This window comes from Pseudorca crassidens, chromosome 6 (genome assembly GCF_039906515.1).
Source record: "Pseudorca crassidens isolate mPseCra1 chromosome 6, mPseCra1.hap1, whole genome shotgun sequence".
Lineage (NCBI taxonomy): Eukaryota > Metazoa > Chordata > Mammalia > Artiodactyla > Delphinidae > Pseudorca > Pseudorca crassidens.
The window spans coordinates 106,242,934-106,315,022 of record NC_090301.1 but is presented as its reverse complement, the minus strand read 5'-3'; positions in this window follow the sequence as shown (position 1 = coordinate 106,315,022).

Below are 72,089 nucleotides of genomic sequence, written 5' to 3'. Positions count from 1 at the left end.
AATGGACTCAACACCGCATATTAAACGCCTAAGAATGTACCTGACTAGTAAGTATCTTAAAACCTATGGATTGCTATGTCTCCGAAGGAGAATCAAGCATGTGTACAGGGGCATAAACGCAGCAGTGATAGGATTGGAGAGGTTCGGTGAGCAAATGAAGACCCTTTGAAGTCATATTGCATGGTACCCATTCCACGGTTTTCAACTACCCAGGTTTAAGGTATTCTTCCTTCAGCTAAAACATGCATGTGGAACCTAGAGTATGATCAACCATGTGATCGGGAGACGTGTTCAAATATGTCTCAGTTTTCGTACGCTGGTACTCGGGTGCAACATTCCAGACGCTTTACTAACACTCTCCCGACTTGGAGAGTCAGTCCCTTTAACCTCCTGTTTGGCCCAGTTTGCAATTTCTGCGGAAGATGAACAGGAATAGCGAGAACCAATGAGAGACTAGCTGGAGGTGTCTGGACGGGCAAATTTCACTCTCATTTCCCACCAGGAAGAGGAATTAACCAAAGGCTCAGCGTGCTGTGCCGCAACCAGATTTGGGTCTGAAGCCATCCTGCGGTGTTGCGGCCAGCTCACAAGAAAGCGAGTTGAAGAAAGGAGCTCAGGGGCACTGTAATTCACAAACCTGCAGAGTTATAAATGACAGCTATCGTCCAAAAATATACTGAAGTAAGGCTGCCAAGAGGACTTGAAAGCGGGGCAGAATTGCAGGAAACCCATTTCAGGAGGTAGACTGGAATTGCATTGAAAGCATAGGAAAAGAGGCAGAAGGTCCACAATGATGCACTTGGCCAAAAAGGGCGTATGCGTTTTTTCGTGAATATATTCAGGAAAAAACGCATACGCCCTTTTTGGCCAACCAAGCAAGCTTGCAAAGGAAATCTGCACTACAATGAAGTCTCACTTCCCCCCGGTGAAAAGGGCCATCTGAAAAAAGTGTAAAATCCAGGAAGGCAGGACAGGCCATGGAGAACTGGAAGCATTGTTATGCTGATGGGCGGGATGTAAATTGTCAACACACACTTGGGACAAGTGTATGGTGTTTCCTGAAACATCTAAAAAACAAAGCAACAGAGAATAGGGCACTTCCACTTATGGTCCTATAGCTTAGTGAAATTAAAATCAAAAAGACACAGCCACCCCAAAGTTTGGGATGCCTCTGTTTACAAGAACCTCGTTTACCGTACAAGGTCAATATCACAGAAAGTGAAAAATGGATAAAGAACTTGTGGTACTTACGTACAATGCAGTATCACTCAGCAATGTAATCTATGTCATTAGGCCCATAGCAGCATAATGAGTGGATTCAGGTATGATGATTCTAACTGAAATAAGTCACACAGAAAAAGAAACATCATAAGATATCAGTAATACACGGAATGTAAACTTGGCTACACAGGAACTGAATTACAGAACAGAAGAGGGTCTCAAATTTAGAAAACCATCTTATGCTTGCTTAAGGGTAAAGGTGAGTTGGGGTGCTGCATAAAACCAGAGATTGAAATGAGCACAGATAAAGTTCCTTAAGCCAAATATGGAATAGACAAGAGCTACTCCTTGCTCAACGAAATGGACTCAACACCACATATTAAACGCCTAAGAATGTACCTGACTAGTAAGTATCTTAAAACCTATGGATTGCTATGTCTCCGAAAGAGAATCAAGCATGTGTACAGGGGCATAAACGCAGCAGTGATAGGATTGGAGAGGTTCGGTGAGCAAATGAAGCCCCTTTGAAGTCATATTGCATGGTACCCATTCCACGGGTTTCAACTACCCAGGTTTAAGGTATTCTTCCTTCAGCTAAAACATGCATGTGGAACCTAGAGTATGATCAACCATGTGATCGGGAGACGTGTTCAAATATGTCTCAGTTTTCGTACCCTGGTACTCGGGTGCAACATTCCAGACGCTTTACTAACACTCTCCCGACTTGGAGAGTCAGTCCCTTTAACCTCCTGTTTGGCCCAGTTTGCAATTTCTGCGGAAGATGAACAGGAATAGCGAGAACCAATGAGAGACTAGCTGGAGGTGTCTGGACGGGCAAATTTAACTCTCATTTCCCACCAGGAAGAGGAAATAACCAAAGGCTCAGCGTGCCGTGCCGGAACCAGATTAGGGCCTGAAGCCATCCTGCGGTGTTGCGGCCAGCTCACAAGAAAGCGAGTTGAAGAAAGGAGCTCAGGGGCACTGTAATTCACAAACCTGCAGAGTTATAAGTGACAGCTATCGTCCAAAAATATACTGAAGTAAGGCTGCCAAGAGGACTTGAAAGCGGGGCAGAATTGCAGGAAACCGATTTCAGGAGGTAGACTGGAATTGCATTGAAAGCATAGGAAAAGAGGCAGAACGTCCACAATGATGCACTTGGCCAAAAAGGGCGTATGCGTTTTTTCCTGAATATATTCAGGAAAAAACGCATACGCCCTTTTTGGCCAACCAAGCAAGCTTGCAAAGGAAATCTGCACTACAATGAAGTCTCACTTCCCCCCGGTCAAAAGGGCCATCTGAAAAAAGTGTAAAATCCAGAAAGGCAGGACAGGCCATGGAGAACTGGGAGCCTTGTTATGCTGATGGGCGGGATGTACATTGCCAACAGACACTCGGGAGAAGTGTATGGTGTTTCCTGAAACACCTAGAAAACAAAGCAACAGAGCCAAGGGCACTTCCACTTATGGTCCTATAGCTTAGGGAAATTAAAATCAAAAAGACACAGCCACCCCAAAATTTGGGACGGCTCTTTTTACAGAAATCTCTTCTACGGCACAAGTTTAATATCCCAGAGAGCAAATAATGGATAAAGAAGTTGCGGTACTTATGTACAACAGAACACCACTCAGCAATGAAATCTATGTCACCAGGCCCATGCCAGCATAATGAGTGGATTGAGGCACGATGATTCTAAGTGAAATAAGTCACACAGAAGAAGAAACATCATAAGGTATCACTAATACACAGAATGTGAACTTGGCTACACATGAACTGAATTACAAAACAGAACAGGGTCTCAAGTTTAGAAAACCAACTTATGCCTGCTTAAGGGGGAAGGTGAGTTGGGGTGCTGCATGAAAGCAGAGTTTGAAATTAGCACAGATACCGTTCCATAAGCCAAATATGTAATAGACAAGACCTACCCCTTGCTCAACGAAATGGATTCAACAATGAGGTATCACCTCACACCTGGTAGAATAGGCATCATAGAAAATCTACAAACAAAAAATGCTGGAAAGGGTGTGGCGAAAAGGAACCCTCTTCCACTATTGTTGGGAATATAAATTGATACAGTCATTATGGAGAACAATATGGAATTTCTTAAGAAACTAACAATAGAATTACCATATGATACAGCAATCCCAGTACTGGACATATACCCAGACAAAACCATAAATCAAAAAGAGTCATTCACCGCAATGTTCATTGCATCACTATTTACAATATCGAGGTAATGGAAGCAACCTAAATGCCCACAGACAGACGAATGCATAAAGCTGTGGTACATATATAAAATGGAATATTACTAAGCCATGAAAAGGAATGAAATTGGGTCATTTGTAGAGACGTCGATGGATCTAGAGACTGTCATACAGAGTGAAGTAAGTCAGAAAGAGAAAAACAAATCTTGTATATTCATGCATATATGTGGAACCTAGAAAAACTGTACAGATTAACCATTTTGCAAGGCATAAATAGAGCAACAGATGTAGACAACAAACGTATGGACAACAAGGGGGGAAAGCTGTTGGGGGGGGTGGTGGTGGGAGGAGTTGAGAGACTGGGATTGGCATGTATACATTTATATGTATAAAATAGATAACCAATAAGAACCTGCTGTATAAAAATATAAAATAAAATTCAAAATTAAAAAGAAATAAAATTTAAAAAATAAAACAGAAAAAACAATTATTCCCTGCACATACATGTATTTATATGAATAAATTATTTCCATGCTTATATCTGTAAATACAAAAAAGAGGAATAAAATCTACCTTGAACCAAAAACGAAAAAGAGAAAAAAACACAGAACCCACCAGTTACACAGAGGAAAACCGTATCAGGGCACTTGCTCCAGTTGTAAACAATTCTGAAGTTGGTCAGTGGTGGGGAATCGTCTCCCATTCAGCCAGCAGCCCCCACGCAACAAGCGTCCTCATTGCAAAGCTGGGGCACCGTGCCGAGGCATCTGTGAGTAAACGTGAGCTGAGCCCCAGGCCAGTTGCTGCTGAACTATTCCCACCCGTCCCAGGTAAAACACCTGAATATATACAAGGACTTGAAAGCCTAGAGGAAGGGCCATAGAGCCACACGAGTGACAGCATGCCGGCCGACTTGGTGCCTGCAGGCCAGCCAGGATGGTCCTGGCCCTGGGTGCTCTTCTGGAAGATTTCCATTTCCCTGCCTGAGATACCCGTCCTGTCCCTGCCCCCACTGCTTTTTTCCTTCCTCACCTCTGCCCAGGGAGAAATTCCAGCAGCAGGTATGGGTGACACATCCTCTTCTTTAGCAGGTGGCAGCCTGGCAACTGCTGCAGAAAGTCCAGCAGAGCCCCACTCACACTGGGCCCCCCACAAAGCCGTGGCCTCTCACTCCCTCCCACCAGCCCAGCCCCGAGACTGCTGACAGGGCAGAGAAAATGGCGTCAGGCACGGCTGCAGGGGCTCTTGCTGCCTGGAGTGGTATTTATATTGATCTCAACCCAGGCACACCTGGGGAGGGCTGGCCGGCACGGTAAGGCTGCCCAGGTCAGCCAATCATCACCCCTCAGGGGCTCACAGTTGCAGAAAATGGAACTTGCTGAACCGGCCAGGTCCAAGGAACAGGTGTGGGCTCCTGAGAGTCAGGATAGACAAGGGGCTGCAGCTTTGGCTTGTTTTCTAATCATTTTATCTGGCCCATGAGTGGGAGACAACTTCAAGAAAACCCTCTCCTAATGAGAGGAACCCAGGAGTCAGGGAGAGGAGGGGTGGGTGGTGGTTGGAGACAGAGGCCTGGTGCCCCGGGTGCAGTGGAAGTCTCTGGAAGACCAGGTGGAGGGAGGCCTCACGGAGTGATGCCCAGGGTTACAGACCTGTCGCAGCTGCTGTTTGTTAGTTCAAGTCCTGCTCTGAGGTGCTCTGTGTCAGCTCTGAGCGACAGGTGAGCTGGGGGTGCTCTGCAATGAGGGCTATGTGCACAGTTCCTGTGTGCCCAGCCCTGCCACGGTACCTGCAAGGGTAGCTCTGTATCCTGGGAGGGGCCTGACCACGAGAGCTCCGTGGGCTGGGGTGGGGGTGGGGTACCTGCCCAGGTGAGCTCCATATTCTGGGATTGGTCTGACCACGAGAGTCCCATGGGCTGCTGGGGACCTGGTAAAGGATGTCAGGACAGTCAGTGAAGCCACCGAGGATATACCTCCAGTTGCTCCTAATTCCTACACCCTGCTGGTCATTCTACCAACCACCAGGACATGGTATTCTGTATTAGTCTTCAATGATGCCTTCTTTTGTATTCCATTAGTCCCAGAGTCACAAGAAATTTTGGCTTGTGAGTGGCAGGACTCAACATACAACTAAAACAATACTTCCGGGCCGTTCGGCCCCAAGGGTGCAAAAATTCCCACACCATCTTTGGGGAAAGCTTAGCTAAAGACCTAAAAGTTCTACCTCTGGAAAAGGAAACCCTCCTTCAATATGCAGGCGAAATTCTGATTGCTAGCCCTACTAAGGAGGCCTCTGAACTACCAAGCCAATAAAGGATAGAAGTTGTCCAAGAAAAAGCTCAAATATCACAGACTGCAGTGACCTGCCTGGGCTTCATTCTCACAGAAGGTCGGAGAAGCCCATCCCAGGAAAGGGAAGAAACCATTTTCAGCCTTACCCCTTTCTAAAACTAGAAGACAGCTTAGGGGTTCCTGGGGAGGCCAGGGTTTGCTGCTTCTGGATCCCTAACTACAGTCTACTAGCTGGGCCTCTATATGAAACACTGAAAGGAAAAGATGATGATCCTTTTGAATAGAATCCAGAAGTGGCCTTTCAAGAATGGAAAGAGCAGTCAATTCAGACCCTTGCCCTGGAACTCCCTAATTTAGCTAAACCCTTTGACCTTTACATTCCCGGTGAAAGGTGAATCGCCATTGGAGAATTAGTGCAAAAACTGGGACCACTTGAAATGGAACAATGCAAGAATGCCATCCAGGTAGGATAAACTACGGTCACTAAGGGGCTTGGCCCACTGCCACATCTGGCCAAGATACTGGCGGTATCTAAAAACCTGGAAATCAGCAGCCCAAAAGGCCACCTCCCTCCTAAGGGAAAAGGACCCCACGTGGTGATCCTAACCACCAACCATGCCCTGAAGTTGCAGGGTTCGCTCCGCGGGCACACCGACCTCGAGTGAGGAGGCCCTCCAACTCCAACATCCAGAGAGATAACCGGGGGCAACAGGGCACCATGACGACTCGTGTGAACATCACTTGACCTGGAGTTTCTCTCATAAAACAACAAGAGTGTGTCCCAAAAGAGTAGACTACTGCTTGCAGGACTTACTGCACCCAGAGGGGAGCTAATAATCTTGGCGGGGGAACAGTATACCACACTGTCACCATAGAAAAGCCTACAGACACCGTGATGATGGTGGCCAATAAGACCGGCTGGACTCCTGTTTACTTCAAAAGGCTGTTGACTCAGTGGCCATCATGGTCCTTGATCACCACTGACCCTGGACTGTCTGGGAGTTGAGCGGGCAGGGCTCTGACACCTGGTGCTGTTTGTACGTTAATTCAGGGGCCTAATTGAAGAAAGCGCAGACTACTGGTCAGAGCATCTAGGCTGGCAGAAACGGTCAGCCTAAGGTGGCCAAACAAATGTGGGGCGGGGTGAAACCGGCCCCCACAGCGTCTCTGCACATCTCTTTCCTGGACCCTTAAAGGTCATTAGAATCTATAACACTTCCAATGCTGGTGCTCAGGTGGACGAGCAGGGAGGCAGGGGTCCTGGGGACAATCAACGTCACCGGGAGGCTGCTGGGGAGAAGCTCTGACCCTCGCCCCAGGGTATGAGGGCTCCCAACTCAGCACTCAGCAGTTACAGAAGAAGGGTCTGCACCCTCAGCACTCCAAGAATGAGGAACGGGACAAAAAGCAGAGGAGGGGTTTGTCCCCAGCAAAGCCCATTAAAAATCCCTGGGAGATAAAAATAGAATCTGGGCAATAAAGTCAAGTCTAACCTTTTTTATCCTTTGTGCTTTGTCTAATTTCACGTGCTCCTAGGGTCCCGCATGCAGAGGTTCCACACCCGGCACTTCAGACCAGATTTCCTAGTGCAGAATGGCTGGGTCGACACCTCAGCTCCTGGGGCCCAGTGCAGACTCCACGATATAGAGCCTGAGCTACAGCCAACCCGGCCCTCGAGAGCTCCGCCCCCTCCCTCCCTCCCACTGACTCTGACAGGATCTCTACACAGCAGCCCAGCCCACAGCCCACGGGGTAGTGCATGCTCTCACTTCTCCATTCTCTGATCAAAATATAAAGTTTCCTTTGCTTGTGAACCAAACTCAGTCTCGATCTGTTGGCCCCAATGACACTGGGCAGGGGGACACTTGTTGGGGTCCACTCTGGAGGATCAGTAACAGAAATTGAGACTATTGTAACCTCAATGAACAGATGTGTGAGCCAAACTGTAGTTAACATAGAACAGTGTATAAGGCTCGGGTAAAATAAGATGTTTTTAACACTTCCATTTGATATTTCCATCACTTTTTATAAGCAAGTTCAGTGAAAAGGTTTGTCTTATTTGTCAGGTCAATATTAGAGAAACGAAGTGATTTCTTTCCAAGGATGTACATCTAATAATCTTGGTTAAACCTTCAATCCTGTTTTAAATGCTTTTCCATTGAAAATGATACCTCTCTTTCAGCTCCCCCATTTCTGAGAAGTATAAAATCTTATAATTTATTATTACCAAAGGGGAAAGGTGGGAGGAGGGATAAATTAACAGTTTGGAATTAACACATACACACTGCTATGTATAAAATAGATCATCAACAAGGAACTACTGTATAGCACAGGGAACTACACTCAACATTTTGCAATAACCTATAAGGGGAAATAATCTGAAAAAGAATAGATATTTTTATTGACATCATCTATCAATGACAGTTAAAGTGTAGCCTAAGGGAAGCTGGTGGTGAGTGCTTCTGACCCTGAAGACTTCAATTATCTAAAGTTTGGACTCTGCCTACTTCCCAAGGCCCTTAATGAACATATGTGTAGCCGTAGCTTAAAAACTTCCCCAGTTTGGGTTTCGGGGAGACACTGATTTTGAAAAAGCCCTGGTGTTCTCCTTACATGAATGGGACTCTTCCTACTGCTAAAACATGTCTGTCACACCCAGAGGATGGTATACCGTCTGATCGGGAAGAGTTTGGAAAAGGCATCTCATCTCCTCATCTCCTGGTGCTCGGGTTCACCCCTCCAGCGTCTTTACTAACAGTCTCCCCACTTGGAGATGTCAGCACTGTCAACATCCTGTTGCGTACAGTTTGGAATTTGTCCAGAGGATGAAGCGGAAGGATGAGGAACAATGAGAGACAAGTCCTAGGTGTTCAGACAGGCACATGTCACTCTAATTTCCAATCAGGAAGACGAATTGACCAAAGGCTAGGGTTGCCCATGGAAACAGTATAGGGCTTGAGGAAATCCCGCTGCTTTGTGGCCAGTTCCCATAAACACAAGTTGAACAATGGAACTCAGGGGCAGTAAAATTCACAAAACTGCAGAGTTGAAAATATCCATCACTGAAAAATGTCTTGAGGAAAGTCAAAGAAAAGGACTTGTAAGCAAGGGAGAATGGCAGGAAAGGGATTTGAGGAGGTAGAAAGGACTCGCCATTAAGCACAAGAAAAGGAGCTGAACATTGCCAACATTGCAGTTGGCCAAAAAGGGTGTATGCGTTTTTTTCTGTATATATTCAAGAAAAGGGCATACACTTTTTTAGCCAACCAAACAGGTGGGCACTGGAAGTCAATACTACAAAAGATATCACTTCGCATCAGTCAGAAGAGCCATCCTCATAAAGCGTAAACAACAGAAATGCAGGACAGGGCAACGAGAAGAGGGAGCCCTGTGAGACTTATAGTGGAAATGTATATTGCCAACGGCCATTCTGGAGAAGTGTATTGTGTTTACTAAAGCATCTAAAAAATGAGCTACAGAGCATAGGGCACTTGCACTCATGGGCGTATATCTTGGGAAAAACAAAAATCGAGAGGACACAGGCACCCCAATGTTTACCCCCTCTCTGTTTAAAAGATCCTCGACTAGGATATAACTTAAATGTCTCTGGAGGGAAAAAATGGATAGAGATGTGGTACTTAGGTAGAGTGGAATATTATTCAGCCTGGAAATCAATGAAATATGGCCAGTTGTAACAACTCCCGAGGAGTTACGTATGATCATTCTAAGTGACAGAATTCAAAAAGAAAAAGACACATATCATAAGCTATCACTTAAAGGTGGAATCCAAAATGGCTACACATGAAATAAATTACAAAACAAAAACATAGTCAAATATGTAGAAAACACGCATAAGGCTGCTAAACGGGAAAGGTGGGGAGGGGTGAGGCATCATCCAGGAGGTTGAAATTAGCAAAGATACCATTCCAAATACCAAACTGATAATCAACAAGGCCTACACGGTAGCTAAAAGAACTGCACTCAGCACACTCAAGTCACCGGAAAAGAATATATACGACTGGTAAGAATCTGAAAAAGAATTTATTGATGTCTCTCTGTACGTGAATCAAGTGGATGTACAGCAGCAAGAAACAGAGCTTTGAAAATCAGCTGTAACCAATATAGTAATAAATTGAAAAAAATAAACGACAGAGAGACAGAGAAAACCTCTTACAACTTTTCCTCAGGGACGGTGATGCAACATGGATTGAACACATCTAGACCCACAGCAGGATGAGACATAAGGCTGGAAACTGTTTGCGCTAAGAGAAATGTGAGGTTGGGTGAGGAAATGCACACCCTTTAAAGTAATACTACCTGGTACCCATTCAATGGGTCCCAAATCTGCAGGTTCAAGGGATCTTCCTACAGCTAAAACATGCATGGAAAACCCAGAGGACTGTACACCATGTGATCGGGAGATGTGTCTAAAATGCACCTCATTTATCCTCTCCTGGTGCTCCTGTTCACCATTCCAGCCACGCTACTTAGAATCTCCCCACTTGGAGAATCAGCACATTTAAACTTCTGTTTCACACATTTTGCAAATTGTGAGGAGGATGAACGGGAAGAGGGGGAACCAATGAGAGAATAGTTGTAGGGGTTTGGACGGGCACATATCACTCTAATTTCCCATTAAGAATAAGAATTAAAGAAAGGCTCAGCCTGCCTCGCCGGAGCCAAAATAGGGCCTGAAGCAATCCTGCGGGTTTGAGGCCAGCTCACAAAAGAGCAACTTAAAAAATGGAGCTCAGGGTCACTGCAATTCACAAACCTGCAGAGTTATAAATGAAAACTAACGTCCAAAAATATGTTGAGGTAAGGCAAAGAAGAGGATCTGAATGCAAGACAGAATTGCAAGAAACAGATTTCAAGAGATAGATTGGACTCGTCTTTAACGCACATGAAAAGCGGCAGAATTTCGACAATGATGCAGTTGGCCCAAAAGGGCGTATGCGTTTTTTCCTGATTATATCCAGGAAAAAAACGCATACGCACTTTATGGGCAACGAAGCAAGCAAGCAATGCAAATGTGCACAACAAAGAAGTCTCATTTCCCACCAGTCAAAAGGGCCATCCTAAAAAATTGTAAAAACCAGAAATGCAGGACAGGCCATGGAGAACAGGGAGCCTTTATACGCTGATGGGCAGTGTGTGAACTGCCGAGAGCCACTCTGGAGAAGTGTATGGTGGTTCCTAAATCATCTAAAAAACAGAGCTACAGAGCATAGGACACTTCCAATCATGGGAGTATATCTAGGGAAGTCTAAAAATCAACAAGACACAAGCACACCACAGTTTAGGGCTACTCTGTTTACAAGAACCTCAACTTCAGTACACCTTAAATATCCCAGGAAAGAGAACAATGGATAAAGAAGATGTGGTACTTATGTACAATGGAATATCTCTTCACCATGAAATCAATGTAATAAGGCTAGTAGAAGGATAAAGAGTGGATTTAGGTCCGATAATACTACTTGAAATAAGTCAAACAGAAAAAGAAACATATCATAAGATATCACTTATAGAGGGAGGGTAAATATGGCTGCACAAGAAATGAATTACAGAACAGAACAGTGTCTCACATTTAGAAAACACACTTATGTCAGCTTAAGGGGAAAGGAGAGGTGGGGTGATGCATAAAACCAGAGTTTGAAATTAGCACAGATACCGTTCAATAAACCAAATAGGTATTAGACAAGATCTACACCTTGCTCAATGAACTGGCCTCAACACACCCTATACACCGCAGAGAAATATATCTGAGTAATAAGAATCTTAAAACCCATGTATTGATATATCTCCATAAGGGAATCAAGTGTGTGCAGAGCGGCACAAACACAGCAGTGAAAATGAGCTAAACCCCATTATAGAAATAAATTTTAAAAACAAAACGCTGAAACAATGAAAGAGAGAAAAATTCTTACAAAATTCGCTCAGGGGCTGTGATGCAACCTGGATTGACCACATATAAACCCACAGCTGGATAAGACATAAGGCTGGACACTTGGGGCTGAGAGGATTGGTGAGCTTTGGTGAGCAACTGCCGAAAGTTTAATGCAATACTTCATGCTACTCATTCCAAGGGTCCCAACACTCCAGGTTGAAGGGAATCTTCCTACAGCTAAACCATGCTTGGGAAACCCAGCGACTGGTATACCATATGATCGGGAAAGGTTTCTAAAACGCACCTCATTTTTCCTCTCCTGGGGCTCCGGATCGACATTCCAGCCACTTTACTAACAACATCCCCACATGGAGAGTCAATGCCTTTAAGTTCTGGTATTGCACAGTCTGCAGTTAGTGCGGAGGATGAATGGGAATAGGGGGAACCAGTGAGAAACTAGCTGTAGCGGTTTCAATGGGCACATGTCACTCTAATGTCACATCAGTAAGAAGAATTAACCAAAGGCACAGCAAGGTGCCCCAGAAGAAAAATAGGGCTTCAAGGTATCCTGTGGTTATGGGGCAAGACCACAAAAATAAGAGCTGAAAAATGGAGCTAAGGGCGACTGCAATTCAAAAACCTACAGAGTTATAAAGGCCAACTATTTTCAAAAAATATATTGAGGTAAGGCTATGAAGAGGCATTGAAAGCAAGGCAGAATTGCAGGAAACCGATTTCAGGAGGTAGACTGGAATTGCATTGAAAGCATAGGAAAAGAGGCAGAACGTCCACAATGATGCACTTGGCCAAAAAGGGCGTATGCGTTTTTTCCTGAATATATTCAGGAAAAAACGCATACGCACTTTTTGGCCAACCAAGCAAACTTGCAAAGGAAATCTGCACTACAATGAAGTCTCACTTCCCCCCGGTCAAAAGGGCCATCTGAAAAAAGAATAAAATCCAGAAAGGCAGGACAGGCCATGGAGAACTGGGAGCCTTGTTATGCTGATGGGCGGGATGTAAATTGCCAACAGACACTCGGGAGAAGTGTATGGTGTTTCCTGAAACATCTAAAAAACAAAGCAACAGAGCCTAGGGCACTTCCACTTATGGTCCTATAGCTTAGGGAAATTAAAATCAAAAAGACACAGCCACCCCAAAGTATGGAACGGCTCTGTTTACAAGAACCTCGTTTACAGTACAAGTTCAACATCGCAAATGTGAAAAATGGATAAAGAAGTTGTGGTATTTACTTACAAAGCAATATCACTCAGCAATGAAATCTATGTCAACAGGCCCTTAGCAGCACAAAGAATGGATTCAGGTACGATGATTCTAACTGAAATAAGTCACACAGAAAAAGAAACATCATAAGATATCAGTAATACACGGAATGTAAACTTGGCTACACAGGAACTGAATTACAGAACAGAACAGGGTGTCAAATTTAGAAAACCAACTTATGCTTGCTTAAGGGGAAAGGTGAGTTGGGGTGCTGCATAAAACCAGAGATTGAAATGAGCACAGATAAAGTTCCTTAAGCCAAATATGGAATAGACAAGAGCTACTCCTTGCTCAACGAAATGGACTCAACACCGCATATTAAACGCCTAAGAATGTACCTGACTAGTAAGTATCTTAAAACCTATGGATTGCTATGTCTCCGAAAGAGAATCAAGCATGTGTACAGGGGCATAAACGCAGCAGTGATAGGATTGGAGAGGTTCGGTGAGCAAATGAAGATCCTTTGAAATCATATTGCATGGTACCCATTCCACGGGTTTCAACTACCCAGGTTTAAGGTATTCTTCCTTCAGCTAAAACATGCATGTGGAACCTAGAGTATGATCAACCATGTGATCGGGAGACGTGTTCAAATATGTCTCAGTTTTCGTACCCTGGTACTCGGGTGCAACATTCCAGACGCTTTACTAACACTCTCCCGACTTGGAGACTCAGTCCCTTTAACCTCCTGTTTGGCCCAGTTTGTAATTTCTGCGGAAGATGAACAGGAATAGCGAGAACCAATGAGAGACTAGCTGGAGGTGTCTGGACGGGCAAATTTAACTCTCATTTCCCACCAGGAAGAGGAATTAACCAAAGGCTCAGCGTGCCGTGCCGGAACCAGATTAGGGCCTGAAGCCATCCTGCGGTGTTGCGGCCAGCTCACAAGAAAGCGAGTTGAAGAAAAGAGCTCAGGGGCACTGTAATTCACAAACCTGCAGAGTTATAAATGACAGCTATCGTCCAAAAATATACTGAAGTAAGGCTGCCAAGAGGACTTGAAAGCAGGGCAGAATTGCAGGAAACCGATTTCAGGAGGTAGACTGGAATTGCATTGAAAGCATAGGAAAAGAGGCAGAACGTCCTCAATGATGCACTTGGCCAAAAAGGGCGTATGTGTTTTTTCCTGAATATATTCAGGAAAAAACGCATACGCCCTTTTTGGCCAACCAAGCAAACCTGCAAAGGAAATCTGCACTACAATGAAGTCTCACTTCCTCCCGGTCAAAAGGGCCATCTGAAAAAAGTGTAAAATCCAGAAAGGCAGGACAGGCCATGGAGAACTGGGAGCCTTGTTATGCTGATGGGCGGGATGTAAATTGCCAACAGACACTGGGGAGAAGTGTATGGTGTTTCCTGAAACATCTAAAAAACAAAGCAACAGAGCCTAGGGCACTTCCACTTATGGTCCTATAGCTTAGGGAAATTAAAATCAAAAAGACACAGCCACCCCAAAGTTTGGGACGCCTCTTTTTACAAGAACCTCGTTTACCGTACAAGTTCAGTATCACAGAAAGTGAAAAATGGGTAAAGAACTTGTGGTACTTACGTACAATGCAGTATCACTCAGCAATGAAATCTATGTCATCAGGCCCGTAGCAGCATAATGAGTGGATTCAGGTACGATGCTTCTAACTGAAATAAGTCACACAGAAAAAGAAACATCATAAGATATCACTAATACACGGAATGTAAACTTGGCTACACAGGAACTGAATTCCAAAACAGAACAGGGTCTCAAATTTAGAAAACCAACTTATGCTTGCTTAAGGGGAAAGGTGAGTTGGGGTGCTGCATAAAACCAGAGATTGAAATGAGCACAGATAAAGTTCCTTAAGCCAAATATGGAATAGACAAGAGCTACTCCTTGCTCAACGAAATGGACTCAACACCCCATATTAAACGCCTAAGAATGTACCTGACTAGTAAGTATCTTTAAACCTATGGATTGCGATGTCTCCAAAAGAGAATCAAGCGTGTGTACAGGGGCATAAACGCAGCAGTGATAGGATTGGAGAGGTTCGGTGAGCAAATGAAGACCCTTTGAAGTCATATTGCATGGTACCCATTCCACGGGTTTCAACTACCCAGGTTTAAGGTATTCTTCCTTCAGCTAAAACATGCATGTGGAACCAAGAGTATGATCAACCGTGTGAACGGGAGACGTGTTCAAATATGTCTCAGTTCTCCTCCCCTGATTCTCGGGTGCAACATTCCAGACGCTTTACTAACACTCTCCCCACTTGGAGAGTCAGGGCCTATAACCTCCTGTTTGGCCCAGTTTGCAATTTCTGCGGAAGATGAACAGGAATAGCGAGAACCAATGAGAGACTAGCTGGAGGTGTCTGGACGGGCAAATTTAACTCTCATTTCCCACCAGGAAGAGGAAATAACCAAAGGCTCAGCGTGCCGTGCCGGAACCAGATTAGGGCCTGAAGTCATCCTGCAGTGTTGCGGACAGCTCACAAGAACGCGAGTTGAAGAAAGGAGCTCAGGGGCACTGTAATTCACAAACCTGCAGAGTTATAAATGACAGCTATCGTCCAAAAATATACTGAAGTAAGGCTGCCAAGAGGACTTGAAAGCGGGGCAGAGTTGCAGGAAACCGATTTCAGGAGGTAGACTGGAATTGCATTGAAAGCATAGGAAAAGAGGCAGAACGTCCACAATGATGCACTTGGCCAAAAAGGGCGTATGCGTTTTTTCCTGAATATATTCAGGAAAAAACGCATACGCACTTTTTGGCCAACCAAGCAAGCTTGCAAAGGAAATCTGCACTACAATGAAGTCTCACTTCCCCCCGGTCAAACGGGCCATCTGAAAAAAGTGTAAAGTCCAGAAAGGCAGGACAGGCCATGGAGAACTGGGAGCCTTGTTATGCTGATGGGCGGGATGTAAATTGCCAACAGACACTCGGGAGAAGTGTATGGTGTTTCCTGAAACATCTAAAAAACAAAGCAACAGAGCCTAGGGCACTTCCACTTATGGTCCTATAGCTTAGGGAAATTAAAATCAAAAAGACACAGCCACCCCAAAGTTTGGGACGCCTCTGTTTACAAGAACCTCATTTACCGTATAAGTTCAGTATCACAGAAAGTGAAAAATGGATAATGAACTTGTGGTACTTATGTACAATGCAGTATCACTCAGCAATGAAATCTATGTCATCAGGCCCGTAGCAGCATAATGAGTGGATTCAGGTACGATGCTTCTAACTGAAATAATTCACACAGAAAAAGAACCATCATAAGATATCACTAATACACGGAATGTAAACTTGGCTACACAGGAACTGAATTCCAAAACAGAACAGGGTCTCAAATTTAGAAAACCAACTTATGCTTGCTTAAGGGGAAAGGTGAGTTGGGGTGCTGCATAAAACCAGAGATTGAAATGAGCACAGATAAAGTTCCTTAAGCCAAATATGGAATAGACAAGAGCTACTCCTTGCTCAACGAAATGGACTCAACACCCCATATTAAACGCCTAAGAATGTACCTGACTAGTAAGTATCTTTAAACCTATGGATTGCGATGTCTCCAAAAGAGAATCAAGCGTGTGTATAGGGGCATAAACGCAGCAGTGATAGGATTGGAGAGGTTCGGTGAGCAAATGAAGACCCTTTGAAGTCATATTGCATGGTACCCATTCCACGGGTTTCAACTACCCAGGTTTAAGGTATTCTTCCTTCAGCTAAAACATGCATGTGGAACCCAGAGTATGATCAACCGTGTGAACGGGAGACGTGTTCAAATATGTCTCAGTTCTCCTCCCCTGATTCTCGGGTGCAACATTCCAGACGCTTTACTAACACTCTCCCCACTTGGAGAGTCAGGGCCTTTAACCTCCTGTTTGGCCCAGTTTGCAATTTCTGCGGAAGATGAACAGGAATAGCGAGAACCAATGAGAGACTAGCTGGAGGTGTCTGGACGGGCAAATTTAACTCTCATTTCCCACCAGGAAGAGGAAATAACCAAAGGCTCAGCGTGCCGTGCCGGAACCAGATTAGGGCCTGAAGTCATCCTGCAGTGTTGCGGACAGCTCACAAGAAAGCGAGTTGAAGAAAGGAGCTCAGGGGCACTGTAATTCACAAACCTGCAGAGTTATAAATGACAGCTATCGTCCAAAAATATACTGAAGTAAGGCTGCCAAGAGGACTTGAAAGCGGGGCAGAGTTGCAGGAAACCGATTTCAGGAGGTAGACTGGAATTGCATTGAAAGCATAGGAAAAGAGGCAGAACGTCCACAATGATGCACTTGGCCAAAAAGGGCGTATGCGTTTTTTCCTGAATATATTCAGGAAAAAACGCATACGCACTTTTTGGCCAACCAAGCAAGCTTGCAAAGGAAATCTGCACTACAATGAAGTCTCACTTCCCCCCGGTCAAACGGGCCATCTGAAAAAAGTGTAAAGTCCAGAAAGGCAGGACAGGCCATGGAGAACTGGAAGCCTTGTTATGCTGATGGGCGGGATGTAAATTGCCAACAGACACTCGGGAGAAGTGTATGGTGTTTCCTGAAACATCTAAAAAACAAAGCAACAGAGCCTAGGGCACTTCCACTTATGGTCCTATAGCTTAGGGAAATTAAAATCAAAAAGACACAGCCACCCCAAAGTTTGGAACGGCTCTGTTTACAAGAACCTCGTTTACAGTACAAGTTCAACATCGCAGAAAGTGAAAAATGGATAAAGAAGTTGTGGTATTTACTTACAAAACAATATCACTCAGCAATGAAATCTATGTCATCAGGCCCTTAGCAGCACAATGAGTGGATTCAGGTATGATGATTCTAACTGAAATAAGTCACACAGAAAATGAAACATCATAAGATATCAGTAATACACGGAATGTAAACTTGGCTACACAGGAACTGAATTACAGAACAGAACAGGGTCTCAAATTTAGAAAACCAACTTATGCTTGCTTAAGGGGAAAGGTGAGTTGGGGTGCTGCATAAAACCAGAGATTGAAATGAGCACAGATAAAGTTCCTTAAGCCAAATATGGAATAGACAAGAGCTACTCCTTGCTCAACGAAATGGACTCAACACCGCATATTAAACGCCTAAGAATGTACCTGACTAGTAAGTATCTTAAAACCTATGGATTGCTATGTCTCCGAAGGAGAATCAAGCATGTGTACAGGGGCATAAACGCAGCAGTGATAGGATTGGAGAGGTTCGGTGAGCAAATGAAGACCCTTTGAAGTCATATTGCATGGTACCCATTCCACGGTTTTCAACTACCCAGGTTTAAGGTATTCTTCCTTCAGCTAAAACATGCATGTGGAACCTAGAGTATGATCAACCATGTGATCGGGAGACGTGTTCAAATATGTCTCAGTTTTCGTACCCTGGTACTCGGGTGCAACATTCCAGACGCTTTACTAACACTCTCCCGACTTGGAGAGTCAGTCCCTTTAACCTCCTGTTTGGCCCAGTTTGCAATTTCTGCGGAAGATGAACAGGAATAGCGAGAACCAATGAGAGACTAGCTGGAGGTGTCTGGACGGGCAAATTTCACTCTCATTTCCCACCAGGAAGAGGAATTAACCAAAGGCTCAGCGTGCTGTGCCGCAACCAGATTAGGGTCTGAAGCCATCCTGCGGTGTTGCGGCCAGCTCACAAGAAAGCGAGTTGAAGAAAGGAGCTCAGGGGCACTGTAATTCACAAACCTGCAGAGTTATAAATGACAGCTATCGTCCAAAAATATACTGAAGTAAGGCTGCCAAGAGGACTTGAAAGCGGGGCAGAATTGCAGGAAACCCATTTCAGGAGGTAGACTGGAATTGCATTGAAAGCATAGGAAAAGAGGCAGAAGGTCCACAATGATGCACTTGGCCAAAAAGGGCGTATGCGTTTTTTCGTGAATATATTCAGGAAAAAACGCATACGCCCTTTTTGGCCAACCAAGCAAGCTTGCAAAGGAAATCTGCACTACAATGAAGTCTCACTTCCCCCCGGTGAAAAGGGCCATCTGAAAAAAGTGTAAAATCCAGGAAGGCAGGACAGGCCATGGAGAACTGGAAGCATTGTTATGCTGATGGGCGGGATGTAAATTGTCAACACACACTTGGGACAAGTGTATGGTGTTTCCTGAAACATCTAAAAAACAAAGCAACAGAGCCTAGGGCACTTCCACTTATGGTCCTATAGCTTAGTGAAATTAAAATCAAAAAGACACAGCCACCCCAAAGTTTGGGATGCCTCTGTGTACAAGAACCTCGTTTACCGTACAAGGTCAATATCACAGAAATTGAAAAATGGATAAAGAACTTGTGGTACTTACGTACAATGCAGTATCACTCAGCAATGTAATCTATGTCATTAGGCCCATAGCAGCATAATGAGTGGATTCAGGTATGATGATTCTAACTGAAATAAGTCACACAGAAAAAGAAACATCATAAGATATCAGTAATACACGGAATGTAAACTTGGCTACACAGGAACTGAATTACAGAACAGAAGAGGGTCTCAAATTTAGAAAACCATCTTATGCTTGCTTAAGGGTAAAGGTGAGTTGGGGTGCTGCATAAAACCAGAGATTGAAATGAGCACAGATAAAGTTCCTTAAGCCAAATATGGAATAGACAAGAGCTACTCCTTGCTCAACGAAATGGACTCAACACCACATATTAAACGCCTAAGAATGTACCTGACTAGTAAGTATCTTAAAACCTATGGATTGCTATGTCTCCGAAAGAGAATCAAGCATGTGTACAGGGGCATAAACGCAGCAGTGATAGGATTGGAGAGGTTCGGTGAGCAAATGAAGACCCTTTGAAGTCATATTGCATGGTACCCATTCCACGGGTTTCAACTACCCAGGTTTAAGGTATTCTTCCTTCAGCTAAAACATGCATGTGGAACCTAGAGTATGATCAACCATGTGATCGGGAGACGTGTTCAAATATGTCTCAGTTTTCGTACCCTGGTACTCGGGTGCAACATTCCAGACGCTTTACTAACACTCTCCCGACTTGGAGAGTCAGTCCCTTTAACCTCCTGTTTGGCCCAGTTTGCAATTTCTGCGGAAGATGAACAGGAATAGCGAGAACCAATGAGAGACTAGCTGGAGGTGTCTGGACGGGCAAATTTAACTCTCATTTCCCACCAGGAAGAGGAAATAACCAAAGGCTCAGCGTGCCGTGCCGGAACCAGATTAGGGCCTGAAGCCATCCTGCGGTGTTGCGGCCAGCTCACAAGAAAGCGAGTTGAAGAAAGGAGCTCAGGGGCACTGTAATTCACAAACCTGCAGAGTTATAAATGACAGCTATCGTCCAAAAATATACTGAAGTAAGGCTGCCAAGAGGACTTGAAAGCGGGGCAGAATTGCAGGAAACCGATTTCAGGAGGTAGACTGGAATTGCATTGAAAGCATAGGAAAAGAGGCAGAACGTCCTCAATGATGCACTTGGCCAAAAAGGGCGTATGCGTTTTTTCCTGAATATATTCAGGAAAAAACGCATACGCGCTTTTTGGCCAACCAAGCAAACTTGCAAAGGAAATCTGCACTACAATGAAGTCTCACTTTCCCCCGGTCAAAAGGGCCATCTGAAAAAAGTGTAAAATCCAGAAAGGCAGGACAGGCCATGGAGAACTGGGAGCCTTGTTATGCTGATGGGCGGGATGTAAATTGCCAACAGACACTCGGGAGAAGTGTATGGTGTTTCCTGAAACATCTAAAAAACAAAGGAACAGAGCCTAGGGCACTTCCACTTATGGTCCTATAGCTTAGGGAAATTAAAATAAAAAAGACACAGCCACCCACAAGTTTGGGACACCTCTGTTTACAAGAACCTCGTTTACCGTACACGTTCAGTATCACAGAAAGTGAAAAATGGATAAAGAACTTGTGGTACTTACGTACAATGCAGTATCACTCAGCAATGAAATCTATGTCATCAGGCCCGTAGCAGCATAATGAGTGGATTCAGGTTCGATGATTCTAACTGAAATAAGTCACACAGAAAAAGAAACATCATAAGATATCACTAATACACGGAATGTAAACTTGGCTACACAGGAACTGAACTCCAAAACAGAACAGGGTCTCAAATTTAGAAAACCAACTTATGTTTGCTTAAGAGAAAAGGTGAGTTGGGGTGCTGCATAAAACCAGAGATTGAAATGAGCACAGATAAAGTTCCTTAAGCCAAATATGGAATAGACAAGAGCTACTCCTTGCTCAATGAAATGGACTCAACACCCCATATTAAACGCCTAAGAATGTACCTGACTAGTAAGTATCTTAAAACCTATGGATTGCTATGTCTCCAAAAGAGAATCAAGCATGTGTACAGGGGCATAAACGCAGCAGTGATAGGATTGGAGAGGTTCGGTGAGCAAATGAAGACCCTTTGAAGTCATATTGCATGGTACCCATTCCACGGGTTTCAACTACCCAGGTTTAAGGTATTCTTCCTTCAGCTAAAACATGCATGTGGAACCCAGAGTATGATCAACCGTGTGAACGGGAGACGTGTTCAAATATGTCTCAGTTTTCGTACCCTGGTACTCGGGTGCAACATTCCAGACGCTTTACTAACACTCTCCCGACTTGGAGAGTCAGTCCCTTTAACCTCCTGTTTCGCCCAGTTTGCAATTTCTGTGGAAGATGAACAGGAATAGGGAGAACCAATGAGAGACTAGCTGGAGGTGTCTGGACGGGCAAATTTAACTCTCATTTCCCACCAGGAAGAGGAAATAACCAAAGGCTCAGTGTGCCGTGCCGGAACCAGATTAGGGCCTGAAGCCATCCTGCGGTGTTGCTGCCAGCTCACAAGAAAGCGAGTTGAAGAAAGGAGCTCAGGGGCACTGTAATTCACAAAACTTCAGAGTTATAAATGACAGTTATCGTCCAAAAATATACTGAAGTAAGGCTGCCAAGAGGACTTGAAAGCGGGGCAGAATTGCAGGAAACCGATTTCAGGAGGTAGACTGGAATTGCATTGAAAGCATAGGAAAAGAGGCAGAACGTCCACAATGATGCACTTGGCCAAAAAGGGCGTATGCGTTTTTTCCTGAATATATTCAGGAAAAAACGCATACGTCCTTTTTGGCCAACCAAGCAAATTTGCAAAGGAAATCTGCACTACAATGAAGTCTCACTTCCCCCCGGTCAAAAGGGTCATCTGAAAAAAGAATAAAATCCAGAAAGGCAGGACAGGCCATGGAGAACTGGGAGCCTTGTTATGCTGATGGGCGGGATGTAAATTGCCAACAGACACTCGGGAGAAGTGTATGGTGTTTCCTGAAACATCTAAAAAACAAAGCAACAGAGCCTAGGGCACTTCCACTTATGGTCCTATAGCTTAGGGAAATTAAAATCAAAAAGACACAGCCACCCCAAAGTTTGGAATGGCTCTGTTTACAAGAACCTCGTTTACAGTACAAGTTCAACATCGCAAAAAGTGAAAAATGGATAAAGAAGTTGTGGTATTTACTTACAAAGCAATATCACTCAGCAATGAAATCTATGTCATCAGGCCCTTAGCAGCACAATGAGTGGATTCAGGTATGATGATTCTAACTGAAATAAGTCACACAGAAAAAGAAACATCATAAGATATCACTAATACACGGAATGTAAACTTGGCTACACAGGAACTGAACTCCAAAACAGAACAGGGTCTCAAATTTAGAAAACCAACTTATGTTTGCTTAAGAGAAAAGGTGAGTTGGGGTGCTGCATAAAACCAGAGATTGAAATGAGCACAGATAAAGTTCCTTAAGCCAAATATGGAATAGACAAGAGCTACTCCTTGCTCAATGAAATGGACTCAACACCCCATATTAAACACCTAAGAATGTACCTGACTAGTAAGTATCTTAAAACCTATGGATTGCTATGTCTCCGAAAGAGAATCAAGCATGTGTACAGGGGCATAAACGCAGCAGTGATAGGATTGGAGAGGTTCGGTGAGCAAATGAAGACCCTTTGAAGTCATATTGCATGGTACCCATTCCACGGGTTTCAACTACCCAGGTTTAAGGTATTCTTCCTTCAGCTAAAACATGCATGTGGAACCCAGAGTATGATCAACCGTGTGAACGGGAGACGTGTACAAATATGTCTCAGTTTTCGTACCCTGGTACTCGGGTGCAACATTCCAGACGCTTTACTAACACTCTCCCGACTTGGAGAGTCAGTCCCTTTAACCTCCTGTTTGGCCCAGTTTGAAATTTCTGTGGAAGATGAACAGGAATAGGGAGAACAAATGAGAGACTAGCTGGAGGTGTCTGGACGGGCAAATTTAACTCTCATTTCCCACCAGGAAGAGGAAATAACCAAAGGCTCAGCGTGCCGTGCCGGAACCAGATTAGGGCCTGAAGCCATCCTGCGGTGTTGCGGCCAGCTCACAAGAAAGCGAGTTGAAGAAAGGAGCTCAGGGGCACTGTAATTCACAAAACTTCAGAGTTATAAATGACAGTTATCGTCCAAAAATATACTGAAGTAAGGCTGCCAAGAGGACTTGAAAGCGGGGCAGAATTGCAGGAAACCGATTTCAGGAGGTAGACTGGAATTGCATTGAAAGCATAGGAAAAGAGGCAGAACGTCCACAATGATGCACTTGGCCAAAAAGGGCGTATGCGTTTTTTCCTGAATATATTCAGGAAAAAACGCATACGCCCTTTTTAGCCAACCAAGCAAATTTGCAAAGGAAATCTGCACTACAATGAAGTCTCACTTCCCCCCGGTCAAAAGGGCCATCTGAAAAAAGAATAAAATCCAGAAAGGCAGGACAGGCCATGGAGAACTGGGAGCCTTGTTATGCTGATGGGCGGGATGTAAATTGCCAACAGACACTCGGGAGAAGTGTATGGTGTTTCCTGAAACATCTAAAAAACAAAGCAACAGAGCCTAGGGCACTTCCACTTATGGTCCTATAGCTTAGGGAAATTAAAATCAAAAAGACACAGCCACCCCAAAGTTTGGAATGGCTCTGTTTACAAGAACCTCGTTTACAGTACAAGTTCAACATCGCAAAAAGTGAAAAATGGATAAAGAAGTTGTGGTATTTACTTACAAAGCAATATCACTCAGCAATGAAATCTATGTCAACACGCCCTTAGCAGCACAAAGAGTGGATTCAGGTACGATGATTCTAACTGAAATAAGTCACACAGAAAAAGAAACATCATAAGATATCAGTAATACACGGAATGTAAACTTGGCTACACAGGAACTGAATTACAGAACAGAACAGGGTGTCAAATTTAGAAAACCAACTTATGCTTGCTTAAGGGGAAAGGTGAGTTGGGGTGCTGCATAAAACCAGAGATTGAAATGAGCACAGATAAAGTTCCTTAAGCCAAATATGGAATAGACAAGAGCTACTCCTTGCTCAACGAAATGGACTCAACACCGCATATTAAACGCCTAAGAATGTACCTGACTAGTAAGTATCTTAAAACCTATGGATTGCTATGTCTCCGAAAGAGAATCAAGCATGTGTACAGGGGCATAAACGCAGCAGTGATAGGATTGGAGAGGTTCGGTGAGCAAATGAAGATCCTTTGAAGTCATATTGCATGGTACCCATTCCACGGGTTTCAACTACCCAGGTTTAAGGTATTCTTCCTTCAGCTAAAACATGCATGTGGAACCTAGAGTATGATCAACCATGTGATCGGGAGACGTGTTCAAATATGTCTCAGTTTTCGTACCCTGGTACTCGGGTGCAACATTCCAGACGCTTTACTAACACTCTCCCGACTTGGAGAGTCAGTCCCTTTAACCTCCTGTTTGGCCAAGTTTGTAATTTCTGCGGAAGATGAACAGGAATAGCGAGAACCAATGAGAGACTAGCTGGAGGTGTCTGGACGGGCAAATTTAACTCTCATTTCCCACCAGGAAGAGGAATTAACCAAAGGCTCAGCGTGCCGTGCCGGAACCAGATTAGGGCCTGAAGCCATCCTGCGGTGTTGCGGCCAGCTCACAAGAAACCGAGTTGAAGAAAGGAGCTCAGGGGCACTGTAATTCACAAATCTGCAGAGTTATAAATGACAGCTATCGTCCAAAAATATACTGAAGTAAGGCTGCCAAGAGGACTTGAAAGCGGGGCAGAATTGCAGGAAACCGATTTCAGGAGGTAGACTGGAATTGCATTGAAAGCATAGGAAAAGAGGCAGAACGTCCTCAATGATGCACTTGGCCAAAAAGGGCGTATGCGTTTTTTCCTGAATATATTCAGGAAAAAACGCATACGCGCTTTTTGGCCAACCAAGCAAACTTGCAAAGGAAATCTGCACTACAATGAAGTCTCACTTTCCCCCGGTCAAAAGGGCCATCTGAAAAAAGTGTAAAATCCAGAAAGGCAGGACAGGCCATGGAGAACTGGGAGCCTTGTTATGCTGATGGGCGGGATGTAAATTGCCAACAGACACTCGGGAGAAGTGTATGGTGTTTCCTGAAACATCTAAAAAACAAAGGAACAGAGCCTAGGGCACTTCCACTTATGGTCCTATAGCTTAGGGAAATTAAAATAAAAAAGACACAGCCACCCACAAGTTTGGGACACCTCTGTTTACAAGAACCTCGTTTACCGTACACGTTCAGTATCACAGAAAGTGAAAAATGGATAAAGAACTTGTGGTACTTACGTACAATGCAGTATCACTCAGCAATGAAATCTATGTCATCAGGCCCGTAGCAGCATAATGAGTGGATTCAGGTTCGATGATTCTAACTGAAATAAGTCACACAGAAAAAGAAACATCATAAGATATCACTAATACACGGAATGTAAACTTGGCTACACAGGAACTGAACTCCAAAACAGAACAGGGTCTCAAATTTAGAAAACCAACTTATGTTTGCTTAAGAGAAAAGGTGAGTTGGGGTGCTGCATAAAACCAGAGATTGAAATGAGCACAGATAAAGTTCCTTAAGCCAAATATGGAATAGACAAGAGCTACTCCTTGCTCAATGAAATGGACTCAACACCCCATATTAAACGCCTAAGAATGTACCTGACTAGTAAGTATCTTAAAACCTATGGATTGCTATGTCTCCAAAAGAGAATCAAGCATGTGTACAGGGGCATAAACGCAGCAGTGATAGGATTGGAGAGGTTCGGTGAGCAAATGAAGACCCTTTGAAGTCATATTGCATGGTACCCATTCCACGGGTTTCAACTACCCAGGTTTAAGGTATTCTTCCTTCAGCTAAAACATGCATGTGGAACCTAGAGTATGATCAACCATGTGATCGGGAGACGTGTTCAAATATGTCTCAGTTTTCGTACCCTGGTACTCGGGTGCAACATTCCAGACGCTTTACTAACACTCTCCCGACTTGGAGAGTCAGTCCCTTTAACCTCCTGTTTGGCCCAGTTTGCAATTTCTGTGGAAGATGAACAGGAATAGCGAGAACCAATGAGAGACTAGCTGGAGGTGTCTGGATGGGCAAATTTAACTCTCATTTCCCACCAGGAAGAGGAATTAACCAAAGGCTCAGCGTGCCGTGCCGGAACCAGATTAGGGCCTGAAGCCATCTTGCGGTGTTGCGGCCAGCTCACAAGAAAGCGAGTTGAAGAAAGGAGCTCAGGGGCACTGTAATTCACAAAACTGCAGAGTTATAAATGACAGCTATCGTCCAAAAATATACTGAAGTAAGGCTGCCAAGAGGACTTGAAAGCGGGGCAGAATTGCAGGAAACCGATTTCAGGAGGTAGACTGGAATTGCATTGAAAGCATAGGAAAAGAGGCAGAACGTCCACAATGATGCACTTGGCCAAAAAGGGCGTATGCGTTTTTTCCTGAATATATTCAGGAAAAAACGCATACGCCCTTTTTGGCCAACCAAGCAAACTTGCAAAGGAAATCTGCACTACAATGAAGTCTCACATCCCCCCGGTCAAAAGGGCCATCTGAAAAAAGTGTAAAATCCAGAAAGGCAGGACAGGCCATGGAGAACTGGGAGCCTTGTTATCCTGATGGGCGGGATGTAAATTGCCAACAGACACTCGGGAGAAGTGTATGGTGTTTCCTGAAACATCTAAAAAACAAAGCAACAGAGCCTAGGGTACTTCCACTTATGGTCCTATAGCTTAGGGAAATTAAAATCAAAAAGACACAGCCACCGCAAAGTTTGGGACGCCTCTGTTTACAAGAACCTCATTTACCGTATAAGTTCAGTATCACAGAAAGTGAAAAATGGATAATGAACTTGTGGTACTTATGTACAATGCAGTATCACTCAGCAATGAAATCTATGTCATCAGGCCCTTAGCAGCATAATGAGTGGATTCAGGTACGATGATTCTAACTGAAATAAGTCACACAGAAAAAGAAACATCATAAGATATCACTAATACACGGAATGTAAACTTGGCTACACAGGAACTGAATTCCAAAACAGAACAGGGTCTCAAATTTAGAAAACCAACTTATGCTTGCTTAAGGGGAAAGGTGAGTTGGGGTGCTGCATAAAACCAGAGATTGAAATGAGCACAGATAAAGTTCCTTAAGCCAAATATGGAATAGACAAGAGCTACTCCTTGCTCAACGAAATGGACTCAACACCCCATATTAAACGCCTAAGAATGTACCTGACTAGTAAGTATCTTTAAACCTATGGATTGCTATGTCTCCAAAAGAGAATCAAGCATGTGTACAGGGGCATAAACGCAGCAGTGATAGGATTGGAGAGGTTCGGTGAGCAAATGAAGACCCTTTGAAGTCATATTGCATGGTACCCATTCCACGGGTTTCAACTACCCAGGTTTAAGGTATTCTTCCTTCAGCTAAAACATGCATGTGGAACCCAGAGTATGATCAACCGTGTGAACGGGAGACGTGTTCAAATATGTCTCAGTTTTCGTACCCTGGTACTCGGGTGCAACATTCCAGACGCTTTACTAACACTCTCCCCACTTGGAGAGTCAGGGCCTTTAACCTCCTGTTTGGCCCAGTTTGCAATTTCTGCGGAAGATGAACAGGAATAGCGAGAACTAATGAGAGACTAGCTGGAGGTGTCTGGACGGGCAAATTTAACTCTCATTTCCCACCAGGAAGAGGAATTAACCAAAGGCTCAGCGTGCCGTGCCGGAACCAGAATAGGGCCTGAAGCCATCCTGCGGTGTTGCGGCCAGCTCACAAGAAAGCGAGTTGAAGAAAGGAGCTCAGGGGCACTGTAATTCACAACCCTGCAGAGTTATAAATGACAGCTATCGTCCAAAAATATACTGAAGTAAGGCTGCCAAGAGGACTTGAAAGCAGGGCAGAATTGCAGGAAACCAATTTCAGGAGGTAGACTGGAATTGCATTGAAAGCATAGGAAAAGAGGCAGAACGTCCACAATGATGCACTTGGCCAAAAAGGGCGTATGCGTTTTTTCCTGAATATATTCAGGAAAAAACGCATACGCCCTTTTTGGCCAACCAAGCAAACTTGCAAAGGAAATCTGCACTACAATGAAGTCTCACTTCCCCCCGGTCAAAAGGGCCATCTGAAAAAAGAATAAAATCCAGAAAGGCAGGACAGGCCATGGAGAACTGGGAGCCTTGTTATGCTGATGGGCGGGATGTAAATTGCCAACAGACACTCGGGAGAAGTGTATGGTGTTTCCTGAAACATCTAAAAAACAAAGGAACAGAGCCTAGGGCACTTCCACTTATGGTCCTATAGCTTAGGGAAATTAAAATCCAAAAGACACAGCCACCCCAAAGTATGGAACGGCTCTGTTTACAAGAACCTCGTTTACAGTACAAGTTCAACATCGCAAAAAGTGAAAAATGGATAAAGAAGTTGTGGTATTTACTTACAAAGCAATATCACTCAGCAATGAAATCTATGTCAACAGGCCCTTAGCAGCACAAACAGTGGATTCAGGTACGATGATTCTAACTGAAATAAGTCACACAGAAAAAGAAACATCATAAGATATCAGTAATACACGGAATGTAAACTTGGCTACACAGGAACTGAATTACAGAACAGAACAGGGTGTCAAATTTAGAAAACCAACTTATGCTTGCTTAAGGGGAAAGGTGAGTTGGGGTGCTGCATAAAACCAGAGATTGAAATGAGCACAGATAAAGTTCCTTAAGCCAAATATGGAATAGACAAGAGCTACTCCTTGCTCAACGAAATGGACTCAACACCCCATATTAAACGCCTAAGAATGTACCTGACTAGTAAGTATCTTAAAACCTATGGATTGCTATGTCTCCGAAAGAGAATCAAGCATGTGTACAGGGGCATAAACGCAGCAGTGATAGGATTGGAGAGGTTCGGTGAGCAAATGAAGACCCTTTGAAGTCATATTGCATGGTACCCATTCCACGGGTTTCAACTACCCAGGTTTAAGGTATTCTTCCTTCAGCTAAAACATGCATGTGGAACCTAGAGTATGATCAACCATGTGATCGGGAGACGTGTTCAAATATGTCTCAGTTTTCATACCCTGGTACTCGGGTGCAACATTCCAGACGCTTTACTAACACTCTCCCGACTTGGAGAGTCAGTCCCTTTAACCTCCTGTTTGGCCCAGTTTGCAATTTCTGCGGAAGATGAACAGGAATAGCGAGAACCAATGAGAGACTAGCTGGAGGTGTCTGGATGGGCAAATTTAACTCTCATTTCCCACCAGGAAGAGGAATTAACCAAAGGCTCAGCGTGCCGTGCCGGAACCAGATTAGGGCCTGAAGCCATCTTGCGGTGTTGCGGCCAGCTCACAAGAAAGCGAGTTGAAGAAAGGAGCTCAGGGGCACTGTAATTCACAAAACTGCAGAGTTATAAATGACAGCTATCATCCAAAAATATACTGAAGTAAGGCTGCCAAGAGGACTTGAAAGCGGGGCAGAATTGCAGGAAACCGATTTCAGGAGGTAGACTGGAATTGCATTGAAAGCATAGGAAAAGAGGCAGAACGTCCACAATGATGCACTTGGCCAAAAAGGGCGTATGCGTTTTTTCCTGAATATATTCAGGAAAAAACGCATACGCCCTTTTTGGCCAACCAAGCAAACTTGCAAAGGAAATCTGCACTACAATGAAGTCTCACATCCCCCCAGTCAAAAGGGCCATCTGAAAAAAGAATAAAATCCAGAAAGGCAGGACAGGCCATGGAGAACTGGGAGCCTTGTTATGCTGATGGGCGGGATGTAAATTGCCAACAGACACTCGGGAGAAGTGTATGGTGTTTCCTGAAACATCTAAAAAACAAAGCAACAGAGCCTAGGGCACTTCCACTTATGGTCCTATAGCTTAGGGAAATTAAAATCAAAAAGACACAGCCACCGCAAAGTTTGGGACGCCTCTGTTTACAAGAACCTCGTTTACCATACACGTTCAGTATCACAGAAAGTGAAAAATGGATAAAGAACTTGTGGTATTTACGTACAATGCAGTATCACTCAGCAATGAAATCTATGTCATCAGGCCCGTAGCAGCATAATGAGTGGATTCAGGTACGATGATTCTAACTGAAATAAGTCACACAGAAAAAGAAACATCATAAGATATCACTAATACACGGAATGTAAACTTGGCTACACAGGAACTGAACTCCAAAACAGAACAGGGTCTCAAATTTAGAAAACCAACTTATGTTTGCTTAAGAGAAAAGGTGAGTTGGGGTGCTGCATAAAACCAGAGATTGAAATGAGCACAGATAAAGTTCCTTAAGCCAAATATGGAATAGACAAGAGCTACTCCTTGCTCAATGAAATGGACTCAACACCCCATATTAAACGCCTAAGAATGTACCTGACTAGTAAGTATCTTAAAACCTATGGATTGCTATGTCTCCAAAAGAGAATCAAGCATGTGTACAGGGGCATAAACGCAGCAGTGATAGGATTGGAGAGGTTCGGTGAGCAAATGAAGACCCTTTGAAGTCATATTGCATGGTACCCATTCCATGGGTTTCAACTACCCAGGTTTAAGGTATTCTTCCTTCAGCTAAAACATGCATGTGGAACCCAGAGTATGATCAACCGTGTGAACGGGAGACGTGTTCAAATATGTCTCAGTTTTCGTACCCTGGTACTCGGGTGCAACATTCCAGACGCTTTACTAACACTCTCCCAACTTGGAGAGTCAGTCCCTTTAACCTCCTGTTTGGCCTAGTTTGCAATTTCTGCGGAAGATGAACAGGAATAGCGAGAACCAATGAGAGACTAGCTGGAGGTGTCTGGACGGGCAAATTTAACTCTCATTTCCCACCAGGAAGAGGAATTAACCAAAGGCTCAGCGTGCCGTTCCGGAACCAGATTAGGGCCTGAAGCCATCCTGCGGTGTTGCGGCCAGCTCACAAGAAAGCGAGTTGAAGAAAGGAGCTCAGGGGCACTGTAATTCACAAACCTGCAGAGTTATAAATGACAGCTATCGTCCAAAAATATACCGAAGTAAGGCTGCCAAGAGGACTTGAAAGCGGGGCAGAATTGCAGGAAACCGATTTCAGGAGGTAGACTGGAATTGCATTGAAAGCATAGGAAAAGAGGCAGAACGTCCTCAATGATGCACTTGGCCAAAAAGGGCGTATGCGTTTTTTCCTGAATATATTCAGGAAAAAACGCATTCGCCCTTTTTGGCCAACCAAGCAAACTTGCAAAGGAAATCTGCACTACAATGAAGTCTCACTTCCCCCCAGTCAAAAGGGCCATCTGAAAAAAGTGTAAAATCCAGAAAGGCAGGACAGGCCATGGAGAACTGGGAGCCTTGTTATTCTTATGGGCGGGATGTAAATTGCCAACAGACACTCGGGAGAAGTGTATGGTGTTTCCTGAAACATCTAAAAAACAAAGGAACAGAGCCTAGGGCACTTCCACTTATGGTCCTATAGCTTAGGGAAATTAAAATCAAAAAGACACAGCCACCCCAAAGTATGGAACGGCTCTGTTTACAAGAACCTCGTTTACAGTACAAGTTCAACATCGCAAAAAGTGAAAAATGGATAAAGAAGTTGTGGTATTTACTTACAAAGCAATATCACTCAGCAATGAAATCTATGTCAACAGGCCCTTAGCAGCACAAAGAGTAGATTCAGGTACGATGATTCTAACTGAAATAAGTCACACAGAAAAAGAAACATCATAAGATATCAGTAATACACGGAATGTAAACTTGGCTACACAGGAACTGAATTACAGAACAGAACAGGGTGTCAAATTTAGAAAACCAACTTATGCTTGCTTAAGGGGAAAGGTGAGTTGGGGTGCTGCATAAAACCAGAGATTGAAATGAGCACAGATAAAGTTCCTTAAGCCAAATATGGAATAGACAAGAGCTACTCCTTGCTCAACGAAATGGACTCAACACCGCATATTAAACGCCTAAGAATGTACCTGACTAGTAAGTATCTTAAAACCTATGGATTGCTATGTCTCCGAAAGAGAATCAAGCATGTGTAAAGGGGCATAAATGCAGCAGTGATAGGATTGGAGAGGTTCGGTGAGCAAATGAAGCCCCTTTGAAGTCATATAGCATGGTACCCATTCCACGGGTTTCAACTACCCAGGTTTAAGGTATTCTTCCTTCAGCTAAAACATGCATGTGGAACCTAGATTATGATCAACCATATGATCGGGAGACGTGTTCAAATATGTCTCAGTTTTCGTACCCTGGTACTCGGGTGCAACATTCCAGACGCTTTACTAACACTCTCCCGACTTGGAGAGTCAGTCCCTTTAACCTCCTGTATGGCCCAGTTTGCAATTTCTGCGGAAGATGAACAGGAATAGCGAGAACCAATGAGAGACTAGCTGGAGGTGTCTGGACGGGCAAATTTAACTCTCATTTCCCACCAGGAAGAGGAATTAACCAAAGGCTCAGCGTGCCGTGCCGGAACCAGATTAGGGCCTGAAGCCATCCTGCGGTGTTGCGGCCAGGTCACAAGAAAGCGAGTTGAAGAAAGGAGCTCAGGGGCACTGTAATTCACAAACCTGCAGAGTTATAAATGACAGCTATCGTCCAAAAATATACTGAAGTAAGGCTGCCAAGAGGACTTGAAAGCGGGGCAGAATTGCAGGAAACCGATTTCAGGAGGTAGATTGGAATTGCATTGAAAGCATAGGAAAAGAGGCAGAACGTCCACAATGATGCACTTGGCCAAAAAGGGCGTATGCGTTTTTTCCTGAATATATTCAGGAAAAAACGCATACGCACTTTTTGGCCAACCAAGCAAGCTTGCAAAGGAAATCTGCACTACAATGAAGTTTCACTTCCCCCCGGTCAAACGGGCCATCTGAAAAAAGTGTAAAATCCAGAAAGGCAGGACAGGCCATGGAGAACTGGAAGCCTTGTTATGCTGATGGGCGGGATGTAAATTGCCAACAGACACTCGGGAGAAGTGTATGGTGTTTCCTGAAACATCTAAAAAACAAAGCAACAGAGCCTAGGGCACTTCCACTTATGGTCCTATAGCTTAGTGAAATTAAAATCAAAAAGACACAGCCACCCCAAAGTTTGGGACGCCTCTGTTTACAAGAACCTCGTTTACCGTACAAGGTCAATATCACAGAAAGAGAAAAATGGATAAAGAACTTGTGGTACTTACGTACAATGCAGTATCACTCAGCAATGTAATCTATGTCATTAGGCCCATAGCAGCATAATGAGTGGATTCAGGTATGATGATTCTAACTGAAATAAGTCACACAGAAAAAGAAACATCATAAGATATCAGTAATACACGGAATGTAAACTTGGCTACACAGGAACTGAATTACAGAACAGAACAGGGTCTCAAATTCACAAAACCAACATATGCTTGCTTAAGGGTAAAGGTGAGTTGGGGTGCTGCATAAAACCAGAGATTGAAATGAGCACAGATAAAGTTCCTTAAACCAAATATGGAATAGACAAGAGCTACTCCTTGCTCAACGAAATGGACTCAACACCCCATATTAAACGCCTAAGAATGTACCTGACTAGTAAGTATCTTAAAACCTATGGATTGCTATGTCTCCGAAAGAGAATCAAGCATGTGTACAGCGGCATAAACGCAGCAGTGATAGGATTGGAGAGGTTCGGTGAGCAAATGAAGACCCTTTGAAGTCATATTGCATGGTACCCATTCCACGGGTTTCAACTACCCAGGTTTAAGGTATTCTTCCTTCAGCTAAAACATGCATGTGGAACCCAGAGTATGATCAACCGTGTGAACGGGAGACGTGTTCAAATATGTCTCAGTTTTCGTACCCTGGTACTCGGGTGCAACATTCCAGACGCTTTACTAACACTCTCCCAACTTGGAGAGTCAGTCCCTTTAACCTCCTGTTTGGCCCAGTTTGCAATTTCTGCGGAAGATGAACAGGAATAGGGAGATCCAATGAGAGACTAGCTGGAGGTGTCTGGACGGGTAAATTTAACTCTCATTTCCCACCAGGAAGAGGAATTAACCAAAGGCTCAGCGTGCCGTTCCGGAACCAGATTAGGGCCTGAAGCCATCCTGCGGTGTTGTGGCCAGCTCACAAGAAAGCGAGTTGAAGAAAGGAGCTCAGGGGCACTGTAATTCACAAACCTGCAGAGTTATAAATGACAGCTATCGTCCAAAAATATACCGAAGTAAGGCTGCCAAGAGGACTTGAAAGTGGGGCAGAATTGCAGGAAACCGATTTCAGGAGGTAGACTGGAATTGCATTGAAAGCATAGGAAAAGAGGCAGAACGTCCTCAATGATGCACTTGGCCAAAAAGGGCGTATGCGTTTTTTCCTGAATATATTCAGGAAAAAACGCATACGCCCTTTTTGGCCAACCAAGCAAACTTGCAAAGGAAATCTGCACTACAATGAAGTCTCACTTCCCCCCGGTCAAAAGGGCCATCTGAAAAAAGTGTAAAATCCAGAAAGGCAGGACAGGCCATGGAGAACTGGGAGCCTTGTTATGCTGATGGGCGGGATGTAAATTGCCAACAGACACTCGGGAGAAGTGTATGGTGTTTCCTGAAACATCTAAAAAACAAAGGAACAGAGCCTAGGGCACTTCCACTTATGGTCCTATAGCTTAGGGAAATTAAAATCAAAAAGACACAGCCACCCCAAAGTTTGGGACGCCTCTGTTTACAAGAACCTCGTTTACCGTACAAGTTCAGTATCACAGAAAGTGAAAACTGGATAAAGAACTTGTGGTACTTACGTACAATGCAGTATCACTCAGCAATGAAATCTATGTCATCAGGCCCTTAGCAGCATAATGAGTGGATTCAGGTACGATGATTCTAACTGAAATAAGTCACACAGAAAAAGAAACATCATAAGATATCACTAATACACGGAATGTAAACTTGGCTACACAGGAACTGAATTCCAAAACAGAACAGGGTCTCAAATTTAGAAAACCAACTTATGTTTGCTTAAGAGAAAAGGTGAGTTGGGGTGCTGCATAAAACCAGAGATTGAAATGAGCACAGATAAAGTTCCTTAAGCCAAATATGGAATAGACAAGAGCTACTCCTTGCTCAATGAAATGGACTCAACACCCCATATTAAACGCCTAAGAATGTACCTGACTAGTAAGTATCTTAAAACCTATGGATTGCTATGTCTCCAAAAGAGAATCAAGCATGTGTACAGGGGCATAAACGCAGCAGTGATAGGATTGGAGAGGTTCGGTGAGCAAATGAAGACCCTTTGAAGTCATATTGCATGGTACCCATTCCACGGGTTTCAACTACCCAGGTTTAAGGTATTCTTCCTTCAGCTAAAACATGCATGTGGAACCCAGAGTATGATCAACCGTGTGAACGGGAGACGTGTTCAAATATGTCTCAGTTTTCGTACCCTGGTACTCGGGTGCAACATTCCAGACGCTTTACTAACACTCTCCCGACTTGGAGAGTCAGTCCCTTTAACCTCCTGTTTGGCCCAGTTTGCAATTTCTGTGGAAGATGAACAGGAATAGGGAGAACCAATGAGAGACTAGCTGGAGGTGTCTGGACGGGCAAATTTAACTCTCATTTCCCACCAGGAAGAGGAAATAACCAAAGGCTCAGCGTGCCGTGCCGGAACCAGATTAGGGCCTGAAGCCATCCTGCGGTGTTGCGGCCAGCTCACAAGAAAGCGAGTTGAAGAAAGGAGCTCAGGGGCACTGTAATTCACAAACCTGCAGAGTTATAAATGACAGCTATCGTCCAAAAATATACCGAAGTAAGGCTGCCAAGAGGACTTGAAAGCGGGGCAGAATTGCAGGAAACCGATTTCAGGAGGTAGACTGGAATTGCATTGAAAGCATAGGAAAAGAGGCAGAACGTCCTCAATGATGCACTTGGCCAAAAAGGGCGAATGCATTTTTTCCTGAATATATTCAGGAAAAAACGCATACGCCCTTTTTGGCCAACCAAGCAAACTTGCAAAGGAAATCTGCACTACAATGAAGTCTCACTTCCCCCCGGTCAAAAGGGCCATCTGAAAAAAGAATAAAATCCAGAAAGGCAGGACAGGCCATGGAGAACTGGGAGCCTTGTTATGCTGATGGGCGGGATGTAAATTGCCAACAGACACTCGGGAGAAGTGTATGGTGTTTCCTGAAACATCTAAAAAACAAAGCAACAGAGCCTAGGGCACTTCCACTTATGGTCCTATAGCTTAGGGAAATTAAAATCAAAAAGACACAGCCACCCCAAAGTATGGAACGGCTCTGTTTACAAGAACCTCGTTTACAGTACAAGTTCAACATCGCAAATGTGAAAAATGGATAAAGAAGTTGTGGTATTTACTTACAAAGCAATATCACTCAGCAATGAAATCTATGTCAACAGGCCCTTAGCAGCACAAAGAATGGATTCAGGTATGATGATTCTAACTGAAATAAGTCACACAGAAAAAGAAACATCATAAGATATCAGTAATACACGGAATGTAAACTTGGCTACACAGGAACTGAATTACAGAACAGAACAGGGTGTCAAATTTAGAAAACCAACTTATGCTTGCTTAAGGGGAAAGGTGAGTTGGGGTGCTGCATAAAACCAGAGATTGAAATGAGCACAGATAAAGTTCCTTAAGCCAAATATGGAATAGACAAGAGCTACTCCTTGCTCAACGAAATGGACTCAACACCGCATATTAAACGCCTAAGAATGTACCTGACTAGTAAGTATCTTAAAACCTATGGATTGCTATGTCTCCGAAAGAGAATCAAGCATGTGTACAGGGGCATAAACGCAGCAGTGATAGGATTGGAGAGGTTCGGTGAGCAAATGAAGATCCTTTGAAATCATATTGCATGGTACCCATTCCACGGGTTTCAACTACCCAGGTTTAAGGTATTCTTCCTTCAGCTAAAACATGCATGTGGAACCTAGAGTATGATCAACCATGTGATCGGGAGACGTGTTCAAATATGTCTCAGTTTTCGTACCCTGGTACTCGGGTGCAACATTCCAGACGCTTTACTAACACTCTCCCCACTTGGAGACTCAGTCCCTTTAACCTCCTGTTTGGCCCAGTTTGTAATTTCTGCGGAAGATGAACAGGAATAGCGAGAACCAATGAGAGACTAGCTGGAGGTGTCTGGACGGGCAAATTTAACTCTCATTTCCCACCAGGAAGAGGAATTAACCAAAGGCTCAGCGTGCCGTGCCGGAACCAGATTAGGGCCTGAAGCCATCCTGCGGTGTTGCGGCCAGCTCACAAGAAAGCGAGTTGAAGAAAAGAGCTCAGGGGCACTGTAATTCACAAACCTGCAGAGTTATAAATGACAGCTATCGTCCAAAAATATACTGAAGTAAGGCTGCCAAGAGGACTTGAAAGCAGGGCAGAATTGCAGGAAACCGATTTCAGGAGGTAGACTGGAATTGCATTGAAAGCATAGGAAAAGAGGCAGAACGTCCTCAATGATGCACTTGGCCAAAAAGGGCGTATGTGTTTTTTCCTGAATATATTCAGGAAAAAACGCATACGCCCTTTTTGGCCAACCAAGCAAACTTGCAAAGGAAATCTGCACTACAATGAAGTCTCACTTCCTCCCGGTCAAAAGGGCCATCTGAAAAAAGTGTAAAATCCAGAAAGGCAGGACAGGCCATGGAGAACTGGGAGCCTTGTTATGCTGATGGGCGGGATGTAAATTGCCAACAGACACTGGGGAGAAGTGTATGGTGTTTCCTGAAACATCTAAAAAACAAAGGAACAGAGCCTAGGGCACTTCCACTTATGGTCCTATAGCTTAGGGAAATTAAAATCAAAAAGACACAGCCACCCCAAAGTTTGGGACGCCTCTGTTTACAAGAACCTCGTTTACCGTACAAGTTCAGTATCACAGAAAGTGAAAAATGGATAAAGAACTTGTGGTACTTACGTACAATGCAGTATCACTCAGCAATGAAATCTATGTCATCAGGCCCGTAGCAGCATAATGAGTGGATTCAGGTACGATGCTTCTAACTGAAATAAGTCACACAGAAAAAGAAACATCATAAGATATCACTAATACACGGAATGTAAACTTGGCTACACAGGAACTGAATTCCAAAACAGAACAGGGTCTCAAATTTAGAAAACCAACTTATGCTTGCTTAAGGGGAAAGGTGAGTTGGGGTGCTGCATAAAACCAGAGATTGAAATGAGCACAGATAAAGTTCCTTAAGCCAAATATGGAATAGACAAGAGCTACTCCTTGCTCAACGAAATGGACTCAACACCCCATATTAAACGCCTAAGAATGTACCTGACTAGTAAGTATCTTTAAACCTATGGATTGCGATGTCTCCAAAAGAGAATCAAGCGTGTGTACAGGGGCATAAACGCAGCAGTGATAGGATTGGAGAGGTTCGGTGAGCAAATGAAGACCCTTTGAAGTCATATTGCATGGTACCCATTCCACGGGTTTCAACTACCCAGGTTTAAGGTATTCTTCCTTCAGCTAAAACATGCATGTGGAACCAAGAGTATGATCAACCGTGTGAACGGGAGACGTGTTCAAATATGTCTCAGTTCTCCTCCCCTGATTCTCGGGTGCAACATTCCAGACGCTTTACTAACACTCTCCCGACTTGGAGAGTCAGTCCCTTTAACCTCCTGTTTGGCCCAGTTTGCAATTTCTGCGGAAGATGAACAGGAATAGCGAGAACCAATGAGAGACTAGCTGGAGGTGTCTGGACGGGCAAATTTCACTCTCATTTCCCACCAGGAAGAGGAATTAACCAAAGGCTCAGCGTGCTGTGCCGCAACCAGATTAGGGTCTGAAGCCATCCTGCGGTGTTGCGGCCAGCTCACAAGAAAGCGAGTTGAAGAAAGGAGCTCAGGGGCACTGTAATTCACAAACCTGCAGAGTTATAAATGACAGCTATCGTCCAAAAATATACTGAAGTAAGGCTGCCAAGAGGACTTGAAAGCGGGGCAGAATTGCAGGAAACCCATTTCAGGAGGTAGACTGGAATTGCATTGAAAGCATAGGAAAAGAGGCAGAAGGTCCACAATGATGCACTTGGCCAAAAAGGGCGTATGCGTTTTTTCGTGAATATATTCAGGAAAAAACGCATACGCCCTTTTTGGCCAACCAAGCAAGCTTGCAAAGGAAATCTGCACTACAATGAAGTCTCACTTCCCCCCGGTGAAAAGGGCCATCTGAAAAAAGTGTAAAATCCAGGAAGGCAGGACAGGCCATGGAGAACTGGAAGCATTGTTATGCTGATGGGCGGGATGTAAATTGTCAACACACACTTGGGACAAGTGTATGGTGTTTCCTGAAACATCTAAAAAACAAAGCAACAGAGCCTAGGGCACTTCCACTTATGGTCCTATAGCTTAGTGAAATTAAAATCAAAAAGACACAGCCACCCCAAAGTTTGGGATGCCTCTGTTTACAAGAACCTCGTTTACCGTACAAGGTCAATATCACAGAAAGTGAAAAATGGATAAAGAACTTGTGGTACTTACGTACAATGCAGTATCACTCAGCAATGTAATCTATGTCATTAGGCCCATAGCAGCATAATGAGTGGATTCAGGTATGATGATTCTAACTGAAATAAGTCACACAGAAAAAGAAACATCATAAGATATCAGTAATACACGGAATGTAAACTTGGCTACACAGGAACTGAATTACAGAACAGAAGAGGGTCTCAAATTTAGAAAACCATCTTATGCTTGCTTAAGGGTAAAGGTGAGTTGGGGTGCTGCATAAAACCAGAGATTGAAATGAGCACAGATAAAGTTCCTTAAGCCAAATATGGAATAGACAAGAGCTACTCCTTGCTCAACGAAATGGACTCAACACCACATATTAAACGCCTAAGAATGTACCTGACTAGTAAGTATCTTAAAACCTATGGATTGCTATGTCTCCAAAAGAGAATCAAGCATGTGTACAGGGGCATAAACGCAGCAGTGATAGGATTGGAGAGGTTCGGTGAGCAAATGAAGACCCTTTGAAGTCATATTGCATGGTACCCATTCCACGGGTTTCAACTACCCAGGTTTAAGGTATTCTTCCTTCAGCTAAAACATGCATGTGGAACCTAGAGTATGATCAACCATGTGATCGGGAGACGTGTTCAAATATGTCTCAGTTTTCGTACCCTGGTACTCGGGTGCAACATTCCAGACGCTTTACTAACACTCTCCCGACTTGGAGAGTCAGTCCCTTTAACCTCCTGTTTGGCCCAGTTTGCAATTTCTGCGGAAGATGAACAGGAATAGCGAGAACCAATGAGAGACTAGCTGGAGGTGTCTGGACGGGCAAATTTAACTCTCATTTCCCACCAGGAAGAGGAAATAACCAAAGGCTCAGCGTGCCGTGCCGGAACCAGATTAGGGCCTGAAGCCATCCTGCGGTGTTGCGGCCAGCTCACAAGAAAGCGAGTTGAAGAAAGGAGCTCAGGGGCACTGTAATTCACAAACCTGCAGAGTTATAAATGACAGCTATCGTCCAAAAATATACTGAAGTAAGGCTGCCAAGAGGACTTGAAAGCGGGGCAGAATTGCAGGAAACCGATTTCAGGAGGTAGACTGGAATTGCATTGAAAGCATAGGAAAAGAGGCAGAACGTCCACAATGATGCACTTGGCCAAAAAGGGCGTATGCGTTTTTTCCTGAATATATTCAGGAAAAAACGCATACGCCCTTTTTGGCCAACCAAGCAAGCTTGCAAAGGAAATCTGCACTACAATGAAGTCTCACTTCCCCCCGGTCAAAAGGGCCATCTGAAAAAAGTGTAAAATCCAGAAAGGCAGGACAGGCCATGGAGAACTGGGAGCCTTGTTATGCTGATGGGCGGGATGTACATTGCCAACAGACACTCGGGAGAAGTGTATGGTGTTTCCTGAAACACCTAGAAAACAAAGCAACAGAGCCAAGGGCACTTCCACTTATGGTCCTATAGCTTAGGGAAATTAAAATCAAAAAGACACAGCCACCCCAAAATTTGGGACGGCTCTTTTTACAGAAATCTCTTCTACGGCACAAGTTTAATATCCCAGAGAGCAAATAATGGATAAAGAAGTTGCGGTACTTATGTACAACAGAACACCACTCAGCAATGAAATCTATGTCACCAGGCCCATGCCAGCATAATGAGTGGATTGAGGCACGATGATTCTAAGTGAAATAAGTCACACAGAAGAAGAAACATCATAAGGTATCACTAATACACAGAATGTGAACTTGGCTACACATGAACTGAATTACAAAACAGAACAGGGTCTCAAGTTTAGAAAACCAACTTATGCCTGCTTAAGGGGGAAGGTGAGTTGGGGTGCTGCATGAAAGCAGAGTTTGAAATTAGCACAGATACCGTTCCATAAGCCAAATATGTAATAGACAAGACCTACCCCTTGCTCAACGAAATGGATTCAACAATGAGGTATCACCTCACACCTGGTAGAATAGGCATCATAGAAAATCTACAAACAAAAAATGCTGGAAAGGGTGTGGCGAAAAGGAACCCTCTTCCACTATTGTTGGGAATATAAATTGATACAGTCATTATGGAGAACAATATGGAATTTCTTAAGAAACTAACAATAGAATTACCATATGATACAGCAATCCCAGTACTGGACATATACCCAGACAAAACCATAAATCAAAAAGAGTCATTCACCGCAATGTTCATTGCATCACTATTTACAATATCGAGGTAATGGAAGCAACCTAAATGCCCACAGACAGACGAATGCATAAAGCTGTGGTACATATATAAAATGGAATATTACTAAGCCATGAAAAGGAATGAAATTGGGTCATTTGTAGAGACGTCGATGGATCTAGAGACTGTCATACAGAGTGAAGTAAGTCAGAAAGAGAAAAACAAATCTTGTATATTCATGCATATATGTGGAACCTAGAAAAACTGTACAGATTAACCATTTTGCAAGGCATAAATAGAGCAACAGATGTAGACAACAAACGTATGGACAACAAGGGGGGAAAGCTGTTGGGGGGGTGGTGGTGGGAGGAGTTGAGAGACTGGGATTGGCATGTATACATTTATATGTATAAAATAGATAACCAATAAGAACCTGCTGTATAAAAATATAAAATAAAATTCAAAATTAAAAAGAAATAAAATTTAAAAAATAAAACAGAAAAAACAATTATTCCCTGCACATACATGTATTTATATGAATAAATTATTTCCATGCTTATATCTGTAAATACAAAAAAGAGGAATAAAATCTACCTTGAACCAAAAACGAAAAAGAGAAAAAAACACAGAACCCACCAGTTACACAGAGGAAAACCGTATCAGGGCACTTGCTCCAGTTGTAAACAATTCTGAAGTTGGTCAGTGGTGGGGAATCGTCTCCCATTCAGCCAGCAGCCCCCACGCAACAAGCGTCCTCATTGCAAAGCTGGGGCACCGTGCCGAGGCATCTGTGAGTAAACGTGAGCTGAGCCCCAGGCCAGTTGCTGCTGAACTATTCCCACCCGTCCCAGGTAAAACACCTGAATATATACAAGGACTTGAAAGCCTAGAGGAAGGGCCATAGAGCCACACGAGTGACAGCATGCCGGCCGACTTGGTGCCTGCAGGCCAGCCAGGATGGTCCTGGCCCTGGGTGCTCTTCTGGAAGATTTCCATTTCCCTGCCTGAGATACCCGTCCTGTCCCTGCCCCCACTGCTTTTTTCCTTCCTCACCTCTGCCCAGGGAGAAATTCCAGCAGCAGGTATGGGTGACACATCCTCTTCTTTAGCAGGTGGCAGCCTGGCAACTGCTGCAGAAAGTCCAGCAGAGCCCCACTCACACTGGGCCACCCACAAAGCCGTGGCCTCTCACTCCCTCCCACCAGCCCAGCCCCGAGACTGCTGACAGGGCAGAGAAAATGGCGTCAGGCACGGCTGCAGGGGCTCTTGCTGCCTGGAGTGGTATTTATATTGATCTCAACCCAGGCACACCTGGGGAGGGCTGGCCGGCACGGTAAGGCTGCCCAGGTCAGCCAATCATCACCCCTCAGGGGCTCACAGTTGCAGAAAATGGAACTTGCTGAACCGGCCAGGTCCAAGGAACAGGTGTGGGCTCCTGAGAGTCAGGATAGACAAGGGGCTGCAGCTTTGGCTTGTTTTCTAATCATTTTATCTGGCCCATGAGTGGGAGACAACTTCAAGAAAACCCTCTCCTAATGAGAGGAACCCAGGAGTCAGGGAGAGGAGGGGTGGGTGGTGGTTGGAGACAGAGGCCTGGTGCCCCGGGTGCAGTGGAAGTCTCTGGAAGACCAGGTGGAGGGAGGCCTCACGGAGTGATGCCCAGGGTTACAGACCTGTCGCAGCTGCTGTTTGTTAGTTCAAGTCCTGCTCTGAGGTGCTCTGTGTCAGCTCTGAGCGACAGGTGAGCTGGGGGTGCTCTGCAATGAGGGCTATGTGCACGGTTCCTGTGTGCCCAGCCCTGCCACGGTACCTGCAAGGGTAGCTCTGTATCCTGGGAGGGGCCTGACCACGAGAGCTCCGTGGGCTGGGGTGGGGGTGGGGTACCTGCCCAGGTGAGCTCCATATTCTGGGATTGGTCTGACCACGAGAGTCCCATGGGCTGCTGGGGACCTGGTAAAGGATGTCAGGACAGTCAGTGAAGCCACCGAGGATATACCTCCAGTTGCTCCTAATTCCTACACCCTGCTGGTCATTCTACCAACCACCAGGACATGGTATTCTGTATTAGTCTTCAATGATGCCTTCTTTTGTATTCCATTAGTCCCAGAGTCACAAGAAATTTTGGCTTGTGAGTGGCAGGACTCAACATACAACTAAAACAATACTTCCGGGCCGTTCGGCCCCAAGGGTGCAAAAATTCCCACACCATCTTTGGGGAAAGCTTAGCTAAAGACCTAAAAGTTCTACCTCTGGAAAAGGAAACCCTCCTTCAATATGCAGGCGAAATTCTGATTGCTAGCCCTACTAAGGAGGCCTCTGAACTACCAAGCCAATAAAGGATAGAAGTTGTCCAAGAAAAAGCTCAAATATCACAGACTGCAGTGACCTGCCTGGGCTTCATTCTCACAGAAGGTCGGAGAAGCCCATCCCAGGAAAGGGAAGAAACCATTTTCAGCCTTACCCCTTTCTAAAACTAGAAGACAGCTTAGGGGTTCCTGGGGAGGCCAGGGTTTGCTGCTTCTGGATCCCTAACTACAGTCTACTAGCTGGGCCTCTATATGAAACACTGAAAGGAAAAGATGATGATCCTTTTGAATAGAATCCAGAAGTGGCCTTTCAAGAATGGAAAGAGCAGTCAATTCAGACCCTTGCCCTGGAACTCCCTAATTTAGCTAAACCCTTTGACCTTTACATTCCCGGTGAAAGGTGAATCGCCATTGGAGAATTAGTGCAAAAACTGGGACCACTTGAAATGGAACAATGCAAGAATGCCATCCAGGTAGGATAAACTACGGTCACTAAGGGGCTTGGCCCACTGCCACATCTGGCCAAGATACTGGCGGTATCTAAAAACCTGGAAATCAGCAGCCCAAAAGGCCACCTCCCTCCTAAGGGAAAAGGACCCCACGTGGTGATCCTAACCACCAACCATGCCCTGAAGTTGCAGGGTTCGCTCCGCGGGCACACCGACCTCGAGTGAGGAGGCCCTCCAACTCCAACATCCAGAGAGATAACCGGGGGCAACAGGGCACCATGACGACTCGTGTGAACATCACTTGACCTGGAGTTTCTCTCATAAAACAACAAGAGTGTGTCCCAAAAGAGTAGACTACTGCTTGCAGGACTTACTGCACCCAGAGGGGAGCTAATAATCTTGGCGGGGGAACAGTATACCACACTGTCACCATAGAAAAGCCTACAGACACCGTGATGATGGTGGCCAATAAGACCGGCTGGACTCCTGTTTACTTCAAAAGGCTGTTGACTCAGTGGCCATCATGGTCCTTGATCACCACTGACCCTGGACTGTCTGGGAGTTGAGCGGGCAGGGCTCTGACACCTGGTGCTGTTTGTACGTTAATTCAGGGGCCTAATTGAAGAAAGCGCAGACTACTGGTCAGAGCATCTAGGCTGGCAGAAACGGTCAGCCTAAGGTGGCCAAACAAATGTGGGGCGGGGTGAAACCGGCCCCCACAGCGTCTCTGCACATCTCTTTCCTGGACCCTTAAAGGTCATTAGAATCTATAACACTTCCAATGCTGGTGCTCAGGTGGACGAGCAGGGAGGCAGGGGTCCTGGGGACAATCAACGTCACCGGGAGGCTGCTGGGGAGAAGCTCTGACCCTCGCCCCAGGGTATGAGGGCTCCCAACTCAGCACTCAGCAGTTACAGAAGAAGGGTCTGCACCCTCAGCACTCCAAGAATGAGGAACGGGACAAAAAGCAGAGGAGGGGTTTGTCCCCAGCAAAGCCCATTAAAAATCCCTGGGAGATAAAAATAGAATCTGGGCAATAAAGTCAAGTCTAACCTTTTTTATCCTTTGTGCTTTGTCTAATTTCACGTGCTCCTAGGGTCCCGCATGCAGAGGTTCCACACCCGGCACTTCAGACCAGATTTCCTAGTGCAGAATGGCTGGGTCGACACCTCAGCTCCTGGGGCCCAGTGCAGACTCCACGATATAGAGCCTGAGCTACAGCCAACCCGGCCCTCGAGAGCTCCGCCCCCTCCCTCCCTCCCACTGACTCTGACAGGATCTCTACACAGCAGCCCAGCCCACAGCCCACGGGGTAGTGCATGCTCTCACTTCTCCATTCTCTGATCAAAATATAAAGTTTCCTTTGCTTGTGAACCAAACTCAGTCTCGATCTGTTGGCCCCAATGACACTGGGCAGGGGGACACTTGTTGGGGTCCACTCTGGAGGATCAGTAACAGAAATTGAGACTATTGTAACCTCAATGAACAGATGTGTGAGCCAAACTGTAGTTAACATAGAACAGTGTATAAGGCTCGGGTAAAATAAGATGTTTTTAACACTTCCATTTGATATTTCCATCACTTTTTATAAGCAAGTTCAGTGAAAAGGTTTGTCTTATTTGTCAGGTCAATATTAGAGAAACGAAGTGATTTCTTTCCAAGGATGTACATCTAATAATCTTGGTTAAACCTTCAATCCTGTTTTAAATGCTTTTCCATTGAAAATGATACCTCTCTTTCAGCTCCCCCATTTCTGAGAAGTATAAAATCTTATAATTTATTATTACCAAAGGGGAAAGGTGGGAGGAGGGATAAATTAACAGTTTGGAATTAACACATACACACTGCTATGTATAAAATAGATCATCAACAAGGAACTACTGTATAGCACAGGGAACTACACTCAACATTTTGCAATAACCTATAAGGGGAAATAATCTGAAAAAGAATAGATATTTTTATTGACATCATCTATCAATGACAGTTAAAGTGTAGCCTAAGGGAAGCTGGTGGTGAGTGCTTCTGACCCTGAAGACTTCAATTATCTAAAGTTTGGACTCTGCCTACTTCCCAAGGCCCTTAATGAACATATGTGTAGCCGTAGCTTAAAAACTTCCCCAGTTTGGGTTTCGGGGAGACACTGATTTTGAAAAAGCCCTGGTGTTCTCCTTACATGAATGGGACTCTTCCTACTGCTAAAACATGTCTGTCACACCCAGAGGATGGTATACCGTCTGATCGGGAAGAGTTTGGAAAAGGCATCTCATCTCCTCATCTCCTGGTGCTCGGGTTCACCCCTCCAGCGTCTTTACTAACAGTCTCCCCACTTGGAGATGTCAGCACTGTCAACATCCTGTTGCGTACAGTTTGGAATTTGTCCAGAGGATGAAGCGGAAGGATGAGGAACAATGAGAGACAAGTCCTAGGTGTTCAGACAGGCACATGTCACTCTAATTTCCAATCAGGAAGACGAATTGACCAAAGGCTAGGGTTGCCCATGGAAACAGTATAGGGCTTGAGGAAATCCCGCTGCTTTGTGGCCAGTTCCCATAAACACAAGTTGAACAATGGAACTCAGGGGCAGTAAAATTCACAAAACTGCAGAGTTGAAAATATCCATCACTGAAAAATGTCTTGAGGAAAGTCAAAGAAAAGGACTTGTAAGCAAGGGAGAATGGCAGGAAAGGGATTTGAGGAGGTAGAAAGGACTCGCCATTAAGCACAAGAAAAGGAGCTGAACATTGCCAACATTGCAGTTGGCCAAAAAGGGTGTATGCGTTTTTTTCTGTATATATTCAAGAAAAGGGCATACACTTTTTTAGCCAACCAAACAGGTGGGCACTGGAAGTCAATACTACAAAAGATATCACTTCGCATCAGTCAGAAGAGCCATCCTCATAAAGCGTAAACAACAGAAATGCAGGACAGGGCAACGAGAAGAGGGAGCCCTGTGAGACTTATAGTGGAAATGTATATTGCCAACGGCCATTCTGGAGAAGTGTATTGTGTTTACTAAAGCATCTAAAAAATGAGCTACAGAGCATAGGGCACTTGCACTCATGGGCGTATATCTTGGGAAAAACAAAAATCGAGAGGACACAGGCACCCCAATGTTTACCCCCTCTCTGTTTAAAAGATCCTCGACTAGGATATAACTTAAATGTCTCTGGAGGGAAAAAATGGATAGAGATGTGGTACTTAGGTAGAGTGGAATATTATTCAGCCTGGAAATCAATGAAATATGGCCAGTTGTAACAACTCCCGAGGAGTTACGTATGATCATTCTAAGTGACAGAATTCAAAAAGAAAAAGACACATATCATAAGCTATCACTTAAAGGTGGAATCCAAAATGGCTACACATGAAATAAATTACAAAACAAAAACATAGTCAAATATGTAGAAAACACGCATAAGGCTGCTAAACGGGAAAGGTGGGGAGGGGTGAGGCATCATCCAGGAGGTTGAAATTAGCAAAGATACCATTCCAAATACCAAACTGATAATCAACAAGGCCTACACGGTAGCTAAAAGAACTGCACTCAGCACACTCAAGTCACCGGAAAAGAATATATACGACTGGTAAGAATCTGAAAAAGAATTTATTGATGTCTCTCTGTACGTGAATCAAGTGGATGTACAGCAGCAAGAAACAGAGCTTTGAAAATCAGCTGTAACCAATATAGTAATAAATTGAAAAAAATAAACGACAGAGAGACAGAGAAAACCTCTTACAACTTTTCCTCAGGGACGGTGATGCAACATGGATTGAACACATCTAGACCCACAGCAGGATGAGACATAAGGCTGGAAACTGTTTGCGCTAAGAGAAATGTGAGGTTGGGTGAGGAAATGCACACCCTTTAAAGTAATACTACCTGGTACCCATTCAATGGGTCCCAAATCTGCAGGTTCAAGGGATCTTCCTACAGCTAAAACATGCATGGAAAACCCAGAGGACTGTACACCATGTGATCGGGAGATGTGTCTAAAATGCACCTCATTTATCCTCTCCTGGTGCTCCTGTTCACCATTCCAGCCACGCTACTTAGAATCTCCCCACTTGGAGAATCAGCACATTTAAACTTCTGTTTCACACATTTTGCAAATTGTGAGGAGGATGAACGGGAAGAGGGGGAACCAATGAGAGAATAGTTGTAGGGGTTTGGACGGGCACATATCACTCTAATTTCCCATTAAGAATAAGAATTAAAGAAAGGCTCAGCCTGCCTCGCCGGAGCCAAAATAGGGCCTGAAGCAATCCTGCGGGTTTGAGGCCAGCTCACAAAAGAGCAACTTAAAAAATGGAGCTCAGGGTCACTGCAATTCACAAACCTGCAGAGTTATAAATGAAAACTAACGTCCAAAAATATGTTGAGGTAAGGCAAAGAAGAGGATCTGAATGCAAGACAGAATTGCAAGAAACAGATTTCAAGAGATAGATTGGACTCGTCTTTAACGCACATGAAAAGCGGCAGAATTTCGACAATGATGCAGTTGGCCCAAAAGGGCGTATGCGTTTTTTCCTGATTATATCCAGGAAAAAAACGCATACGCACTTTATGGGCAACGAAGCAAGCAAGCAATGCAAATGTGCACAACAAAGAAGTCTCATTTCCCACCAGTCAAAAGGGCCATCCTAAAAAATTGTAAAAACCAGAAATGCAGGACAGGCCATGGAGAACAGGGAGCCTTTATACGCTGATGGGCAGTGTGTGAACTGCCGAGAGCCACTCTGGAGAAGTGTATGGTGGTTCCTAAATCATCTAAAAAACAGAGCTACAGAGCATAGGACACTTCCAATCATGGGAGTATATCTAGGGAAGTCTAAAAATCAACAAGACACAAGCACACCACAGTTTAGGGCTACTCTGTTTACAAGAACCTCAACTTCAGTACACCTTAAATATCCCAGGAAAGAGAACAATGGATAAAGAAGATGTGGTACTTATGTACAATGGAATATCTCTTCACCATGAAATCAATGTAATAAGGCTAGTAGAAGGATAAAGAGTGGATTTAGGTCCGATAATACTACTTGAAATAAGTCAAACAGAAAAAGAAACATATCATAAGATATCACTTATAGAGGGAGGGTAAATATGGCTGCACAAGAAATGAATTACAGAACAGAACAGTGTCTCACATTTAGAAAACACACTTATGTCAGCTTAAGGGGAAAGGAGAGGTGGGGTGATGCATAAAACCAGAGTTTGAAATTAGCACAGATACCGTTCAATAAACCAAATAGGTATTAGACAAGATCTACACCTTGCTCAATGAACTGGCCTCAACACACCCTATACACCGCAGAGAAATATATCTGAGTAATAAGAATCTTAAAACCCATGTATTGATATATCTCCATAAGGGAATCAAGTGTGTGCAGAGCGGCACAAACACAGCAGTGAAAATGAGCTAAACCCCATTATAGAAATAAATTTTAAAAACAAAACGCTGAAACAATGAAAGAGAGAAAAATTCTTACAAAATTCGCTCAGGGGCTGTGATGCAACCTGGATTGACCACATATAAACCCACAGCTGGATAAGACATAAGGCTGGACACTTGGGGCTGAGAGGATTGGTGAGCTTTGGTGAGCAACTGCCGAAAGTTTAATGCAATACTTCATGCTACTCATTCCAAGGGTCCCAACACTCCAGGTTGAAGGGAATCTTCCTACAGCTAAACCATGCTTGGGAAACCCAGCGACTGGTATACCATATGATCGGGAAAGGTTTCTAAAATGCACCTCATTTTTCCTCTCCTGGGGCTCCGGATCGACATTCCAGCCACTTTACTAACAACATCCCCACATGGAGAGTCAATGCCTTTAAGTTCTGGTATTGCACAGTCTGCAGTTAGTGCGGAGGATGAATGGGAATAGGGGGAACCAGTGAGAAACTAGCTGTAGCGGTTTCAATGGGCACATGTCACTCTAATGTCACATCAGTAAGAAGAATTAACCAAAGGCACAGCAAGGTGCCCCAGAAGAAAAATAGGGCTTCAAGGAATCCTGTGGTTATGGGGCAAGACCACAAAAATAAGAGCTGAAAAATGGAGCTAAGGGCCACTGCAATTCAAAAACCTGCAGAGTTATAAAGGCCAACTATTTTCAAAAAATATATTGAGGTAAGGCTATGAAGAGGCATTGAAAGCAAGGCAGAATTGCAGGAAACCGATTTCAGTAGGTAGACTGGAATTGCATTGAACACATATGAAGAGAGTCAGAACCTCGACAATGATGCACTTGGCCAAAAAGGGCATATGCGTTTTTTCCTGAATATATTCAGGAAAAAACGCATACGCACTTTTTGGCCAACCAAGTAAGCTTGCAAAGGAAATCTGCACTACAATGAAGTCTCACTTCCACCGGGTCAAAAGGGCCATCTGAAAAAAGTGTAAAATCCAGAAAGGCACCAAAGGCCATGGAGAACTGGGAGCCTTCTTATGCTGATGGGCGGGATGTAAATTGCCAACAGCCACTCGGGAGAAGTGTATGGTGTTTCCTGAAACATCTAAAAAACAAAGCAACAGAGCCTAGGGCACTTCCACTTATGGTCCTATAGCTTAGGGAAATTAAAATCAAAAAGACACAGCCACCCCAAAGTTTGGGACGGCTCTGTTTACAAGAACCTCGTTTACGGTACAAGTTCAATATCGCAGAAAGTGAAAAATGGATGAAGAAGTTGTGGTACTTACGTACAATGCAATAACACTCAGCAATGAAATCTATGTCATCAGGCCCGGAGCACCATAATGAGTGGATTCAGGTATGATGATTCGAACTGAAATAAGTCACACAGAAAAGAAACATCATAAGGTATCACTAATACACAGAATGTGAACTTGGCTACACATGAACTGAATTACAAAACAGAACAGGGTCTAAAATTTAGAAAACCAACTTATGTTTGCTTAAGAGGAAAGGTGAGTTGGGGTGCTGCATAAAACCAGAGATTGAAATGAGCACAGATAAAGTTCCTTAAGCCAAATATGGAATAGACAAGAGCTACTCCTTGCTCAATGAAATGGACTCAACACCCCATATTAAACGCCTAAGAATGTACCTGACTAGTAAGTATCTTAAAACCTATGGATTGCTATGTCTCCAAAAGAGAATCAAGCATGTGTACAGGGGCATAAACGCAGCAGTGATAGGATTGGAGAGGTTCGGTGAGCAAATGAAGACCCTTTGAAGTCATATTGCATGGTACCCATTCCACGGGTTTCAACTACCCAGGTTTAAGGTATTCTTCCTTCAGCTAAAACATGCATGTGGAACCCAGAGTATGATCAACCGTGTGAACGGGAGACGTGTTCAAATATGTCTCAGTTTTCGTACCCTGGTACTCGGGTGCAACATTCCAGACGCTTTACTAACACTCTCCCCACTTGGAGAGTCAGCGCCTTTAACCTCCTGTTTGGCCCAGTTTGCAATTTCTGCGGAAGATGAACAGGAATAGGGAGAACCAATGAGAGACTAGCTAGAGGTGTCTGGACGGGCAAATTTAACTCTCATTTCCCACCAGGAAGAGGAAATAACCAAAGGCTCAGCATGCCGTGCCGGAACCAGATTAGGGCCTGAAGCCATCCTGCTGTGTTGCGGCCAGCTCAAAAGAAAGCGAGTTGAAGAAAGGAGCTCAGGGGCACTGTAATTCACAAACCTGCAGAGTTATAAATGACAGCTATCGTCCAAAAATATACTGAAGTAAGGCTGCCAAGAGGACTTGAAAGCGGGGCAGAATTGCAGGAAACCGATTTCAGGAGGTAGACTGGAATTGCATTGAAAGCATAGGAAAAGAGGCAGAACGTCCACAATGATGCACTTGGCCAAAAAGGGCGTATGCGTTTTTTCCTGAATATATTCAGGAAAAAACGCATACGCCCTTTTTGGCCAACCAAGCAAGCTTGCAAAGGAAATCTGCACTACAATGAAGTCTCACTTCCCCCCGGTCAAAAGGACCATCTGAAAAAAGTGTAAAATCCAGAAAGTCAGGACAGGCCATGGAGAACTGGGAGCCTTGTTATGCTGATGGGCGGGATGTAAATTGCCAACAGACACTCGGGAGAAGTGTATGGTGTTTCCTGAAACATCTAAAAAACAAAGCAACAGAGCCTAGGGCACTTCCACTTATGGTCCTATAGCTTAGGGAAATTAAAATCAAAAAGACACAGCCACCCCAAAGTTTGCAACAGCTCTGTTTACAAGAACCTCGTTTACAGTACAAGTTCAACATCGCAGAAAGTGAAAAATGGATAAAGAAGTTGTGGTATTTACTTACAAAGCAATATCACTCAGCAATGAAATCTATGTCATCAGGCCCTTAGTAGCACAATGAGTGGATTCAGGTATGATGATTCTAACTGAAATAAGTCACACAGAAAAAGAAACATCATAAGATATCAGTAATACACGGAATGTAAACTTGGCTACACAGGAACTGAATTACAGAACAGAACAGGGTCTCAAATTTAGAAAACCAACTTATGCTTGCTTAAGGGTAAAGGTGAGTTGGGGAGCTGCATAAAACCAAAGATTGAAATGAGCACAGATAAAGTTCCTTAAGCCAAATATGGAATAGACAAGAGCTACTCCTTGCTCAACGAAATGGACTCAACACCGCATATTAAACGCCTAAGAATGTACCTGACTAGTAAGTATCTTAAAACCTATGGATTGCTATGTCTCCGAAAGAGAATCAAGCATGTGTACAGGGGCATAAATGCAGCAGTGATAGGATTGGAGAGGTTCGGTGAGCAAATGAAGACCCTTTGAAGTCATATTGCATGGTACCCATTCCACGGGTTTCAACTACCCAGGTTTAAGGTATTCTTCCTTCAGCTAAAACATGCATGTGGAACCTAGAGTATGATCAACCATGTGATCGGGAGACGTGTTCAAATATGTCTCAGTTTTCGTACCCTGGTACTCGGGTGCAACATTCCAGACGCTTTACTAACACTCTCCCGACTTGGAGAGTCAGTCCCTTTAACCTCCTGTTTGGCCCAGTTTGCAATTTCTGTGGAAGATGAACAGGAATAGCGAGAACCAATGAGAGACTAGCTGGAGGTGTCTGGACGGGCAAATTTAACTCTCATTTCCCACCAGGAAGAGGAATTAACCAAAGGCTCAGCGTGCCGTGCCGGAACCAGATTAGGGCCTGAAGCCATCCTGCGGTGTTGCGGCCAGCTCACAAGAAAGCGAGTTGAAGAAAGGAGTTCAGGGGTACTGTAATTCAAAAACCTGCAGAGTTATAAATGACAGCTATCGTCCAAAAATATACTGAAGTAAGGCTGCCAAGAGGACTTGAAAGCGGGGCAGAATTGCAGGAAACCGATTTCAGGAGGTAGACTGGAATTGCATTGAAAGCATAGGAAAAGAGGCAGAACGTCCACAATGATGCACTTGGCCAAAAAGGGCGTATGCGTTTTTTCCTGAATATATTCAGGAAAAAACGCATACGCCCTTTTTGGCCAACCAAGCAAGCTTGCAAAGGAAATCTGCACTACAATGAAGTCTCACTTCCCCCCGGTCAAAAGGGCCATCTGAAAAAAGTGTAAAATCCAGAAAGGCAGGACAGGCCATGGAGAACTGGGAGCCTTGTTATGCTGATGGGCGGGATGTATATTGCCAACAGACACTCGGGAGAAGTGTATGGTGTTTCCTGAAACATCTAAAAAACAAAGCAACAGAGCCTAGGGCACTTCCACTTATGGTCCTATAGCTTAGGGAAATTAAAATCAAAAAGACACAGCCACCCCAAAGTTTGGGACGCCTCTGTTTACAAGAACCTCATTTACCGTATAAGTTCAGTATCACAGAAAGTGAAAAATGGATAATGAAATTGTGGTACTTATGTACAATGCAGTATCACTCAGAAATGAAATCTATGTCATCAGGCCCGTAGCAGCATAATGAGTGGATTCAGGTATGATGATTCTAACTGAAATAAGTCACACAGAAAAAGAAACATCATAAGATATCACTAATACACGGAATGTAAACTTGGCTACACAGGAACTGAACTCCAAAACAGAACAGGGTCTAAAATTTAGAAAACCAACTTATGCTTGCTTAAGGGGAAAGGTGAGTTGGGGTGCTGCATAAAACCAGAGATTGAAATGAGCACAGATAAAGTTCCTTAAGCCAAATATGGAATAGACAAGAGCTACTCCTTGCTCAACGAAATGGACTCAACACCCCATATTAAACGCCTAAGAATGTACCTGACTAGTAAGTATCTTTAAACCTATGGATTGCTATGTCTCCAAAAGAGAATCAAGCGTGTGTACAGGGGCATAAACGCAGCAGTGATAGGATTGGAGAGGTTCGGTGAGCAAATGAAGACCCTTTGAAGTCATATTGCATGGTACCCATTCCACGGGTTTCAACTACCCAGGTTTAAGGTATTCTTCCTTCAGCTAAAACATGCATGTGGAACCCAGAGTATGATCAACTGTGTGAATGGGAGACGTGTTCCAATATGTCTCAGTTTTCCTCCCCTGATACTCGGGTGCAACATTCCAGATGCTTTACTAACACTCTCCCCACTTGGAGAGTCAGGGCCTTTAACCTCCTGTTTGGCCCAGTTTGCAATTTCTGCGGAAGATGAACAGGAATAGCGAGAACCAATGAGAAACTAGCTGGAGGTGTCTGGACGGGCAAATTTAACTCTCATTTCCCACCAGGAAGAGGAATTAACCAAAGGCTCAGCGTGCCGTGCCGGAACCAGATTAGGGCCTGAAGCCATCCTGCGGTGTTGCGGCCAGCTCACAAGAAAGCGAGTTGAAGAAAGGAGCTCAGGGGCACTGTAATTCACAAACCTGCAGAGTTATAAATGACAGCTATCGTCCAAAAATATACTGAAGTAAGGCTGCCAAGAGGACTTGAAAGCGGGGCAGAATTGCAGGAAACCGATTTCAGGAGGTAGACTGGAATTGCATTGAAAGCATAGGAAAAGAGGCAGAACGTCCACAATGATGCACTTGGCCAAAAAGGGCGTATGCGTTTTTTCCTGAATATATTCAGGAAAAAACGCATACGCACTTTTTGGCCAACCAAGCAAACTTGCAAAGGAAATCTGCACTACAATGAAGTCTCACTTCCCCCCGGTCAAAAGGGCCATCTGAAAAAAGAATAAAATCCAGAAAGGCAGGACAGGCCATGGAGAACTGGGAGCATTGTTATGCTGATGGGCGGGATGTAAATTGCCAACAGACACTCGGGAGAAGTGTATGGTGTTTCCTGAAACATCTAAAAAACAAAGCAACAGAGCCTAGGGCACTTCCACTTATGGTCCTATAGCTTAGGGAAATTAAAATCAAAAAGACACAGCCACCCCAAAGTTTGGGACGCCTCTGTTTACAAGAACCTCGTTTACAGTACAAGTTCAACATCGCAGAAAGTGAAAAATGGATAAAGAAGTTGTGGTATTTACTTATAAAGCAATATCACTCAGCAATGAAACCTATGTCATCAGGCCCTTAGTAGCACAATGAGTGGATTCAGGTATGGTGATTCTAACTGAAATAAGTCACACAGAAAAAGAAACATCATAAGATATCACTAATACACGGAATGTAACCTTGGCTACACAGGAACTGAATTACAGAACAGAACAGGGTCTCAAATTTAGAAAACCAACTTATGCTTGCTTAAGGGGAAAGGTGAGTTGGGGTGCTGCATAAAACCAGAGATTGAAATGAGCACAGATAAAGTTCCTTAAGCCAAATATGGAATAGACAAGAGCTACTCCTTGCTCAACGAAATGGACTCAACACCGTATATTAAACGCCTAAGAATGTACCTGACTAGTAAGTATCTTAAAATCTATGGATTGCTATGTCTCCGAAAGAGAATCAAACATGTGTACAGGTGCATAAACGCAGCAGTGATAGGATTGGAGAGGTTCGGTGAGCAAATGAAGACCCTTTGAAGTCATATTGCATGGTATCCATTACACGGGTCTCAACTCTCCAGGTTTAAGCTATTGTTCCTTCAGCTAAAACAGGCATGTGGAACCCAGAGTATGATCAACCGTGTGAACGGGAGACGTGTTCAAATATGTCTCAGTTTTCCTCCCCTGGTACTCGGGTGCAACATTCCAGACGCTTTACTAACACTCTCCCCACTTGGAGAGTCAGTCCCTTTAACCTCCTGTTGGGCCCAGTTTGCAATTTCTGCGGAAGATGAACAGGAATAGGGAGAACCAATGAGAGACTAGCTGGAGGTGTCTGGACGGGCAAATTTAACTCTCATTTCCCACCAGGAAGAGGAAATAACCAAAGGCTCAGCGTGCCGTGCCGGAACCAGATAAGGGCCTGAAGCCATCCTGCGGTGTTGCGGCCAGTTCACAAGAAAGCGACCTGAAGAAAGGAGCTCAGGGGCACTGTAATTCACAAACCTGCAGAGTTATAAATGACAGCTATCGTCCAAAAATATACTGAAGTAAGGCTGCCAAGAGGACTTGAAAGCGGGGCAGAATTGCAGGAAACCGATTTCAGGAGGTAGACTGGAATTGCATTGAAAGCATAGGAAAAGAGGCAGAACGTCCTCAATGATGCACTTGGCCGAAAAGGGCGTATGCGTTTTTTCCTGAATATATTCAGGAAAAAACGCATACGCCCTTTTTGGCCAACCAAGCAAACTTGCAAAGGAAATCTGCACTACAATGAAGTCTCACTTCCCCCCGGTCAAAAGGGCCATCTGAAAAAAGTGTAAAATCCAGAAAGGCAGGACAGGCCATGGAGAACTGGGAGCCTTGTTATGCTGATGGGCGGGATGTAAATTGCCAACAGACACTCGGGAGAAGTGTATGGTGTTTCCTGAAACATCTAAAAAACAAAGGAACAGAGCCTAGGGCACTTCCACTTATGGTCCTATAGCTTAGGGAAATTAAAATCAAAAAGACACAGCCACCCCAAAGTTTGGGACGCCTCTGTTTACAAGAACCTCGTTTACCGTACAAGTTCAGTATCACAGAAAGTGAAAACTGGATAAAGAACTTGTGGTACTTACGTACAATGCAGTATCACTCAGCAATGAAATCTATGTCATCAGGCCCTTAGCAGCATAATGAGTGGATTCAGGTACGATGATTCTAACTGAAATAAGTCACACAGAAAAAGAAACATCATAAGATATCACTAATACACGGAATGTAAACTTGGCTACACAGGAACTGAATTCCAAAACAGAACAGGGTCTCAAATTTAGAAAACCAACTTATGTTTGCTTAAGAGAAAAGGTGAGTTGGGGTGCTGCATAAAACCAGAGATTGAAATGAGCACAGATAAAGTTCCTTAAGCCAAATATGGAATAGACAAGAGCTACTCCTTGCTCAATGAAATGGACTCAACACCCCATATTAAACGCCTAAGAATGTACCTGACTAGTAAGTATCTTAAAACCTATGGATTGCTATGTCTCCAAAAGAGAATCAAGCATGTGTACAGGGGCATAAACGCAGCAGTGATAGGATTGGAGAGGTTCGGTGAGCAAATGAAGACCCTTTGAAGTCATATTGCATGGTACCCATTCCACGGGTTTCAACTACCCAGGTTTAAGGTATTCTTCCTTCAGCTAAAACATGCATGTGGAACCCAGAGTATGATCAACCGTGTGAACGGGAGACGTGTTCAAATATGTCTCAGTTTTCGTACCCTGGTACTCGGGTGCAACATTCCAGACGCTTTACTAACACTCTCCCGACTTGGAGAGTCAGTCCCTTTAACCTCCTGTTTGGCCCAGTTTGCAATTTCTGTGGAAGATGAACAGGAATAGGGAGAACCAATGAGAGACTAGCTGGAGGTGTCTGGACGGGCAAATTTAACTCTCATTTCCCACCAGGAAGAGGAAATAACCAAAGGCTCAGCGTGCCGTGCCGGAACCAGATTAGGGCCTGAAGCCATCCTGCGGTGTTGCGGCCAGCTCACAAGAAAGCGAGTTGAAGAAAGGAGCTCAGGGGCACTGTAATTCACAAAACTTCAGAGTTATAAATGACAGTTATCGTCCAAAAATATACTGAAGTAAGGCTGCCAAGAGGACTTGAAAGCGGGGCAGAATTGCAGGAAACCGATTTCAGGAGGTAGACTGGAATTGCATTGAAAGCATAGGAAAAGAGGCAGAACGTCCACAATGATGCACTTGGCCAAAAAGGGCGTATGCGTTTTTTCCTGAATATATTCAGGAAAAAACGCATACGCCCTTTTTGGCCAACCAAGCAAACTTGCAAAGGAAATCTGCACTACAATGAAGTCTCACTTCCCCCCGGTCAAAAGGGCCATCTGAAAAAAGAATAAAATCCAGAAAGGCAGGACAGGCCATGGAGAACTGGGAGACTTGTTATGCTGATGGGCGGGATGTAAATTGCCAACAGACACTCGGGAGAAGTGTATGGTGTTTCCTGAAACATCTAAAAAACAAAGCAACAGAGCCTAGGGCACTTCCACTTATGGTCCTATAGCTTAGGGAAATTAAAATCAAAAAGACACAGCCACCCCAAAGTATGGAACGGCTCTGTTTACAAGAACCTCGTTTACAGTACAAGTTCAACATCGCAAATGTGAAAAATGGATAAAGAAGTTGTGGTATTTACTTACAAAGCAATATCACTCAGCAATGAAATCTATGTCAACAGGCCCTTAGCAGCACAAAGAATGGATTCAGGTACGATGATTCTAACTGAAATAAGTCACACAGAAAAAGAAACATCATAAGATATCAGTAATACACGGAATGTAAACTTGGCTACACAGGAACTGAATTACAGAACAGAACAGGGTGTCAAATTTAGAAAACCAACTTATGCTTGCTTAAGGGGAAAGGTGAGTTGGGGTGCTGCATAAAACCAGAGATTGAAATGAGCACAGATAAAGTTCCTTAAGCCAAATATGGAATAGACAAGAGCTACTCCTTGCTCAACGAAATGGACTCAACACCGCATATTAAACGCCTAAGAATGTACCTGACTAGTAAGTATCTTAAAACCTATGGATTGCTATGTCTCCAAAAGAGAATCAAGCATGTGTACAGGGGCATAAACGCAGCAGTGATAGGATTGGAGAGGTTCGGTGAGCAAATGAAGACCCTTTGAAGTCATATTGCATGGTACCCATTCCACGGGTTTCAACTACCCAGGTTTAAGGTATTCTTCCTTCAGCTAAAACATGCATGTGGAACCCAGAGTATGATCAACCGTGTGAACGGGAGACGTGTTCAAATATGTCTCAGTTTTCGTACCCTGGTACTCGGGTGCAACATTCCAGACGCTTTACTAACACTCTCCCGACTTGGAGAGTCAGTCCCTTTAACCTCCTGTTTGGCCCAGTTTGCAATTTCTGTGGAAGATGAACAGGAATAGGGAGAACCAATGAGAGACTAGCTGGAGGTGTCTGGACGGGCAAATTTAACTCTCATTTCCCACCAGGAAGAGGAAATAACCAAAGGCTCAGCGTGCCGTGCCGGAACCAGATAAGGGCCTGAAGCCATCCTGCGGTGTTGCGGCCAGTTCACAAGAAAGCGACCTGAAGAAAGGAGCTCAGGGGCACTGTAATTCACAAACCTGCAGAGTTATAAATGACAGCTATCGTCCAAAAATATACTGAAGTAAGGCTGCCAAGAGGACTTGAAAGCGGGGCAGAATTGCAGGAAACCGATTTCAGGAGGTAGACTGGAATTGCATTGAAAGCATAGGAAAAGAGGCAGAACGTCCTCAATGATGCACTTGGCCGAAAAGGGCGTATGCGTTTTTTCCTGAATATATTCAGGAAAAAACGCATACGCCCTTTTTGGCCAACCAAGCAAACTTGCAAAGGAAATCTGCACTACAATGAAGTCTCACTTCCCCCCGGTCAAAAGGGCCATCTGAAAAAAGTGTAAAATCCAGAAAGGCAGGACAGGCCATGGAGAACTGGGAGCCTTGTTATGCTGATGGGCGGGATGTAAATTGCCAACAGACACTCGGGAGAAGTGTATGGTGTTTCCTGAAACATCTAAAAAACAAAGGAACAGAGCCTAGGGCACTTCCACTTATGGTCCTATAGCTTAGGGAAATTAAAATCAAAAAGACACAGCCACCCCAAAGTTTGGGACGCCTCTGTTTACAAGAACCTCGTTTACCGTACAAGTTCAGTATCACAGAAAGTGAAAACTGGATAAAGAACTTGTGGTACTTACGTACAATGCAGTATCACTCAGCAATGAAATCTATGTCATCAGGCCCTTAGCAGCATAATGAGTGGATTCAGGTACGATGATTCTAACTGAAATAAGTCACACAGAAAAAGAAACATCATAAGATATCACTAATACACGGAATGTAAACTTGGCTACACAGGAACTGAATTCCAAAACAGAACAGGGTCTCAAATTTAGAAAACCAACTTATGTTTGCTTAAGAGAAAAGGTGAGTTGGGGTGCTGCATAAAACCAGAGATTGAAATGAGCACAGATAAAGTTCCTTAAGCCAAATATGGAATAGACAAGAGCTACTCCTTGCTCAATGAAATGGACTCAACACCCCATATTAAACGCCTAAGAATGTACCTGACTAGTAAGTATCTTAAAACCTATGGATTGCTATGTCTCCAAAAGAGAATCAAGCATGTGTACAGGGGCATAAACGCAGCAGTGATAGGATTGGAGAGGTTCGGTGAGCAAATGAAGACCCTTTGAAGTCATATTGCATGGTACCCATTCCACGGGTTTCAACTACCCAGGTTTAAGGTATTCTTCCTTCAGCTAAAACATGCATGTGGAACCCAGAGTATGATCAACCGTGTGAACGGGAGACGTGTTCAAATATGTCTCAGTTTTCGTACCCTGGTACTCGGGTGCAACATTCCAGACGCTTTACTAACACTCTCCCGACTTGGAGAGTCAGTCCCTTTAACCTCCTGTTTGGCCCAGTTTGCAATTTCTGTGGAAGATGAACAGGAATAGGGAGAACCAATGAGAGACTAGCTGGAGGTGTCTGGACGGGCAAATTTAACTCTCATTTCCCACCAGGAAGAGGAAATAACCAAAGGCTCAGCGTGCCGTGCCGGAACCAGATTAGGGCCTGAAGCCATCCTGCGGTGTTGCGGCCAGCTCACAAGAAAGCGAGTTGAAGAAAGGAGCTCAGGGGCACTGTAATTCACAAAACTTCAGAGTTATAAATGACAGTTATCGTCCAAAAATATACTGAAGTAAGGCTGCCAAGAGGACTTGAAAGCGGGGCAGAATTGCAGGAAACCGATTTCAGGAGGTAGACTGGAATTGCATTGAAAGCATAGGAAAAGAGGCAGAACGTCCACAATGATGCACTTGGCCAAAAAGGGCGTATGCGTTTTTTCCTGAATATATTCAGGAAAAAACGCATACGCCCTTTTTGGCCAACCAAGCAAACTTGCAAAGGAAATCTGCACTACAATGAAGTCTCACTTCCCCCCGGTCAAAAGGGCCATCTGAAAAAAGAATAAAATCCAGAAAGGCAGGACAGGCCATGGAGAACTGGGAGACTTGTTATGCTGATGGGCGGGATGTAAATTGCCAACAGACACTCGGGAGAAGTGTATGGTGTTTCCTGAAACATCTAAAAAACAAAGCAACAGAGCCTAGGGCACTTCCACTTATGGTCCTATAGCTTAGGGAAATTAAAATCAAAAAGACACAGCCACCCCAAAGTATGGAACGGCTCTGTTTACAAGAACCTCGTTTACAGTACAAGTTCAACATCGCAAATGTGAAAAATGGATAAAGAAGTTGTGGTATTTACTTACAAAGCAATATCACTCAGCAATGAAATCTATGTCAACAGGCCCTTAGCAGCACAAAGAATGGATTCAGGTACGATGATTCTAACTGAAATAAGTCACACAGAAAAAGAAACATCATAAGATATCAGTAATACACGGAATGTAAACTTGGCTACACAGGAACTGAATTACAGAACAGAACAGGGTGTCAAATTTAGAAAACCAACTTATGCTTGCTTAAGGGGAAAGGTGAGTTGGGGTGCTGCATAAAACCAGAGATTGAAATGAGCACAGATAAAGTTCCTTAAGCCAAATATGGAATAGACAAGAGCTACTCCTTGCTCAACGAAATGGACTCAACACCGCATATTAAACGCCTAAGAATGTACCTGACTAGTAAGTATCTTAAAACCTATGGATTGCTATATCTCCGAAAGAGAATCAAGCATGTGTACAGGGGCATAAACGCAGCAGTGATAGGATTGGAGAGGTTCGGTGAGCAAATGAAGATCCTTTGAAATCATATTGCATGGTACCCATTCCACGGGTTTCAACTACCCAGGTTTAAGGTATTCTTCCTTCAGCTAAAACATGCATGTGGAACCTAGAGTATGATCAACCATGTGATCGGGAGACGTGTTCAAATATGTCTCAGTTTTCGTACCCTGGTACTCGGGTGCAACATTCCAGACGCTTTACTAACACTCTCCCGACTTGGAGACTCAGTCCCTTTAACCTCCTGTTTGGCCCAGTTTGTAATTTCTGCGGAAGATGAACAGGAATAGCGAGAACCAATGAGAGACTAGCTGGAGGTGTCTGGACGGGCAAATTTAACTCTCATTTCCCACCAGGAAGAGGAATTAACCAAAGGCTCAGCGTGCCGTGCCGGAACCAGATTAGGGCCTGAAGCCATCCTGCGGTGTTGCGGCCAGCTCACAAGAAAGCGAGTTGAAGAAAAGAGCTCAGGGGCACTGTAATTCACAAACCTGCAGAGTTATAAATGACAGCTATCGTCCAAAAATATACTGAAGTAAGGCTGCCAAGAGGACTTGAAAGCAGGGCAGAATTTCAGGAAACCGATTTCAGGAGGTAGACTGGAATTGCATTGAAAGCATAGGAAAAGAGGCAGAACGTCCTCAATGATGCACTTGGCCAAAAAGGGCGTATGTGTTTTTTCCTGAATATATTCAGGAAAAAACGCATACGCCCTTTTTGGCCAACCAAGCAAACTTGCAAAGGAAATCTGCACTACAATGAAGTCTCACTTCCTCCCGGTCAAAAGGGCCATCTGAAAAAAGTGTAAAATCCAGAAAGGCAGGACAGGCCATGGAGAACTGGGAGCCTTGTTATGCTGATGGGCGGGATGTAAATTGCCAACAGACACTCGGGAGAAGTGTATGGTGTTTCCTGAAACATCTAAAAAACAAAGCAACAGAGCCTAGGGCACTTCCACTTATGGTCCTATAGCTTAGGGAAATTAAAATCAAAAAGACACAGCCACCCCAAAGTTTGGGACGCCTCTGTTTACAAGAACCTCGTTTACCGTACAAGTTCAGTATCACAGAAAGTGAAAAATGGATAAAGAACTTGTGGTACTTACGTACAATGCAGTATCACTCAGCAATGAAATCTATGTCATCAGGCCCGTAGCAGCATAATGAGTGGATTCAGGTACGATGCTTCTAACTGAAATAAGTCACACAGAAAAAGAAACATCATAAGATATCACTAATACACGGAATGTAAACTTGGCTACACAGGAACTGAATTCCAAAACAGAACAGGGTCTCAAATTTAGAAAACCAACTTATGCTTGCTTAAGGGGAAAGGTGAGTTGGGGTGCTGCATAAAACCAGAGATTGAAATGAGCACAGATAAAGTTCCTTAAGCCAAATATGGAATAGACAAGAGCTACTCCTTGCTCAACGAAATGGACTCAACACCCCATATTAAACGCCTAAGAATGTACCTGACTAGTAAGTATCTTTAAACCTATGGATTGCGATGTCTCCAAAAGAGAATCAAGCGTGTGTACAGGGGCATAAACGCAGCAGTGATAGGATTGGAGAGGTTCGGTGAGCAAATGAAGACCCTTTGAAGTCATATTGCATGGTACCCATTCCACGGGTTTCAACTACCCAGGTTTAAGGTATTCTTCCTTCAGCTAAAACATGCATGTGGAACCAAGAGTATGATCAACCGTGTGAACGGGAGACGTGTTCAAATATGTCTCAGTTCTCCTCCCCTGATTCTCGGGTGCAACATTCCAGACGCTTTACTAACACTCTCCCCACTTGGAGAGTCAGGGCCTTTAACCTCCTGTTTGGCCCAGTTTGCAATTTCTGCGGAAGATGAACAGGAATAGCGAGAACCAATGAGAGACTAGCTGGAGGTGTCTGGACGGGCAAATTTAACTCTCATTTCCCACCAGGAAGAGGAAATAACCAAAGGCTCAGCGTGCCGTGCCGGAACCAGATTAGGGCCTGAAATCATCCTGCAGTGTTGCGGACAGCTCACAAGAACGCGAGTTGAAGAAAGGAGCTCAGGGGCACTGTAATTCACAAACCTGCAGAGTTATAAATGACAGCTATCGTCCAAAAATATACTGAAGTAAGGCTGCCAAGAGGACTTGAAAGCGGGGCAGAGTTGCAGGAAACCGATTTCAGGAGGTAGACTGGAATTGCATTGAAAGCATAGGAAAAGAGGCAGAACGTCCACAATGATGCACTTGGCCAAAAAGGGCGTATGCGTTTTTTCCTGAATATATTCAGGAAAAAACGCATACGCCCTTTTTGGCCAACCAAGCAAGCTTGCAAAGGAAATCTGCACTACAATGAAGTCTCACTTCCCCCCGGTCAAACGGGCCATCTGAAAAAAGTGTAAAGTCCAGAAAGGCAGGACAGGCCATGGAGAACTGGGAACCTTGTTATGCTGATGGGCGGGATGTAAATTGCCAACAGACACTCGGGAGAAGTGTATGATGTTTCCTGAAACATCTAAAAAACAAAGCAACAGAGAATAGGGCACTTCCACTTATGGTCCTATAGCTTAGTGAAATTAAAATCAAAAAGACACAGCCACCCCAAAGTTTGGGACGCCTCTGTTTACAAGAACCTCGTTTACCGTACAAGTTCAGTATCACAGAAAGTGAAAAATGGATAAAGAACTTGTGGTACTTACGTACAATGCAGTACCACTCAGCAATGAAATCTATGTCATCAGGCCCGTAGCAGCATAATGAGTAGATTCAGGTACGATGATTCTAACTGAAATAAGTCACACAGAAAAAGAAACATCATAAGATATCACTAATACACGGAATGTAAACTTGGCTACACAGGAACTGAATTCCAAAACAGAACAGGGTCTCAAATTTAGAAAACCAACTTATGCTTGCTTAAGGGGAAAGGTGAGTTGGGGTGCTGCATAAAACCAGAGATTGAAATGAGCACAGATAAAGTAACTTAAGCCAAATATGGAATAGACAAGAGCTACTCCTTGCTCAACGAAATGGACTCAACACCGCATATTAAACGCCTAAGAATGTACCTGACTAGTAAGTATCTTAAAACCTATGGATTGCTATGTCTCCGAAAGAGAATCAAGCATGTGTACAGGGGCATAAACGCAGCAGTGATAGGATTGGAGAGGTTCGGTGAGCAAATGAAGACCCTTTGAAGTCATATTTTATGGTACCCATTCCACGGGTTTCAACTACCCAGGTTTAAGGTATTCTTCCTGCAGCTAAAACATGCATGTGGAACCTAGAGTATGATCAACCATGTGATCGGGAGACGTGTTCAAATATGTCTCAGTTTTCGTACCCTGGTACTCGGGTGCAACATTCCAGACGCTTTACTAACACTCTCCCGACTTGGAGAGTCAGTCCCTTTAACCTCCTGTTTGGCCCAGTTTGCAATTTCTGCGGAAGATGAACAGGAATAGCGAGAACCAATGAGAGACTAGCTGGAGGTGTCTGGACGGGCAAATTTAACTCTCATTTCCCACCAGGAAGAGGAAATAACCAAAGGCTCAGCGTGCCGTGCCGGAACCAGATTAGGGCCTGAAGCCATCCTGCGGTGTTGCGGCCAGCTCACAAGAAAGCGAGTTGAAGAAAGGAGCTCAGGGGCACTGTAATTCACAAACCTGCAGAGTTATAAATGACAGCTATCGTCCAAAAATATACTGAAGTAAGGCTGCCAAGAGGACTTGAAAGCGGGGCAGAATTGCAGGAAACCGATTTCAGGAGGTAGACTGGAATTGCATTGAAAGCATAGGAAAAGAGGCAGAACGTCCACAATGATGCACTTGGCCAAAAAGGGCGTATGCGTTTTTTCCTGAATATATTCAGGAAAAAACGCATACGCCCTTTTTGGCCAACCAAGCAAGCTTGCAAAGGAAATCTGCACTACAATGAAGTCTCACTTCCCCCCGGTCAAAAGGGCCATCTGAAAAAAGTGTAAAATCCAGAAAGGCAGGACAGGCCATGGAGAACTGGGAGCCTTGTTATGCTGATGGGCGGGATGTACATTGCCAACAGACACTCGGGAGAAGTGTATGGTGTTTCCTGAAACACCTAGAAAACAAAGCAACAGAGCCAAGGGCACTTCCACTTATGGTCCTATAGCTTAGGGAAATTAAAATCAAAAAGACACAGCCACCCCAAAATTTGGGACGGCTCTTTTTACAGAAATCTCTTCTACGGCACAAGTTTAATATCCCAGAGAGCAAATAATGGATAAAGAAGTTGCGGTACTTATGTACAACAGAACACCACTCAGCAATGAAATCTATGTCACCAGGCCCATGCCAGCATAATGAGTGGATTGAGGCACGATGATTCTAAGTGAAATAAGTCACACAGAAGAAGAAACATCATAAGGTATCACTAATACACAGAATGTGAACTTGGCTACACATGAACTGAATTACAAAACAGAACAGGGTCTCAAGTTTAGAAAACCAACTTATGCCTGCTTAAGGGGGAAGGTGAGTTGGGGTGCTGCATGAAAGCAGAGTTTGAAATTAGCACAGATACCGTTCCATAAGCCAAATATGTAATAGACAAGACCTACCCCTTGCTCAACGAAATGGATTCAACAATGAGGTATCACCTCACACCTGGTAGAATAGGCATCATAGAAAATCTACAAACAAAAAATGCTGGAAAGGGTGTGGCGAAAAGGAACCCTCTTCCACTATTGTTGGGAATATAAATTGATACAGTCATTATGGAGAACAATATGGAATTTCTTAAGAAACTAACAATAGAATTACCATATGATACAGCAATCCCAGTACTGGACATATACCCAGACAAAACCATAAATCAAAAAGAGTCATTCACCGCAATGTTCATTGCATCACTATTTACAATATCGAGGTAATGGAAGCAACCTAAATGCCCACAGACAGACGAATGCATAAAGCTGTGGTACATATATAAAATGGAATATTACTAAGCCATGAAAAGGAATGAAATTGGGTCATTTGTAGAGACGTCGATGGATCTAGAGACTGTCATACAGAGTGAAGTAAGTCAGAAAGAGAAAAACAAATCTTGTATATTCATGCATATATGTGGAACCTAGAAAAACTGTACAGATTAACCATTTTGCAAGGCATAAATAGAGCAACAGATGTAGACAACAAACGTATGGACAACAAGGGGGGAAAGCTGTTGGGGGGGTGGTGGTGGGAGGAGTTGAGAGACTGGGATTGGCATGTATACATTTATATGTATAAAATAGATAACCAATAAGAACCTGCTGTATAAAAATATAAAATAAAATTCAAAATTAAAAAGAAATAAAATTTAAAAAATAAAACAGAAAAAACAATTATTCCCTGCACATACATGTATTTATATGAATAAATTATTTCCATGCTTATATCTGTAAATACAAAAAAGAAGAATAAAATCTACCTTGAACCAAAAACGAAAAAGAGAAAAAAACACAGAACCCACCAGTTACACAGAGGAAAACCGTATCAGGGCACTTGCTCCAGTTGTAAACAATTCTGAAGTTGGTCAGTGGTGGGGAATCGTCTCCCATTCAGCCAGCAGCCCCCACGCAACAAGCGTCCTCATTGCAAAGCTGGGGCACCGTGCCGAGGCATCTGTGAGTAAACGTGAGCTGAGCCCCAGGCCAGTTGCTGCTGAACTATTCCCACCCGTCCCAGGTAAAACACCTGAATATATACAAGGACTTGAAAGCCTAGAGGAAGGGCCATAGAGCCACACGAGTGACAGCATGCCGGCCGACTTGGTGCCTGCAGGCCAGCCAGGATGGTCCTGGCCCTGGGTGCTCTTCTGGAAGATTTCCATTTCCCTGCCTGAGATACCCGTCCTGTCCCTGCCCCCACTGCTTTTTTCCTTCCTCACCTCTGCCCAGGGAGAAATTCCAGCAGCAGGTATGGGTGACACATCCTCTTCTTTAGCAGGTGGCAGCCTGGCAACTGCTGCAGAAAGTCCAGCAGAGCCCCACTCACACTGGGCCACCCACAAAGCCGTGGCCTCTCACTCCCTCCCACCAGCCCAGCCCCGAGACTGCTGACAGGGCAGAGAAAATGGCGTCAGGCACGGCTGCAGGGGCTCTTGCTGCCTGGAGTGGTATTTATATTGATCTCAACCCAGGCACACCTGGGGAGGGCTGGCCGGCACGGTAAGGCTGCCCAGGTCAGCCAATCATCACCCCTCAGGGGCTCACAGTTGCAGAAAATGGAACTTGCTGAACCGGCCAGGTCCAAGGAACAGGTGTGGGCTCCTGAGAGTCAGGATAGACAAGGGGCTGCAGCTTTGGCTTGTTTTCTAATCATTTTATCTGGCCCATGAGTGGGAGACAACTTCAAGAAAACCCTCTCCTAATGAGAGGAACCCAGGAGTCAGGGAGAGGAGGGGTGGGTGGTGGTTGGAGACAGAGGCCTGGTGCCCCGGGTGCAGTGGAAGTCTCTGGAAGACCAGGTGGAGGGAGGCCTCACGGAGTGATGCCCAGGGTTACAGACCTGTCGCAGCTGCTGTTTGTTAGTTCAAGTCCTGCTCTGAGGTGCTCTGTGTCAGCTCTGAGCGACAGGTGAGCTGGGGGTGCTCTGCAATGAGGGCTATGTGCACGGTTCCTGTGTGCCCAGCCCTGCCACGGTACCTGCAAGGGTAGCTCTGTATCCTGGGAGGGGCCTGACCACGAGAGCTCCGTGGGCTGGGGTGGGGGTGGGGTACCTGCCCAGGTGAGCTCCATATTCTGGGATTGGTCTGACCACGAGAGTCCCATGGGCTGCTGGAGACCTGGTAAAGGATGTCAGGACAGTCAGTGAAGCCACCGAGGATATACCTCCAGTTGCTCCTAATTCCTACACCCTGCTGGTCATTCTACCAACCACCAGGACATGGTATTCTGTATTAGTCTTCAATGATGCCTTCTTTTGTATTCCATTAGTCCCAGAGTCACAAGAAATTTTGGCTTGTGAGTGGCAGGACTCAACATACAACTAAAACAATACTTCCGGGCCGTTCGGCCCCAAGGGTGCAAAAATTCCCACACCATCTTTGGGGAAAGCTTAGCTAAAGACCTAAAAGTTCTACCTCTGGAAAAGGAAACCCTCCTTCAATATGCAGGCGAAATTCTGATTGCTAGCCCTACTAAGGAGGCCTCTGAACTACCAAGCCAATAAAGGATAGAAGTTGTCCAAGAAAAAGCTCAAATATCACAGACTGCAGTGACCTGCCTGGGCTTCATTCTCACAGAAGGTCGGAGAAGCCCATCCCAGGAAAGGGAAGAAACCATTTTCAGCCTTACCCCTTTCTAAAACTAGAAGACAGCTTAGGGGTTCCTGGGGAGGCCAGGGTTTGCTGCTTCTGGATCCCTAACTACAGTCTACTAGCTGGGCCTCTATATGAAACACTGAAAGGAAAAGATGATGATCCTTTTGAATAGAATCCAGAAGTGGCCTTTCAAGAATGGAAAGAGCAGTCAATTCAGACCCTTGCCCTGGAACTCCCTAATTTAGCTAAACCCTTTGACCTTTACATTCCCGGTGAAAGGTGAATCGCCATTGGAGAATTAGTGCAAAAACTGGGACCACTTGAAATGGAACAATGCAAGAATGCCATCCAGGTAGGATAAACTACGGTCACTAAGGGGCTTGGCCCACTGCCACATCTGGCCAAGATACTGGCGGTATCTAAAAACCTGGAAATCAGCAGCCCAAAAGGCCACCTCCCTCCTAAGGGAAAAGGACCCCACGTGGTGATCCTAACCACCAACCATGCCCTGAAGTTGCAGGGTTCGCTCCGCGGGCACACCGACCTCGAGTGAGGAGGCCCTCCAACTCCAACATCCAGAGAGATAACCGGGGGCAACAGGGCACCATGACGACTCGTGTGAACATCACTTGACCTGGAGTTTCTCTCATAAAACAACAAGAGTGTGTCCCAAAAGAGTAGACTACTGCTTGCAGGACTTACTGCACCCAGAGGGGAGCTAATAATCTTGGCGGGGGAACAGTATACCACACTGTCACCATAGAAAAGCCTACAGACACCGTGATGATGGTGGCCAATAAGACCGGCTGGACTCCTGTTTACTTCAAAAGGCTGTTGACTCAGTGGCCATCATGGTCCTTGATCACCACTGACCCTGGACTGTCTGGGAGTTGAGCGGGCAGGGCTCTGACACCTGGTGCTGTTTGTACGTTAATTCAGGGGCCTAATTGAAGAAAGCGCAGACTACTGGTCAGAGCATCTAGGCTGGCAGAAACGGTCAGCCTAAGGTGGCCAAACAAATGTGGGGCGGGGTGAAACCGGCCCCCACAGCGTCTCTGCACATCTCTTTCCTGGACCCTTAAAGGTCATTAGAATCTATAACACTTCCAATGCTGGTGCTCAGGTGGACGAGCAGGGAGGCAGGGGTCCTGGGGACAATCAACGTCACCGGGAGGCTGCTGGGGAGAAGCTCTGACCCTCGCCCCAGGGTATGAGGGCTCCCAACTCAGCACTCAGCAGTTACAGAAGAAGGGTCTGCACCCTCAGCACTCCAAGAATGAGGAACGGGACAAAAAGCAGAGGAGGGGTTTGTCCCCAGCAAAGCCCATTAAAAATCCCTGGGAGATAAAAATAGAATCTGGGCAATAAAGTCAAGTCTAACCTTTTTTATCCTTTGTGCTTTGTCTAATTTCACGTGCTCCTAGGGTCCCGCATGCAGAGGTTCCACACCCGGCACTTCAGACCAGATTTCCTAGTGCAGAATGGCTGGGTCGACACCTCAGCTCCTGGGGCCCAGTGCAGACTCCACGATATAGAGCCTGAGCTACAGCCAACCCGGCCCTCGAGAGCTCCGCCCCCTCCCTCCCTCCCACTGACTCTGACAGGATCTCTACACAGCAGCCCAGCCCACAGCCCACGGGGTAGTGCATGCTCTCACTTCTCCATTCTCTGATCAAAATATAAAGTTTCCTTTGCTTGTGAACCAAACTCAGTCTCGATCTGTTGGCCCCAATGACACTGGGCAGGGGGACACTTGTTGGGGTCCACTCTGGAGGATCAGTAACAGAAATTGAGACTATTGTAACCTCAATGAACAGATGTGTGAGCCAAACTGTAGTTAACATAGAACAGTGTATAAGGCTCGGGTAAAATAAGATGTTTTTAACACTTCCATTTGATATTTCCATCACTTTTTATAAGCAAGTTCAGTGAAAAGGTTTGTCTTATTTGTCAGGTCAATATTAGAG